Source organism: Notolabrus celidotus, chromosome 17 (genome assembly GCF_009762535.1).
Source record: "Notolabrus celidotus isolate fNotCel1 chromosome 17, fNotCel1.pri, whole genome shotgun sequence".
NCBI classification, from domain to species: domain Eukaryota; kingdom Metazoa; phylum Chordata; class Actinopteri; order Labriformes; family Labridae; genus Notolabrus; species Notolabrus celidotus.
This window is the reverse complement of record NC_048288.1, coordinates 25,101,766-25,162,713: the sequence shown is the minus strand read 5'-3', so window position 1 is coordinate 25,162,713 and position 60,948 is coordinate 25,101,766. Positions and strand designations below refer to the sequence as shown.

General features: G+C 40.4%; 1 protein-coding gene across 1 annotated transcript; it reads right to left on the bottom strand.

Moving 5' to 3' along the window:
* Positions 1 to 18,311: 18,311 nt before the first annotated feature.
* Positions 18,312 to 26,454, bottom strand: LOC117829343 (RNA-binding Raly-like protein). Its single transcript, XM_034706973.1, has 4 exons — positions 26,443 to 26,454; positions 21,543 to 21,815; positions 19,417 to 19,483; positions 18,312 to 18,321 (listed from the first exon to the last, which is right to left on the bottom strand). The coding sequence occupies exons 2-4, from the start codon at positions 21,796 to 21,798 to the stop codon at positions 18,312 to 18,314; spliced, it is 333 nt and encodes a 110-aa protein (XP_034562864.1). The 5' UTR covers positions 21,799 to 21,815; positions 26,443 to 26,454.
* Positions 26,455 to 60,948: the final 34,494 nt, after the last annotated feature.

The following is a 60,948-nucleotide window of genomic DNA, read 5'->3' as shown; positions in this document are numbered from 1 at the left end:
GTGTGTGTGAATGGTTGTCTGTCTCTCTGTGTTAGCCCTGTGATAGGTTGGCGACCTGTCCAGGGTGTACCCTGCCTTCTGCCCGAAGCCAGCTGGGATAGGCTCCAGCCCCCCGTGACCCCTAACGGGATAAGCGGTCAAGATAATGGATGGATGGATTTTCCACATTGTAGATTAATACTGAAGACATCAAAACTATGAAATAATCTGGTTTTGCCATAATCTGGATTACAACAGTAGTCAAATAGAGCTATCCATTGTGTACTAACCCTACCTCTGAACAACACAACTGATGGTCTCAAACACATTAAGAAGGCAAGTCATTCTACAAATGAACTCTTGACAAGGCTCATGTTAATTAGAAACCATTCCAGGAGACCACTTCATGAAGCAGACAGAGAATACCAAGAGTGTGCAAAGCTGTCATGAAGGAAAAAGGGGGCTACTTTACAGAATCTAAAATATAAAACATATTCTGGTTTGTTTAACACTTTTTGTTAATTAAATAATTCCGTAAATGTTCTTTCGTAGTTTTGATGCCTTCAGTATTAATCTACAGTTTTTAAAATAATTCAAATGAATTAAAAACGTTGAATGAGAAGGTGTTTTCAAACTTTTGACTGGTAGTGTATATTTAATGGCTACAGAGAGAGAGATGGTGAATGATTAAATGAGAGAGGAAGTTAAGAGAGCATGAGGGTAAATACAGAAGGAAAACTGAGAAAGAAGACACATTTTCCATTTGCGTCACAGTGGTTAGACTCTATTGAACTAATGAAGAAATCAGCAACTCTGTGCAATTCTGCAAAGGTACCGTATTTGTTTGTGTTATTCTACGCATTGTATGTATGCCTGCTGTACTCATCTGTCCATCACACTTAAGCTTTCTCAAAGCTCATACACACTGCAACGTGCGCTAGTTCACAGGTTGGCAATTACCCTTGGTGTCTTCAAACCATTCCAGGAGACCACTTCATGAAGCAGACTGAGAGAATACCAAGAGTGTGCAAAGCTGTCATGAAGGAAAAAGGGGGCTACTTTACAGAATGTAAAATATAAAACAGATTCTGGTTTGTTTAACACTTTTTTGTTAATTAAATAATTCCATATATGTTCTTTCATAGTTTTGATGCCTTTGGTATTAATCTACAGTGTTTCAAATAATTAAAATAAATACAAACCCTTGAATGTGAAGGCGTTTCCAAACTCTTGACTAGTAGTGTATGTTGAATCTGACCAGGATTTATAAATGACAGAGTAGACACGGGAGAGTGAATTAAACTACTGATATGTTTTAAATTATAATACAATGATCGTTCTTTATCATGAATAATCTGCAGTATAATGTTTGTTTTTACTCATTTTGGCAGGTGTGTGCCTCAGCATTAAGGGTATTGTGGGACTAATCCATCTGATGCCAAAACACAGACTCCTACACTGCTTTTAAATACACCCATCATTTACTCTAATCAGTTCGCAAAAAGGCAGTTTTTAAAACTGAAACAGTTTAAAGATAAATTAATTAACTTAAAAACTTTTACTTTAATATGGCATGGCGGACACTTGATGCAGACTGTGTAAGTGATTGCAGTCAGAAGTGGTAATAGCTTCTGCGTACCACAGTGTGGTGCTCAGTGACCACAGAGTGAGCAGTGCCCTTTAACACACACTCTCAAACACACACTCCTCACTGACTCCATGCTCCTCACTGACTCCATGTATGAGGAGAAGAGATTGACTCTGTCTTGACCCGTCATTTCAAACCAAATTAACACTTGATGAATTTCCCCTTTTGTTATAACAAGCGCTCGTCTTGGCCGCGGCTCAAATCTTGTCTGACAGCGCAGCTCCCACAACTCAAAGTAATGACGGCAGCCTATCTTCCCCTGTTAGATGAGCTGCATAAATACAGACACAGCTCATTAATAATTCTGTCACACAGGTAGGCTACGGAGAAAACGGGGACACACTTTACAGCTCCAGCGCTCCAAAGTCCCAGAACTCATCGGCTGCACAGGCCCCGATAGGCATGTTTGCAAACTATGTGCTTAAAAAACTCAGAGCTTAAGACCTTGGTGTGAACGCAAGTGCACAGGAATCCTGCTTTGACTCATCTTTTGCAATCTTTTGTAACAAAAACTCTTTTGTGTCTACCAGTGTATGTCCCTCAATTATATAATCATCACTTCTGCGACTTGTTTACCACTTCTCGTTCCTCTACCAAGGCTACAGGTTAATGAAGAAGTGCGAACAAGCCACAAGGAGTTGTCAAGGTCAGGAATGCACTTCAAACCAGCTGCTATCTGCTTAAGACAGCCCCTCCTTGTGTGCATAGAGCTTCTGCTTGTCAATTTTTCCTCCGAGACATCGAGCAGACAGCTGTGTGTTGCACTTCCTGTCTCTCAACAGCTGCAACAGACGTTTGGTCATCCTTTCAGCTGAGTGCAGTTTGCACCTTTTCTCACTCACTGTATAAGGTTTCAACAATCCAACTCTTATGCAAAGTGAGAGTCAGACTCACCAGGTGCTTTAATGAAATCCTCTCTTAATATGCAAAATATTCAGGACACTTTTTATAATGAGGTCAGCTGAGGTAGAAGTCATTATCCTGCACTGATTTCCTCTAATTAAATCTATAGCAGCCACAAAGGAGGAGGTGCAGATAAAGGAGGTGAAGCTGAGTTTGAGGAGAGAGTTTTTAAGCTTTCAGATAAGTCAGATTGTGCAGAACAGACTGCAGAAGTATCAGGACTACCGTATGCACCAGATGTTTGGTTTTTAATCACTGCATCTCCAATTAAACACATGTCTGCATGTGGATCTTTCGTCAGGAAGAAATCTGTGCCCTCTCAGCAGCAGAATAATCCCTCTAACTGCCCCCTCATGCCCAAAAATAGCACACAGGCTTAAGGTCTAAGAAGGCCAAGTGGCCACTTTTGTCATGCACCAGTGCTCTAAACTGTGCTCCGAGTACCTTCCGATGGTTACGGCCCGGCTGTAAACTGTGTCTGGATGGTGTCAGAGAGGTTACTTGTAGCTGCGGCTAATGCAAAGTGTTGACTGCAATAAACTTGAGGTAGTTAACCGGGGCCGTCACGTGAGGTGCGACCTTTACCGCGTGGAGGAGCCCAAGGCTGGGTCCTGTCCTCCAGCTGTGAGTCAGTATTCCACGCTAACAACTGGAATGCCATGAATCACGGACCCCTCTGCTCCGCGGCGTAATTGGCAGGGAAGGCCTTGTGAGTAAGACAACGGAGGAACGAGGAAGGATGGGGGGCAAACTAGCGTGAGAGAGGCGGGGGAGACGGAGGGAGAATAAAAGCAGAGTCAAATGAGGGAATGTGAGATATAAACACATGAGAGAGCAAGAGAGCGCTCAGGGCGAGGTTATGGGCTGTTTTTAATGTTATTTTGTTTATACTGTCCATCTTCATTCGTGGGGGAATAACTCCCAAGTGAGTCTGTCACTGTGATTCTTAATTCGCACGCTAAGCAGAGGGAGTCAGAGGGGTCGCACTGCAGAGCCCGGCAAGCTTTGGCCCACAAAAAAAAAACCCTTCCGGGGGTCAAAGTAATTATCACAGCATGTGTAATCGCCAGTCACAAACCATTACACACAACCTTTCATTGTCTGGATTGTCTCTTGTCTGCCGGCCTGCAGTGCATATTGATGATTACGGCGCAAATTAAGAGACAGGCGTGATCGCCCGGATCAATTATTATGGAGTGTTAAAGGGCAGATTTTCCATTCCGGGGGTCTGTGTCAACCCCGTCACACAGGTCTGTCTGTTTAGCTGATGCTCTGTGTAAAGGTCGCTCTGCAGTGGTCTCTGTTACAGAGAAACTGCACACCTGGCAATAACACACGGTTTCCTCGTTGAAGTATTATCTCGCAGCATGCACAAGTGGAGCATCTGTACGAACACTAATCCTGCACAAAAGGCTCGTTACTCTTGATGCACGTTGCTGCGACTCTCACAGATAAAGTCAGAGTGAAGCCTCTTTAGTTAATGTGCTTATTCAAAATATGTTAATCAGAACAGGAAGCGAGTGGATATGAAGGGTTCTGTTTTTTGCATTAAAAGAAAGTCTCAAATTTCCACCAATGATTTGTTAATTCAAACTCATCCTGTGTGCATCAGCATGCACTAAACGTGAACCTCTCCATGGTAAACAGCCATCTCTGATTATGCATAGGGAACAATTATCCGGCTCCGTTCTTCTTCACTGGGCCAAAGCCTCTCCCCCCTCGCTCTCCGTGTCTCTCTATCTCTTATGTAGATGGATGTAATATTAATGAACACATCTTAGCCAGGATGCTTGTTAGGCTTCAAGCTAATCCTGTTAGTTTGAAGCCTCACTCACTGTCCCTGCTGCTCGGCTCAGACCGGCCTCTCCATCAGTCTATTTACTAACTGCTGTGAAAAGGAGAAGGGACGGAAAGCTTCAGGGATCCTCGGTCAGCTAAAGGGGAGAAATGTAGCCACAGACTCAGAGGATGCTGCTTGGTCAGATGGAAGATATGAAGACAGGGATGAAGATGGATGTGTCTCCTGCTTACTGACGCGTGGCAGCTTCAGTGTTGTAATTCAGATCCTGTCATGACCGAGGGTTACCTCTGAAGAATTTATCGCTTTACTACCTTAAAAACTAATTAGCTGTAATGCAGTGTTTCTAAGTTATTAATATGTTTACTCTTTGGCTTTGTTTATTAGCTCTGCTTTCTAACAGAACTAAAGGTTTATGCGTAAATATGAACTAATTACAGTATTTCATTGATTTTATCAAGAGCCCTATATATCAAATAATTTAAGTGAGTATTAAAGGGCTGTGCATTAATTAATATGTTTTGCCAGAAAGTAATTCAAACACACAAACAATCTTTAGTTTATCACCCTATAGTGTTAAGTAGAAGTACAACTCCTAAAAACTAAATCGCAACACTTTCTGCAAACATTCAATTTATAAGACACACTTTTGACACCTTTTAATTCAGTGGGTAGTGAAGTATTGATTTGTTTTATTTTATTTAAAAGGTGGCGCTGTACTAGCTAGCTAAAGTTTTGATCGAGAACAGATGCCATTCTGACTGCCAGTACACCTGCCACCATCACTCACAGCATGAGACCTGAAATTCGCCCCAATTCAATGTGTATTACAAATACACCTCCTGTTTTGAGATAACAAATTGACAAAAAGTTCCCTGAGTGTCCACTTGAGGCTGGCTCCAGAAGCACCGAAAACCACATACACACCCATTCATAAAAAGCTTATCTTTACAGCAAAAAATAAACAACCTGGTGCAAATTCCTGTTTTCTCCACAGACTGTATAAATAGTGGACGTAGTATCCGTTACGTCACCCATCTGTTCCTTAGCACTGTTTTGAGGCCAATCATTGGCGGGAGACATATTGATAATGCTGAACTCAACCAAACTTAGTGTGAGGTAAAGAGGCGGGCTTTGAGCCTCCTAGCCAACAGCTATGTGTTCCCGCCTGTGAGTCAAGTCAGTCGTGTCCTTAAGTGGGCAAAATTCGTAATCTTAATATCTTCTGAACCGCGTTAGAAAAAAATTCTCCCCCTGTACAGTGTGTGCCAAATAGAGAAATGATCTACGTAGAGCCAAGCTGTTTTTTGGAACCAGCCTGTAAACATGTTTATTAATGCATCAAAGATTGTCTTTTTTTTTAATTGGAGTGTATTGGGTTTCAGGTGTTTCTGCAGCCAGCCTCAAGTGGATGCTCGATGAACTGCAGTTTACAACACTTCCGCATGGGCTTCATATTTCGAGACCGGAGGTTGCTGCTTGCAGTCTACCTCATTTTCTCTTCTTTGCCTCATGCTAGGTCGACTAAAGTTAGGTTCAGTCAGCATTTCCAATATGACAACTGCCAACGATAGGCTTCAAAACTCTGCTTCATGAACAAATGGGTGATGTCATGGAGTCTACAACCATATATGGACATTAAAAGATACAGGTTTCTTTTATGTTTTGTTAAGATCAATCACTGACATGATATGAAAAAGTTATATTCAACCATGTTTTAAAGCCACCACTGTCAGACTGTTAATTTCTATCTTAGAGTCCTGAAACCAACATACAGACCATGACGACACAGTAGGCGACATATGACTCCTACACAATTAGCTCACAATTTTGGGGCCAATGTTGCCTATGTTTAGTATTGACATCGAACATTTCAACTTAATATTTGGTTATAAAATATGAAAAGGGCATGTTATTACCTCTTAAGATAAATATTCCATCATAAATCAAGAAGCATGTGTATGAACAATTCACAAAAAAGTCAGTCATGATATGTTAGCTGTATAAAGCAATGTCTTGTGTTCTTATAGAGGTACTGAAAAGACCCAGTGGTTCCATATGGACCTCTAAAATAACATAAAGATATGTTTGTTTTACCCTTTTTACAAGAGGCTCAATGAAGCTGGCTTTTAATCGTGTTTACTTCTAATAAGGTGACAGAGTGTGGTGGATATACTTGTATTAGAATGAAGTGTGCTTTGATATGAAGCGCCTTTCATCTGAGAGAGATTACGAAGATATTTTATTTTATCACTGCTAGCTTAATTTAAATATTTCGAACAGACGCACTGTGGAAAAACTTCAAAAGCAACTCTGTTTAAATCAAGACTGTTTACTGTGCTATAATAACAATAATCCATTTTAAAGAACTCTCTCTTCAAAGCCTGTTCAGCTGGTAAAGACCACTCATAAAAAACGTATCAAAATGAAAACCTGTTCCTTTTAAAGCCGGGGTCTTTTGTGCTTGATCACTCTGGAAACAGAAGTCTGATTCCTGCTGTGTTGTATCACACATGTCACCTAATCCTGTATTCAGTATGTAGCGTTAGCCTTCACATGAAGAATATAGGAAGAGGGGATGTTTAAATCTGGTGTTTTTATTATGACTGAATATCCAGAGTGATATCAGATGGCTGTGGAGGGGATCATGTGTTTTCCCATACTAGGCTTTGTGCGTGCTGAAGAGCAGGTTTCTTGTTTTGCTTGAGGGCACCTAACACATTGAACACATGGGTTTTTAGCTCCATATTACAACCCGCTAGACCACCAGTCCACTATCCTGCTGCACAGAAGAGATTTTTTTATTTTAGGAACTGAAATTTCTGGGAGGTTGCTCTATGGCAGAGGTGAGGGTGAGTGCAATTTTATCAAAATTAATGATATCGCTCCAATTAGTCATCATCCAGGTGATTAAATAAAATCTCTTACTGTACAATCAGAACTGTGGTCACAATGAACACACGCACGCATGCACGCACGCACACACACGCACACACAAAAACAAAAACAAGCCTGTTTTCTGAATTTTAGACACGAGCATATGCCGCCCGCCCACACACTCGCACACAACTTCCACACACATGCAAACACACACAGAGCTTTCTGGAGCCCACTGAGCCCTGCGCTCTGACTCTGATTCACAGCTCAGTGTTTCTCTGTCTCCTGAACCCAGGTTTCTAATCAGAGAATTAGCTGCAGTTCCTCCTGCCAAAATCCACACAGTAATCCATCTCACTTTGTCCACACTGTGGCTCATGCCCCTCTAAAGCATTTGTCAGAATGCATGAAAGAGAGAGAGAGAGCGAGAGAGAAAGAAAGAAAGAAAGAGAGGGAGAAAGAGATCCTGGCAGCCGGGGAAATGTGCTTTCCTGGTTTCCTGGGTGGCTTTATTAAAGCCTATTAAGTGCACAATGAGAATCTTTAAATTTCTTCAGCATTGTTCCCACAAAAGAAACAACGGTCTTATATTCTGAATACATTACAGCTCGTTGAAATCCTCGGCTTCTTGGCTATACTGTTGATGTTATTGTATTCCTGCGAGCCTGCATGCGCACTGCTCCGTACCTGCTGTTATGGATGTTTTTTGTCCAATGCTGGGTCAGGCCAACTGTGCATTCAACGTCCAGCTCGGTCTCTCTGAGTGTGATTAATGAGGGAGTAGACGGACAACCAGGGTGCATTCTAATCACCCACAAGGACAAGAAGAGATATGGAGAGGGAGGAAGAGAGGAATATGAGAACAAAGACGGACAGAGAGAGAACGAGATCATGTGTGGAAGTGTTGTCACTCTGGTTCAAATCCTTTTTTCCCCCGAATGGAGGACAAACCCAGATTCTCTTTTGACATCTGCAAGCATGCATTGACCCAAACATACAAGTGCACACACACACAAACGCTCTGAATGCTCTCACAGCCTCACACAGGCAGCAAACACGAGGACATGAAAGACACAGAGGAGGCCTTATGGGGGTTAGCTTTGGCACGGCTCAGTCCAGTGGATCACAAAGAATTGGCCCTTCTAGTTGCATACTGCAATACCCACAAGGCCTCTCTTCCCCTCGCTCATGACTCTTCATGCCTCTGAACCTGGCTCTCAAAATAAAGTTACTGAGCTGTGCAGTTATTGTAGACATAGTTGGAATTATCTATGCAAATTTCAAAGTGAAAGCGAGCCTGTGAATACTAATGGGGAGTGATAGAGAGAATTACAGCAGCCAGGTGGAGAAGATGCAGGAGGATTGGTTTGGCTCAACATTAAAGAAAAAAATCCCCCTTGGGTATTCACTTATAATGTTAAGCCTGTGATATTCAGAGAATTGGAGGACTTTGGAGTATTTTGTTGGGAAGTGTTTCAATTTATTTTACTGCCTCATCTTTTCCTGAGAGTAAGATATTTCCTTTCTTATTTTAGAAGGCTTTGGAATCTTACAACATAACGGTGAGTCAAGTGAGACTTGTGATCAACACTTCATTTTGACTCAAAGCTATAGTTTTGGAATTTGGATGAATTACTTTTTCACAGAGAAAAGGAAAACAACATGCCAATCTTTGTGCTTAGAGGCTAAGCTAAACGGGAGAGGCTGCAGCTTTAACAGACTGATATGCAAATGGTGCCATTATTCTTGAGTTAGTTTGGCAGGATAGTCTTCAGTTTGACTATGTTACATTTAATTTGCTATTCCCTCCTATTACCTTTTGGTCTTTATGCTAAGCTAGGCTAACCAATTCCTGGCTGCAGCTCAAACAGACTTGCAATGATATAACTTAGGCAGGCGAAATCAACCAATCAATCTTTATTTGTAAAGCCAAATCACGACAAACGTTATCTTAAGAAGCTTTTACAAACATAGAAGGTCTAGACTATATGTTAAAGTATTAACAGAGACCCAACACCAAGACAGGATAAGACTCAGTCATACCCCACCTTAATCCACCATGAACATTGCACCTTGCAGTATTTAGCTAGTTACAGCAGCGAGGACAAACTTCCATTTTTTTTAATGTTATGTTTTTGGGCATTTTCACCTTTAAAGGACAGGACAGCTGAAAAGAGACAGGAAACATGGGGAGCAGAGCTTAAGGCTGATTTATACTTCTGCGTAGAATCGATGGCGTAGCTTACACTGGGGGTCTGCGTAGCTCCAGTACTTACGCAGAGGTCTACACACGTAGCTGGCGTGCAACTCCTCAAATGTAACTAGGCGTAGAATCGATGCAGACTGCAAGCCCTGTGATTGGTCCGCTCGGCGGCTTTGTGTTTCCCGCATTTACAGCACTTCCTGGATCCCGAACATCGGCCATGTATTTCATCTCCAACTCTCCATTCTTCCCTGTAATCATGTCAGTATGATAAACAGCAACATGTATCAGCTGTAGATTAACATAACACGCTCTGAATCTCTGTGGAAAAGTAAACCGAGATCGTAGCGGGCCCGGAAGCAGGCGGCCGGCTATCGGAGAGACCACACTGCCCTCAAGAATATTGGCTGAGAATTGTTGCATGACACGGACACATCAACGCACAAGTATGTGGTGCTCATGTCCGCGTCAGCCCCTGCTGTGTAGGGGCGACGGAGAAGTATAAATCAACCTTTAGACTGCTAGGCCAAAGGTGTCCCGAAAAACGTCCTTTTAACAGGCAGAAACCTCGAGCAGAATCAGACTCATGTTAGACAGCCATCTGCCTTGACCGAGTTGGGATAGAAGAAGATGAGAGAGAGAGAGAGAGAGAGAGAGAGAGAGAGAGAGAGAGAGAGAGAGAGAGAGAGAGAGAGAGAGAGAGAGAGAGAGAGAGAGAGAGAGAGAGAGAGAGAGAGAGAGAGAGAGAGAGAGAGAGAGAGAGAGAGAGAGAGAGAGAGAGAGAGAGAGAGAGAGAGAGAGAGAGAGAGAGAGAGAGAGAGAGAGAGAGAGAGAGAGAGAGAGAGAGAGAGAGAGAGAGAGAGAGATGAGAGAGAGAGAGAGAGAGAGAGAGAGAGAGAGAGAGAGAGAGAGAGAGAGAGAGAGAGAGAGAGAGAGAGAGAATAGTGCTGGCGTCAAGCTATTGCCGCTGGAGTCCAACACGTCCAAAAGAATGAAAGTGTCAATTTATTTTGATTTTGTTACCCTTTGACAGAGTATTTTCTCCATTTCCAAACTTTATGCTTAGCTAAGCCTATCAGTTTCTGTCTTTTTCTCTAAACAGTCTGATCTGACCGCTTTGTCTTTCCATTAATCTATTTACTTATCTTTGACAAGACAATGAAAGAGTCTGTCTGTGTTTATGTACCTTAACAAGCTCTCTGAACGTTTCACTTGACGTTAGCGGGATGTAATGGAGTTAGACTCTTTATTTTACCTCTAGGATGGTAATGCTTCAATGCAAAAAAAAAGGAACCATTAAGATAGTATTATGTAGTTAGCATCAGACAGAAACTCAGGGCAGTAATTTACAAAGCAAGTTTGGGGTCCAAAGATCTTACCCTTGCTTGGTGCTGTGTTGTGTAATAGTTCTGATAGTAGTCAGATGGCTTGGTTTAAATTGATGATTCAATGTAATTGGGTGTTATTGTAGTGCAAACTATTAATGTATACTTGCATATGAAAACAATTATGTTGTCCAGTGATGGCACACAACCATTCCCTGGGAAAACATAGCTCTAAACCAAAAGCAGTAGGAGTGGCTACACCATAACCTACAACCATAATTTAGGATTGATGACAACTTTACAATGGAAAGCTCTTAATCTTACACTATAATAAGCTTCAGCAAGAAGGAAAAACCGGGCGTCAAATATTCCCAAAAGATACTGCACCAACTGCTTTTGGCAAGCCATCAATAAAAATCTGCAAATACAACATATGCCCCCAGAAGGTGTGCTTTTACCCTGCCAAGATTTTCAAGAACACAACCACTGTGGCGAGCAGCTCCCCCCTGCACGCTCTCTCTCTGCCTGTCCCTGCTCAGTCTGCTGCTTCCTCCCACTATAGTTCCCTCTCTGCATCCTGTGCTCTTTGCTATGCATCATGTTGGCCCAAAATGACGATTGATTGCAGTGCCACTGCCTTTGTAATCCGCTTAGGACGGATTTTGCATCTAAATCACTTTATTATTTATGTGCCCAACTCTTGCCAATGCCATTTGGAGGCAGTATGATTGGTGATCCATCACACATTATCCTTCAGTGTGGTCGTTAATATTGTAATGGGACGGACCTTCACCGTGAAGCTTCCAGGTGGAAAGGAATGCAGATGTCTTTTGGGAAGGGTCCTGAAAAGCAGGATTCAGTAGAAGGGGTGATTTTCAGGTGTGCTCGATACTACATGGACCCTCCAGAGATGTTGTTAGTCTGCCCTCTCTCTGCCATTAACCTCTCCGTCTCTAACTCTGCTCCCAGGTCGCACAGCAGCTTGTGTCTTCATACATGGCTTCTCGGAAAAATATCGAATGCTATTCTTTCGTTGTCCTGCTCCATCAGGACTTCAATCACCACCTGCCAATCACACATATGCTGCCTTCAGGCGCACATATAAGCACACTATGCCACAATGGAGCGAACTCTGGGAGAAAAACAAGGACAGATAGATGCTCAGCTAGCCAGGTGAAGAGGAGGTGTTGATGCTTTGGTACTTTTTTGATTCTACGCAATTAAAACAAAAGAAAAGTTAGTTTTCCTTTTCGTGATTACCAAAATAACTGAACACTGATTTAGTTTTTTCTCCCAATGCCAATTCTGCGACCTCGACTTGAGTATCAGCCAAAATAAGCATCCCTCCGAAACCAGCAGGACTAAAACAACACATTTTGGATGGAAAACACTGATTTCTCCAATTTTGCTACTCCTGGAAAAACTCCAAAATTTAGATTTACAATCAGAAGTTTGGAGTTTTGAAGTTTTTATTATTATTGGGTCATGCATACAATCATATGCCCAGCCTGCATGGGCTGACAAGACACCATACATTGGTGCAGTACAGGGTCAGAGTGCACACCACGATCACACGGGACTTCCACCAGATCCGTGTCCAGTCCTTTTCTGATCCGCTGCGGTCCGGCTCCATGTGCTCTCGCCCGTCAACACCCACTGCGTTTTCGGAACGCAGCATGGAGCAGGACCGCTGGACAGCTAGAGTCAGGTGACCGAGGTTTTCCTGCGACAATCACTGAATCAAGGTTTCTCCTCCTCCACTCCTCATCCATGTTGTCTTTATGGTCCTCTGAAAACCTGACTTGTTGACTCCAGGCCTGGCTCCGCTCAAAATGACATTTTTTTCGTCATAGTGAAGTTAAAAACGGTCTAACGATAACACAGAGAAATTTATTCTGAAAATTAATCAGGTTTTTATTTTGTTTTGGTGCCTGACTTCCTGTCCCGCTCATCTGCTCTGTACTAAATTGATGCATCGTGCTCCAGTATCCGGTACTAATAGAAATCTTGCGTATCTGATCCACTGCGTTCCGAACAGAGCAGATCCAGTGGGGGTTAACAGATTGACTAGAATAGAAACCTATCAGATCCGATGCCATGACGGATCGGAGACAGACCGGACACGGATCTGGTGGAATTTGGCCTTCAGTCATTGTAAGGAAACTGAGGGAGAAAATTACAACAGAAAAAATAAAATGATACAAATAAAAAAGCAAACTACTTAAAAAGACTATCTTGTCTTCTTCTCCACCCTTTTGATACAAAATTAGGTAGTTTGAACACGTCAAAATTAAACAACCAATTTAGTTTTTGTACATCAGTCCACCACAATATTTCAGGCTTTTTGCAGGCAATTTCTTGAAACAATCTTTCTCTGAGATCATCATAATTTGTACAGTACAAAAGGAAAATGGGACTCCGTTTCCACTTCATTGAAATCACACATCTCACAGAAATGACCGACTGACTGAGAGGGAGTGAGGAATCTGAGCTGCATCATTAAGAACAAATCCCTGAATGAGAGAGATAAAGTCAATTTGTTGTTTTTCCTTGTTTAGTTGTGCTCTTAAGAAAGAATCAAGATGCCCACAACTCCACACGCAGCCCTGCAGGAAGGTATACGATCATTAAATACTAGCTCTGAAGTAATAACTCTGTGGTGTCTCATACAGATGCACCGTGGACCCTTTAGCATCTCCTGCAGACAGACTAAACGCAGAAGACTATGGCTAACTGCAGAATACAGAATATTCCTTTAGCATCTGTTAGTGTCAGTGTGTTGAACACGTGTAGATCTAGACACTCAGCGGTAACATGAGCAGGTTTAGTACACGCTGGGACAGCTGTGGGCAAAAAATCTGTCACTCTTTGTGTGGATGGCAGCCCGCCGAGTCCTCTGAGGAGCAAGGCCATAGAGATTCAGCAGACAGATCTCAGTGGGCGAGGACGGAAACTGCTCGGATGCATTTGAGGTTCATGGATGCCAGCAATCATCATGTCACCTTGTCACGAGGAAATTCCCCAGTCAGCTTTTAGCCAGAGGGAAGGAGGCACACACCAACAAGAGGGAGTCGTTCCTTATACCGCAACAGAGCAGCGACCTCGGGTGGGTGTGTTGGATTGCGAGTAATTTTACTGATTGTGGTTGAGATTGAAGAGAGTCTGGTGCAATGGCATGATTAGAGTACACACAACACACTCCATTTCAGCTGTAATTAACATTAAGTTCATTCAGGTAAGAGAATATGAGAGTATTAGGTGTATGTTATGATACTTTTATGGCTTGTAATGGCTGTATGTAGAGTGAAAAGGTATTGTTGTGTTTCTGATAGCACTTACTGTAAAAGCATTTAGAAGAAGAAATGAGAGCTGCTTTTTAAATGTGCAGAGGAGAATCTATCTATCTTGCTCATTCATAGTCTGAAGTCCAATTTTTTTGTTGTATATTTATGCAACCATACAACGAGACACAATCAGGCTTAACACAATCATGGTTTAACCAATTCCAGCATTTACATTTCTTTGAATCTGAGGTCTGTTAAGAATAAGCTATTTTCATTGTTATAAAAAAAACGCTCACACCGCCCCTTTTCCAACAAACAAAGGCCCTTTAAAATAGCATACATGTAGAATGCATGGATGTATCAGATTAGCATTGTTATTTGCAATGTTAGCACTACTGATGAATGATGTGTATCAGTTGTGCCGCCTCAATTTAAAGCTGGCAAGCAAGTACATCTAACTGCTGATTCAGAGAAGACGTTTTTCTATTGGGCAGAAGAAGTCATCATTCAAGCGTCCCCCCCCAAAGTAAGTCAGCGTTATGGAAGCATTACACCGTCTCTGAGAAAGATCAGCGACATGCAGTTTGTAAGACCGGTGACATTCAAGAGAGAGACTAAGACGATGGACTAGATTTCTCCTGGCTCATTTGAAAAACAGACACGAAGAATAAGAGATAATCAAAGACACTGGTACCACAATTGGCTAATGGCTTAATTGTTGTTTCCCCCAGTTTCTCTGCCCCAGTTTCTTCCCGTGAAGCTAATTTCGAAAAGTAGTGAGACCTTTCCAGGAACATCGCAAATCAAAGCAAAGATGAAGTAGGTAAAACTATTTTGCTGACAACATTTGAAGGAGCTTGTCTTGCATAAATTCTAGGACATTGTATATATTTCCTGAATGCTGATTACTAAAACAGCAAACTATGCATATTTTTGTTTTTTATAGCAGTGACTGGAATATAGTCATTCTCTGAATGTTTCAGCACCATGGACAGAGTCTGGATAGGATCAAATATTTAATGTCCATGTTTTTTATTGGTTGTATGTGTTGGTTGACACTGTTTTACCAAAATTCAACACATAGTGAAGGTAATAGCAAAAAAACCCAAAACATATCCACTAGAGAGTGCAATGTTATTTTTACACGATTGATGGCAACTAAAGGATGGGATTGGTTGCAAATTTCAGGACTGTTCCCAAAAACAACCTGCTGATAAAATAATAAATTGCATGTTTTTTTTAAAGGTTGTAGAACTGACATGTTTTCAGCACATATTAGGATGACATAACAGCCTAAAATCCTTAACAGAAAACAACTGCTGACGGATGTGTTATGACTTATTCTGACAGGATCTACTCACACCTGTAATAGTTATGATTCATCTCAGGGACACACTATTAAATATTCTACTCTCTCTCTTTTTGGTTTGAAATATTACAAATGGAGCTGTGGCACACAATCATTTGATGAATGTTAACATGTTAAAATTAACCGTCCAAACAACATGTCTTGCAGATTTGGAAACTTTATAATTGGACACTGTCTTGGCTTTAATATTTCAGCACAAAGGGAAGATCAAAATAGCAGGGGCTTGATTGGCCACCCCAAAATCCTGAACTGTGAGTGGCTGTTTGCCTTGCCAGAGGTGGGACTTGTGTTTAATTCAACTATTGGGGCTGTGACAAATTAGTAGTACATTTGAATGTAGCATATCTTCTTTTGTTGGCACTTTAAATTGAAAGAGAGTGGCAATTTCTTTGGAACCAAAATGTTGCCAATAAATGTATTTTTTACAGTTCGACTGTAGAGGAGTTTGCTTGCAATTTAAAGTACTTTAAATTAAAACATTGGACAAACAGAGATTATTGGAGTGGATCAGTGGTGGTAGGTAATGTGTTTCAGTTATCAGAGCAGGAATGTGTCTTTGGTGTCTTTATTTAGGTATGCTTTATAAAAAAAATACTGTGCACTTTAATTGCATTAGGAATTTTATGGTTTCTGAGCATTGACCCAGGCAACAGGTTCATTTGGTGTATGTTGAAACACGATTAGAGGCTATTAAGAGCCTGTTTACAATCATCTCATTGAACCAGCTGTGCTTAACACTGTATGCCTCTGCCACTGTCAGATTGTCACCATTATAAAGAGCTGTAAAGATTATGGGCTATAAACTAAGTTATACAATGGCTGTAGAGTTGATAGTCTCTTAACTCTTAGAAGGGAGTCGTACAGTAGGCTACACACTGTCTGAGCCGGTGGAAAAATGGGTTCTAATATTTGGAAGAGCACTCTAGGAAGTTATATTTTTGGACATTTTTCGCCTTTAATGCACAGAACAGCTGAAAAGATACAGGGAGTAGAGAGTGGGGGAGGACATGCAGTAATTGTCAAGACTGGAATCGAACCTGCGATGAGGGCGAGGGCCTCTGTATATGGGGCACGCTAAGACAACTAGGCCAATTTACTTTTCTTTGTAAGTAACTTGTAACACAACTACCGTGGCAGTAATCTTGTTTTATTTAAGATTATTAATGTTAGCAAACACTGGTGTAGACAGAAAGTGTCAATAAATACAATTCTTATGAGTCTGTACACACAAATACTGCATGCCAACCCCAACTGGGGCACTGACCCCTCAAAAACGTCTGGAGGCACCCCTGCAACAGAGGATAGATCATGTCTGCTCTTCAAGACCCAAATCCAACATGCGTGTTCATGTGGGCCGCTTTAGAGAAATAAGTGTAGAGACACTGCTCTGCACTTACAGTCTGCCCGAATAGCATTCCACCCGCTGCCATTAAGTAATGATTGGTGTTCTTCCAATCCTGGATGTGATCTCATAAAGTCCTTTTCATATCTGATGGGGTAATGAAGCATCTACTTTTTCAATCAGCAGCAGGGGGAGGAAGGTGCTGCCAGCTGTGTTATTATGTCATTTTTGCATTCTTTCATTAGCTGTTTTTCATCCATATCCCCCCCCCACACACACACACACACACACAGAGTGACAGTCCAATCTTCCGTGGTGGCGGCAGGCTATGAACTTTGACACTGGAGTATCACTGAGTGCACAGATTACTCATCACCAGTGCATCTGAGCTGCTAGATCTGGATCTGTGTAGCTGCAGCTATGATGTGATTATTCCACTGACCTCTTTTTTTTTTTTTTGCAGTGACAACTGCCAGCTAAAAAAAACAAAAAAAAAAACCTGCTCAATGTTCCTCTGCCTCCACAACAACATGTTCGGCTTCTTTTTCTGTGGGCTATGCTTGATCTTGGTAATACATGTAACACCAACGTATCTGAATGCAATTCCTCCACAACAACCAACAGATGTCATCTCTGAAGGTTAGGTGGAATCAACTCACAGTAAAAAAAATATATATTTAACATTTCTGAAAACAAGATCCTCTGTGGGTGTCTCTGAACTCTAAATCATTATGCAGCACATTCATTCTTCCCCCATGCTAATAGAAAAAGCATCAGCTTCGGAGGATGGAACTTAGGGTGTCCCTAATCGTCAATTAAGGATGTATCTTGCAGTCATACTCCCGCACTACAACATGATGGAGCGATATCAGTGACGCTAGGATTGCATTGCTGAAGGGTTGCTTAAATTGAGCTCTGGATGAATGAAAATATGCAGTAATCATTCTTTTTACAACCTAAAACAGGTATCCGTTATGAAGGGTTGAACCATTTGTAGAGAAAGAACACATTAAAGACAATTACTGCTGATACGGTAGAGTGCTCAGTGAAGGTTTTGGCTCTGATATGTGACCAGGTTATTAATAACTGATGTGTTTTTCTGCCTATCCTCTGACTGCTACATCCATAATGCCAAATATCAAAGTAATGAAAGGCTTAATGAGCAAAAACACATTAGCCAACATTAATCAGGAGAGGAGAACTCATCATTCGTAAATGTCTGTACCACCGTGGGACAACAGAAAGAGATTAACAGATTGCCTGATTCAGTGTCACATTCCCAATATTTTATCAGGAGATCTGTATCTCTGCACGTCGAAGGTAACTTTAAACACCTTCCAGAACAGGCAGACAGTAGGAGAGCAGAAGAAGGAAAGCATTTAGGCCTCTCAGCAGCTAGATAGGTTTTCAAACAGGCTGGGACAGTTGAGACAACCTATTGGTTTGATGTTTAGGTTGATTAATCCACACTTGGAAGAAGAGCCCTGTGATAACCTGTCCTGCTGATGCAGAGGGAAGATGTGCCTTTTAAAAGAGGTCTGTATTTTTCACTCATTTTTTTTAACCCTCTGCACATAAATCTTTTAGTTACACCTAATGTTCATCAACACAAGAGCTACCAGTCTAGGGAATGTTATTTTCACTGGGAAATGCCCTTGAACTGGGTTTGTTTACTCCAGTTGTGTTCATTATCTTGTATAAAACTTTCCTTCTTTCCCGGCCAAAGCTAACCGCCCTGAGGATACTGAATAATGGAGTGGCAGAGTGTATGAGCAGTTAGAAAGATCATCTTCAAGCCAAAGGACACGCAATGCAGAATGGTGTCTCATGGAAATGTACACGAGGAAGAGATATTCACACCAAAGCAAAGGCCAAACCAACCCTCTAGCTCCTCAAAGATTACTTCAGCTTGAATTAGCGTTAAATGGCATCAAATCAGAGACATGTGACATGAAGCGAGTCTGGTCAGTCTAGATCTGTCAACAAAAGCCAACTGAGCCACCCAGCTTACCTGTAGGTTGTGAGTGTTTGATCTCTTGACTGTGGGGTTGCAATCAGCAGTCCTTGATGTTTCGAGACTGGAGATTCCTTGTGGCAGACACAAAGCTAATAATACCTCTCTGTCAAGGCCGTCGATGGTCTTGTATAAGACACACGTGGCTTCTGATACAGTAGGTTCCTTAATGATCTGAGTCTTTAGCAACTCCACTTTCAATGCCTTTCAAATATTTTGTTGGAAGATGACAGGAAGATACATTTTTAACAGAACTAAAATTATTTAACTCCAATAGTCATTATACTGACCTGGGCCCACATGCACGTCCATCCATTACACAAACAGGACCATTAGTCTTAACTTATTGTTTTGAAACAGCCCATTTGGCTGTAGAGTTAGCCGCATGCACAATGCAAATAATTGGCCAAATAACTAATTGCACCATGAAAGCGAGGCTGGTGCAAAATGTCCAGGGAACCTCCTGAAAACCCTATCCAACTAATTCAAATTGTTCATGCCTACTATGCATAAACAACAATAAACATGGCGAGCGGTACCGGTGTGACTGAGAGAAGATCAAGAAAAAACTAATTGTCAGCAGAAGAAATGGACATTTTATTACAAGAATACAGAACGAACAAACAGCTATTATCAGCAAGTCAAGCATCAAATTTAACAATCAAGGAGAAAGGGAAAGTTTGGCTGAAGATCTTGAACCGGGTAAATGCTTGTTGTGATTCTGAGTGCACAGTAGAAGATCTACAAAATAAAAATAAGAAACATGAAAGCGGCATATTTCGTCTTGAACGGTAACGCATAAGCATGATGTCCCCAATCCTTTAAACAGCCTAACAGGTGTGGTAATCCTGCCGTTAGCACCTGTAATGGTGGGGTCTACCTCCATTAAATGTAATGCTTTGTTGGGGCGTTGACCTGGCTGGATGTGCATACGGACCCTGACCTTGAACACATCTAACCTAATGTTACCTTGTTTAGTTAGCTAACTAGCTTCAACCCTGCCAATTTTGACATTGGAGTGCTGTTAGTTAAACTAACAGGACTTGGTACAAGGTTGGTGCAATTGCCACAGCTCCTTTGAGTGGAGGACGATGACTGTCCTACAGCAGCAGCTGGAGTTGCCAGTTATTTTTAACCCAAAGTGAGTGAAAGATACAGCATTTTGGTTTAATTTGATACACAGTGCTGATGTGCTTCTTACCATGGTCATGTTACTCCCTTGCATGAAACTATTCTGCAACATTTATTACATTTCAACCCTTTCCAGTCTTTTGTTTGGTGGCCAAAATTCACAATTCTTTGCATGTTCAGAAAATGGACCTTAAAATTCTTCAATTATTTGACTGAAGTATGGCTGTGATGGGAGTTTACACTTGTATAGAGGTATAGTTTATGATAATCAGCAATACATCTTGCGATCTCTTGCACTGTTATGGGGAAGCAAGGTTGTAAACACTTCCTGAAAAGATGTTGGGCTTGGCTGGATTTTTTTATTTGCGTCGCCTGGAGTCTTTTCGGGATGACTGGCTTTGAGGACTTGGGAACTTGCTTGACTGGACTTTGCCAAAGCCTAGAACCCAAATTTAAGTAGATGTTTGTACTCATTTCCCATTTATAAAATATTCCATTCACGTCCAAACTAAACTTCTATCACACCTGCTATCTGTGAACAGATCATTCCAACAGATTCTGCTTTATACAGACACACAGTGATATTTTCATTCTTCACTCCTCTGGTGTTTCACCTTATGAACACTGGTACAAACATGTTGCATTTCTCTGCACCTCCACCCTGTAGTCCCTTTGTATGTTCTGAGTCTACATTTCCACAGGCGGGATTATCTCTGAGCTCGATGTATGACTGTGGGGAGTGACACACCAGAGCCTTAATTCCAAATCTACTCCACACATACGCTACATTCAAATAGTGATATATTCCTGCTCTGCACCTTATTTCCACCATGCTGCGCTCCTTTTGATCATCTCATAGTGATATATGTAGCCATGTAACATACCAGTACCCAGTTATATTTGCACTCTTTCAACTCCAGACCCCAGGTTCTCTTGTGGAAACGCATTAAAAGGCTTTAATCAAAAGGTCTCTTTTCTGTTTGCAGTGTCATCCAGTAATGATCATTTTAAAGCAGCAGGGCGCTTGACTGTGCAGCGCTCTATCTTTGCAATTCAACCCGAGACTCACAAAAATGTTAAACTAGATAAAGCTCAAGATAGTGCTCTCCACGGACATACGTTTTCTGACTTTGCAAAACAAATATACATAAAGACATTGCACATTCAACATTCAGGAAACAACACATTGCAAAGTGCATACACAGCAAAAAAGCAGTGCTTGCACAGCATAAAATAACTGCATCCCATGCCGCTTAACATATTCTACTTTACTCAAGTAGTGGTCCAAAGAACATTGACATACTTTTCTAAGTTTCTTCCTGGTAAATGTTGAAATCAAACTCTACACCAGTGTATGGGATTCTGTGGGGATTTTTTCCATAACAGCGTGACAACAATCACTGACACTTCAGCATTTAGGAGCCAAGGGAAGTTCTAAACCGAAAGTCTGAGATAGGCCCGGGGCGTATTGTGTTCCCAAGAGAGACAATCCATTCTGCAAGCACAGAACCGGCTTTAACAAAACATTCAGGATTTCAAAGGAAAGTTTCCAGTGCCATATAGTCTATATGTAACTGGCCCCTCGTGTGTTTCAAATGTTTCTGCAACCCAAGCAATGCTTACAGTCCTCACTAAGGATAGAAAAAAAGAAGAAGTAAAGTAGACTCACCAAGAGGCTGTCCAGCAATTATACGGGCGTTTTCCCCCGACACAGCTGCTCGGGCGTTCCTCTCGTTCAAATACTGTACGAAGGCGTATCCCTTGTGCACAGAGCAACCCACTATTTTGCCGTACTTGGCGAAGATGACCTCTATGTCGGTTTTCTTGACGATGGCTGTGTTGAGGTTGCCGATAAAGACTCTTGAGTTGAGGGAGCGAGGATCATTCTTGTTGGTCACGTTGCTGGTCTGGATTTTACCAGTCATCTCCTCCAGTTGCCCTCCTGGGACACAGACAGAGGGGGAGAGGAGGACATGCCTTTAAAAGGTTTGGACAGGCCAAGGCCAGGTGGGTCTGCCAAAAAACTCTGTCGTCTATAAGTCTATGATAGAAAAAATGATAATGATAATGATAATGGATGATGTCAAAATAAAATGTTAATTTTGAGTGTGTAGACAACAGTGGAGGAGTACTTTGAGTGCCATAAAAGCCAATAAGTATTATTGTCACTAATTGCAATGACAGATTACACGGACTGCTAATTACTGTACAGAATTATTGAAAAGCATTTTATTAATCTTTCATTTAATTATCATATTGTCATATTTCTTATCTGTGGCTCTTTGCCTCATCTTGCTGTCCTGTCATGGATTTATAATTGGCTTCGTAAGCCAATAGGTCATACACTGGACTTGCACCCAGGATACCACTATCCAAAAAGACAACATTGGCTTCATTTCTGAACCCCAACCATGAACTTTCCTCAAAGTCTGACCAAGTATTTTTGGCACCTAAACCTATCAGTCATTTTGGTACCTTACAGATACATTGTGTAGAAATGGGCATATTTAGCGGACAGATTCTAGACTGTCACGCTCCCTTGCTCACTCCTTCCATCGCTGAAGAGATGGTGGCCTTCAAGGACAAAAATCCCCTGTGATGCATGATTAGTATGATCCTCCATTTGTCAAGTTTTTACCATCAAAAATGTCCATCAATATAATTAACTGCGTTGATATTATTTTCTTCTTTGTCTTCAAACCTGTGCATTTGGCTCGGCCACTCACTAAATATAAAAACATGTTTGTTACGAGTTCAAGATGAGTTCCATGGAAGGGGATCTGCTCCTATGTAGATACAGATCATTTAAAGTTATTTTTATTTAAACATACTTATTGATATTATATTCAATTTCTTCCAAGTATGTTCTGTTAAATGCTTCTACATGCTACACACTGTACCTTTAATCTAACTAGGTCATTTTTTTGTGAATCTGCCACATTTTGCATAAAGCTACATTCGGCTCAGTTTGGGACCAACACTACCTGGTTAGGGTAGTCGAAAAAAATCTGCTACAACTAGTACGAGCCAATCACCGCAAAAGGAGCAGGATTTCGTGATAAGAGGGCCTTCCAGGATGCCACAAAACGGTCAGCTAGCTTTGTAGCTATCTTTTGTTGTACACAGAGAGACAATTTATTGCTCTTCAAAGTGCTGAGTTTGACAAGCACTTGTAAATTTGCATTAATTAAATGACATTGAATATAACAGTGAATGACTCTCATTTATACTACACTATTGACTTGTAGCTGACTTGAAGGCAGCAGCTCTGCAGCAGGAAAACAAGATGCGTCCAGAAACCATTGACTTCCATTTTTACCAAGTTTACCATGTTAGCGCCTGTTAGCTAGAGCAACAGACACACCAATGTTATTTTAATCAACCTGAACAGCTGTTGCTGAAAAGGAAGAAGTACATGTGTTTGTGGTTTTATTTGATTTACAGGGAACTCCCAAGTGGTTCTGGGTCAGCCAGTTTGAGTTAATTTACAAAAAAAGATAACTCACTTTTATTTATTTTTTTAGATGTTTCAAACAACATATTTTTTCTATTACTAGCTTTAGGTATTATCAATCAATTGAAGTCGGGTGGCTTTGACTAAGTCAAAATGACATCGCTAACCAGAGGTATCTTAAAAATGTAACTTTATTAGAAATCTATACTAAAAAGATTTTCTTTTTAAATGTATAAAAACGGAGATATCCGTTTTTGCAAATGAACTCTTCAGTTGTACTTTACCCGTTTCTTGGCATTGCTGTGAAACCAAACGTGTTTTCTATTGAAATCACAGCACTCTGAAGAGCAAAGGCAGTCCCTGTTATCTGTGGGCTCTAGCTGGAAAGCTAGCTGACAGTTCAGAGGCCTGCTTAGAGGTCAGTGGTCATTGATTGGTTAAAAAAAGAGATGATGAAAATCCCACTGTTATGAGAAGTGACAGAATTAAATGAATTTTGATGGTTTTTTTTAATAAAATTACACCGGAAAAACAGAACAATTTGAAACATTAAACAGACTTTAAAGGGCATTTTGACATGAAATGTTAAAAAACAAGTAAATTAGAAATGATAAAATAACATTACAAAACAATGAGTAATGTTTTTCTGACATTCAGTATTTTACCTCTTTATATTTGATTACACAATCACATTATCACTCATAAAAGCACATAGTTCACTTAAATGAATGAATTTAAATGAACACCGTTTTGTTGATGAAGGCTTTTCTTAATGAAGGTTTACCTTATCACCTACAAGGTCACCGGCCACTCAACTGCTTGCCTAAGCTACATTTCTGCACGGTTGAAATGCTACCAACGGGTGGCTGAGAGAGAGAGAGAATTAGAGGGAGCAACAATATGTGAATGTTGCAGCAGCTCCCTTTGCTTTGTGAGAAAGCAAATACAGTGGCTGTCAGTGGGGAGGCTTTGCTATCTCAATATGCATATTGTTGCATCCCTAATGCTTTGTGTGCTGTTTCACTGATCACAGAATGCGGAGGCTGTAATTCATGTTACAGTTACATTCAGACTTTTTTGGGGGCTGTCAAGTTATCGGCGTACATTAGCCTCAGTTTTTGTTGGCCTCCCCTGCAATTACATGCCGGTGACCTTTTCATAACCCGATGTAAGGTTTTATGAAAGACGACTTGCTGCATGATCACGCAAATTACATCTCCCAAGGAAAGGATGCACTGTTGAACAATTGAAGTTATGTATTTCATTACAGCTGTCCGAATGCACATGGATTATGCTTTAATAGATATTTTCAGAGATCCCACATTGTCCTTATGCTTTCCACATTGATTTTTTTATGCATACACATCATTTAATTTATAATACTTAAACGCTTTCGACACAGTTTTTTTCCAGTTTATTTCTGAACTCCACGTTAGTGTATTTAATACTGTAACAAACCCAAGTTTGAGTGTCTGTCCTGTCAGTGTCTGTCCCTGACACATACAACCATTCAGCTCAGAGAAGAAGAGCCTGAACAATGGATCCAATCCTCTGTAAATAGGATTAGTAACCAAGGTAACACTGTTGTTGTTGGAATATGGCGTAGATCCACGCATGAATAGATGTTTTGTCCCTGACGGTACCTTTTAAACAACTTTATTATTCCACTGCAAGAGGCTGCAGCTCGGCCTCCTCGGTGTGACTGTTTTAGTCCTTCAGAATCTTCTCCCATCAAACTGTAGTTCACACAGCGATAACGTCAATCATAGCTGCAACCAGCAAATACTGTTTACGATCGGCACAGAGGAAATGTTGAATTATCATGTGACAATGACAAGCAACAATAGTGCGGTGCTAGCAGAGAGGGTAACCGTAATGAATGCTAATTTATGTGTGAGAAATAAGTGTTTTATCAGTAATATCATACAAAAACTTTGCATTGACGGTAATCAGTATAGGTATCAAAATGAGGATGGTATCTGAACACCCCTGCTATTAAATGATGTACCATACAATCCAGAATATTGGTTGAACAAGGATGTAAGACAGTCTTGTTCAGTTGAGTCTCCCAGGGGGTTAAAAGGTTTTCCAAAGCTCTTTATTCATACAAACTTTAGTTATCTCAACACTATTTCAATTTATGTTCATTTCAAACTCATTCAAAACACACAGGCGGTACTGACTTGGTTTTCTGACTTGGTCGGGTGCAGCAACAAACCACTTCCTCTTTGACATTAAGCTGATGTCCTGTGTGATTAGGGATGTTCTGAAGCAACTAATTCCTCATGGAAATTTAGATACTGACTAACCGACGAGTCTAAAGGTTAGAAAACATTCAATAAAACTGTCAAAACTGGGCGCAGTGTACATATTTAACAGGTCTTAAATGATCATAGAATCCGCAGATACTAGTATTATACATGAGTAACCTTCAAAACAGATGGATTGGCCAGATTCCATGTCTGTCATTGGGCAGAACCATCTTGCAAAGCTTCAAGCTTATACGCTTGTTATTCCCAGGGAATAACCGGACCACTTTACGAGAAAGAGGCGGTAGCTACAGCCGCAAGTTAGTCGTGGCGTGAGCAAGAAGCAACTGCTAACCTCTGAACATTGGCGGCTTGTGAAGAGATTAGCGTGGATGCAGCTGTAGCAGCAGTTTTACCAGAATTTAACATTTCCTTCTTAAAAGAAGAGCGAAGGCCTTTGATGCACACATTTTCTTTACAAATGACTATTACATTACATTATGTCATTGTAGCAGCAGCCATTAATTGGAGCTAGTGCCAGGTGGCTGTGGTACAGCTTAGACAAAACATATGACCGTCATTTTGGGCCTACAATATTACAAATATCAAAAGCTAATTTAACAGACTAAAAAGTCTGACAAGTACGGGAGACAACTTTGGATGCTTCAGTGGATTGAATACGCATAGCTCTAGTGATGATGACAATTTAATTCAGCCAATTTCAAGGCGAGTCTGCAGTCCTGCTAGATACCAGTCCAGCGGTTGAGGTTAGCTAACATTAATGTAATGTTGACTTGAGCTCCATTATAGCACCATCTCCTGGTAAAATACAGCCACACAATTAAAATACCTCTCTGTGTTTTTACCTGGTATATTGAGGAGGCTGCCCACTTTGAAAAAGTGCATCTTTAAAGTGCCTCATATTACTGGTTTGTCCAGATGAAGATGAAGTAGCATAAGATTTTGACAAAATACCACAAGGGAGTTCATAATTCACAAACTGAGATGTGGTTTAACTCCGTCACCAGGTTGCTCGCTCTGCACCCACAGTAGATAAAACAGGAAACTCTCCAGTCATCCAGGAAATACGGGAGCAGCCATGTGATTTACAGTGCTGAAAATCTTTGTCAGGCATCTATTACACCTGAGACTGAGATCATGCTAGACATCCAGAAGCTCATTCATGGATGAACACATATTATTTCACTTGGCAGCACATGTTTTTAGCATTACATCACCTCCACTATAAAGCTATCTGCTTCCCTATGACTCTTCAGCACCCAGCACGGCTGCCTGTCGATTCACGACTCCTTTGGGCTCTCTGTTTACAGTGCTGCAATGCTGTGTTGTTTCTGCTGTGTGGGTGTGTGTGGGAATCAAATGCAGCTCGCCAATCTCTCAAGTGGCCTTGGCATTTATCAGCACCAGACAGTGCAAATTAATGTGGCACACGCACACGCTAACGCTAAATGAACTTCATGAGGATCCACCTAACGGTAGTTTAAACCCACAGTCTGACACCCCTCCTGTATTGATGTCTGTGGACAGGTCACGGGGAACGTGACAAATCAGTGGAGAAGCGTTAGATTGCCTCTCTAGTCAGATAAATCAGGAGCGGGTAATGGTCACGGATCCCTTTTACCGCTCCTTACTTGTTATATTTCATGTTGTCTTCGCTGTTGTTTTCTTTAAAGCCGAACACTAATTTATTCCATCAGTGGTTTCGCTGCTGACCTTGCTGTTTAGTTTATTTACAGCCTCCATTAAGCGTCTCATCCTATGGGGTGATAGCGTCATGAGGAGAAACATGGGAAAACAACACAGGAAGTGATAGGCACCGAGAGTGTAATTGGCAGAATAATTGTTCCGAGGACTTGACATTTGTTATCAAAAAAAAAAAAAGCACAAAGATGTGCTTCATCCCAGAAATGCAATCCGCAAACTGCTTTTAGAATGAAAAATTATGACCTGGTGTTCAACGCCCGCTCTTTAAAAATGATTACAGCTTCTACACAGCTGCCTTTTTGTCGGTAAAGAGCAGAAGACAGATAAGTCTTCATTTTCGCTTTCATGCCGGGGTGGTTGTGTCAGAAGAGGTGTCATATTTTTCAAAAGGTGGATGTCTCCTTTGGAATGAAACACCGCTCTTCTGGCATCTCTAAAGAAATCCTGGCATGCTTTTGCCTTTTCATATAGAAAGAAAAAGCACCCAAATCTCATGCCACTAATAAAGAAATCAGGCTAAGGTCAGCGGTAAAAAGCACCAAGGTTGCACGGTTGACGGGCCTGCTGTTTTGGGAGAGTGCCTGAGCAAAAGGAAAAGGAGTAGCCGTATTACCGAGCTGTGCCTCGCTCTGAGATTCATTGTGCCTCAGCAGACAGGCTTAAAAGGTTGTTGTTTGGGTCCGGCCACCTGCCTGATTTATAGACATTTTTTCATGCAGGGAGGGAACTCATTGAATTGATTCCTTTTGTAATTTCCTACCACTCCAGCACTGTACATTTCTCTTCACCACGCCTCAGCCACTCTGCTCTGATTGTTGCCAAGGCAGCTTGACGGGCTGGAGAAGCTGCTCACTGAAACAGAACAGAGAAAGGTAGCCAGATACACCTTTTCCAATGCTGTTGCTGCCATGTACTGCAGAGGTAGAGTAATTGCTTCATGGATCCCCTCCATTTATATCTTGTCTCAAAATGTGTCTCTCTGCCTGGGAAGCAATGGCAACAACCAGAAAATAAATTCCCTCAATTTGTAAATCAATGCTGCTATTTGTATTGTAGGCTGCTGTGCATTTGCAGGGGTGCAGCCGACCATACATTTGTGCACTTTCTTAAAGCATGGTCAGAGGGTGAAACCTTTTCACCCCACAGAAACAAATGCACTCACTCATTTTTGTCTGGTTTTTTTCAGCCAAAGAAGAGCTGTGTGGTTTTAATTTGGTATGAAATCTACCTTTTAAGCATTTAAATGCTGGGATATGTTTTGCAGTGAAAATGTTTAATCTTTAAGACAGAGATAAAATATTAACTTCATTTGTCAAACTTTTTGACCGGTTTCTTCCCCCGTGGCTCTGTGAGTCAAAGCAGACTGTGTTGGACCGGATTTCAACTCATTAAGTAGACAGCTTGAGCAAAGTGGGTCTATAAAAGTAAGAGGAACAACTTTAATTTAGCCTGCTGAGTCTCTGTGAAGCACTACAGTGAATCAAAGTGAATAGGAAATAAAAAAGAAACATTATTGAGTATCACAAGTCATTTAGATAGATTATTTTTATAGTACTGTACATTAACAGAAAAAATAATTTAATGTACTGATCATTTAAAAGCTGAGGAGGCATTTTGCTGTGCAACTGGATCAAAACTAAGTTTCCATTTCAGCTTATTCAGCACAGAAGGTTGTGTCAGCATCTTACCATTCAACTGGAGTAATGCGTAACCAACACGGGCATGTAAACGTTTACCTGTCATCAATTTGTTTGTTTTCTGAGTTTTTTCCAAGCTGCAACCTTTGGCCGCGAGAATTGAAGTCAATGCTGAAGTGTTAAAAACTTCCGTTTTTTCGAATGTCCACTTGAGGTTGGCTCCGGAAGTACCGGAAACCACATACACACCCATTCAAAAAAGCCGATTACAGCAGAAATAAACGTGTTTACAGCCTGGTTCAAAAAATGAGTTTAATCTGAATAGCTAATTTCTCTTTCGGCACACACTGTACCGGGGGTGAATTTATTCATATTGCAGCAATTTCAAAGATAATAACATTATGAGAGGCACAGCTGACTTGATGACAGGCAGGAACACTGTAGCTGTAGGCTAGGAGGCTCAAAGCCCGCCTCTTTACCTCACACTAGCTCAACAGCAGTTTGATTGACTTCAGCATTTCCAATATGGCACCCGCCGATGATTGGTTTCAAAACAGCGCTTCAGAAACAGATGGGTGAAGTCACGGATACTACGTCCATTATTTATAGTCTAGGGTTTTTTCTTACACTTCAGCTCGTCGGTTAGTCAGAATTCCAATTTTTGTTTATATTACCAGGAAATTAGTCATTTTTGAGCTTCCCTAATTCTAGTAATAATCAAACAGCATTGATGCCTATTTGGATAAAAAAGCAACAAAATACAAGTCATAGCGACCCAAAATTGGGAGCTTTCTTGATTTTGATTAGCCACCCTTACGCAGTAATGGTACAGAAAAAGTCTCTGAACACATGCACAATCCTCCACCTCCAGCAGGTACGGAAGCATTTCCTTGATTTATTTTAAAGTAAGTCTGTTCAGTTATTGGCTCTTACTCCTTTGTTTTATTGGATTATATTCCAAAAGATGAGAATAGGCAGACGCAGGCATTCTAATGCCAGGCATGCTGGATGCATTATTATGAGCAGATACTGTAATATGAAAGGGATTATCCCTTTTTTGATTCGACTGTCATTGTCTGCTTAATGTGCTCTGGGCGTAATGCCACCATTTACACTTTGGCACACTGGTAATTACAATCAGACAGTAAATAAGGTAAAAATTGCTCACAGATTCTAAACTATAAGGGCACGTTTAAACTCTGTTATCACTGGTGTAATGGTTTTTGTGAATTAGACATTATGACTGGGTATATAGTGGTTCCTCTGTGTTTATTACACATCTTAGGATATATTTTTACCTGAATGGTTGGCTGTGTAGTTATGCTCTTGGAAAAATGACTCTCCCCCAGCATATACGTTCTCTCTAGCTTTGAAACCGCAGCCTTTCTCAGCAGGGCATTCTCCTCTTACCTTGCAGCAAACCTCATTTCATTACAAATAGCGGCTGTATGCTTTGGAGCCCTCCACCTTTTTTCCCCCATCCTCTGAACTCGGTTCTCAGAAAATTCATTAACTATTAGAAAGCCCAGAGCGGTGATACAATTAGCTTGGATGCAAATGGAGCCAATTTCTCAGTTGGCCCTCATTCACCTGCAGAGGGAAATGGGTAAAATAAGGAGGAAGAAACTCCTGTGTGCAGGGGCATGGCAGGCAGAGTGTGATATACGAGTGGATTTTGTTATTGTCCATGGGGAGTCTGTTGTTTGTGACGGACAGGGGAACACTTCAACTGCATATAGACATGATTTCATTTCTTTCCAAGGTGGCATACAGCTGCACAGAGTTGAAACTAATCTGGTCAAACACAGTGAGCTGTCGGGCGCAGAATAGATCAATCTCTGTCTGCTCTTAATCCAATTTGATTGGTAAGGATAGCACCAGGGTGTTTTATGACATAAAACCCACTCTGCATGATTGTTTTGAAAGCTTCCCCTCCACTATAGAACATAGCTCCAGAGGAAATTTAAGCTTTCTCTCCACAGCGCAGTGAGATATCCCCTCTTCTTAGAGGCAGACAAATAGCAGCTGTTTCTGAGTTACCGAGCACAATTAGGGTGTTTACGAGCACATCAGGCATATGTCTTTTGAAGATGGAATCAGCACTTAGGCAGTGGTAGAAAAATGTTGTTATCCTTCATTTTAGCACAAGTAACAAAATAATAAATGAATCGTACTCAAGGTCAGGTGGCACTGAATCCCACTGCCTCATAAACTGTTGGTTTCTATAGCAATGCATCATGTTTTATGCACTCATCAGATATTTTGAATGCAGATGATTTTCCATGAGAGTGTAAATGAAGCATGGCGAAAAGGAAATGCAGAAGCACCACCAGGGCAGAGTGTACTTAAGTGAGCTCTCCCAGGGATAAACTGTAAGTAAAATTTTCACCTCTGCATGAACACTTTCCAATAATAACTGCAAAAGGCTTGAATTTGAGAGTAAATGCATTCACTTTGACTCTTTAATTCTAAACAGAAACATATAGTTATTTCTGTCCTTATTGTCTGCAGCTCTAAATAACTTTGAATGGATCCTTGTATGATATTTGTTTCAAACCGGATGTTGTAGAGCAGCTGATATAGGTATCAGGGCCTGTGTCTATTAACACTCTTCATTTATTTTACACTGGTAGCACCATAGACTGTATGAAATATGGACGTAGGATCTGTGACATCACCCATCTGTTTCTGAAGCGCTGTTCTGAGGCCAATTGTCGGTGGGAGCCATATTGCTGCTGTTGAGCGATTGTGACGTAAAGAGGCGGGCTTTGAGCCTCCTGGCCAACAGCTACAGTGCTCCCACCTGTCAATCAAGTCATCTGTGCCTCTCATTGGAAGACTCGTAATCTAATTATCTTGGAAATTGCTGCGTTAGAAAAAAATCACCCCCCCTACAGTATTAGCCGATCGAGAAATGAGATATCCAGACTACATTCATCTTTTGTACCAGGCTGTAAACATGTTGATTTCTGCTGTAAAGATAGTCTTTTTTGAAATGGTGTTTATGTGGTTTCTGGTACTTCCGGAGCCAGCCTCAAGCGGATCCTTGATGAACTGCAGTTTTTAGCACTTCCGCATTGGACTCATATTTCTAGACCGGAGGTTGCCGCTTGGCTAGCATCTATTTTCTATCCAAAACCACTTCAATGCTCAGTGTCTTGAACGAAAAGATTCCCTTGGTGTCAGCTTTTTTTTCTCGCCACACTTTCAGTTGACAATAGTTACACCTGTGTGCCATCAGGCTCGTCAAGGTCACTCCCCCATCAAACAATCAAAATCAAGAAGGTATGGGACTTCTGATTTCAACTTTGTCAATAATACTTTTGGAGGTGATACGGAACAAAAATTAACCAGAATTGTTTTTTTTTAGGTAGAGTAGAGCTGCTGCTAATGCTACAACACGATTCCTTTTTAAATGCTTTTGCATATGAAACATAAAGAATATTTAAAAAAAGATTTAATGATCACTACTAAGAGAAGCAGAAGAGCCATGGGACAATCTCCATAACCTCCCAACATCGGTGAGAAGAGCTCTGAAATTGAGGTCACAGGCACTGCTGGTGCAAAAGCAGCTGTAGTGGAAACAGGCCCTTACTTGCAACTTATAGCTAATACTAAAAGTGCAAAGCTGAAACCTCCATACGACTAACCTTTACTCTTAATCAGAGCATATTGAGCTCCCTGTATTACAGCTGTTTACTCAGTCAAATGCCCTGTGATCGTCCTGCAAAAAACAATTTTTGGCAACAACAGTAATGTATTGTTATCTTTAACTGCACTGACTCGAACTTTCTCTCTCTGCTGTTCGGTGCCAGGCAGGTCGTGTACAGTGAGTTTTAAGAGCTTTATCACTACAAACAGATGCCTGCTGCCAAACACAAAGCAGTAAAGTTGCAGCACCGAAAGCCAAGACAACGTACAGGAACATGCTGTAAAGAAGAGCTGAGGGGAGCTGCAGAGGACGGTGATCATCCTCTGAGGGTTCATTACTTCGTAAAGGAACGCCTCTTTCATTAAAAACAGGCGCCTGAAACATAAATAGTGCTTTTTGTGTGGCAGAATATTGCAAACACAACAGATCATAGAAGCTTTCAGTGGGTAGAACTTGACTTTGAATTTAGATTTGTCACTGTCTTTGGGCAGACTGTAGAAACAATGAAAGTATTCAGTCAAAAGTGACCATGTCATTTTTAATGAGACCCTTCTGTAATGATTGGTATTAACTTGGCCTATATAGACTAATATAAACTAATGCAAATGACAAAAGTCAAACCAAAGTGTCAGAAGATGCTGAGTTATTGCAGAGGTATGCCTTGACTTGTTGGGTCTAATGTGTTTGGCTGCTGACCGTTCTGCTCTCCTAATTAAATCAGGATGTGTCATCATTAGCGCTCCAAGTTCTGTAACAGCTGGGACAAATTTTTAATGGGGGCAAATTAGCATTTGTTAACATCTTCTCTGCAGGAGAGGTTAAAACAAAGACCCAACTCTGCATTAGACGCATTAATCTACACTTGAAAAAAGCGTACTGAAACATAAACTGCAGCCTGGGCTCATGCAGCTAAACAGCAGTGTGTTTCTGCAGAGAAGGGGAATGTTTCATTTAATCTTGTTTCTCAGCACCCCACAATTAACAGTTTGCAAAAGGATATTCCTTATTTATGGGCGCCCCTGTGAGCCGCGCTCTGCTCAATAGGCTGTATTGTAAAAGGATGACAAGCAATTTTTTGGCTTCAAAGGCTTGGCAACAACTCAGTGGAATTTAAATGACCTTAAAAAATCACCAGCTTTCATTTATGGAATTACTCTGCAGAAAAAGCAGGATTATTATCTGTACAGTGTCATCAAAATAAGCTAATTTTTCCAAATTATATGCACTTCGCTTGTACTGTGGGCCATGCATATTAATGCTCTGTTTTTCAGTTAAACTCCAAGAGCTAAAAACCCTCTTGGAAGATATATTTGGCAATGCCTGTGCTCTGGTGGTGTTGCACAGAGGGGCTGGTCCACCATCTGTAGCCTTGCCATGACCTCAGTATCAGTGGAGTCAAAGTCCAGCAGTAGCTCACATTGCCTGTAGCACACAAGTAGCAACCTTGAAAATCATGGAGATTAGAAATTAAGTTGGGGTAGAGGGGCAAAAAAAAAAATTGCAGTTCCTTGTTTGGCCACTTGAGGCCTGCTCCAAAGGTGAGTCAACCCCTATTAGTCCCCATATTAAAACACCAAACCTCTCAGCACAATTTGACATACTCACATCCTGGTACAAGAACATTTTTTTTATCTTTATCGCTTGTTTCTGGATAACGACAACTGTTATAATATAAATGACTCCTCATACTTATATGAAGTCATAAAGTTGTATATAATTTGAGTGTGGCTGTCATGAGTGACACGGAGGTGTTCTCAACTGTCTGCTAGGTGTGACCACAGCTATATCAGTCTATTCCTCTTGGCCATGATTCTGTTTAGGCTGTTGGGAGAATTTCGTGCACGAAAATCTGACAAATAAAATGGATTGTTGTGTAGCTGATGGTACAAAATACTTGCCGTTTTCGAAACCGCCTACTATACTACTTGTATGTACTGATTTGGCCAAAATTCAGTATGTAGTATGCAGTATGGGAACAACAGCAAAACTGCAGTATGCCAAAACTACCCGGATATCGTGCTGATTCGGGAACCTTTCTCAGTGTGCATCGGACCAGTCTCCCTTGCGTCCTGTTTCCCACAATGCACTGCGCGAATGTTCCGCTTTGTCTTTTTTTTTGACTCAGTTTTTAGGTGCTGTGAAAATTATTACACTCCATATAAACCACTTCTTAACTTTTTAAATTATAAGTGATGCTAAAGAAGCAGTTTTGCGATCAGCTTGGCCATTATTTACTTCCACTTTCCGAAACCGGAAATCCAGTAACGCCTGACCCAGCATACTGCAGAACAGATTGAACACAACAGTCATACTACATACTACGTTTAAGCCCAGTATGTAGCATGCCGTACCTACTGCATACTACCTTGTGGTTAGTAAGTAGCAGGCGGTTTCGAAAACAGCCTTAGTCTGTGACTTTGAGAATATAAATACCGACTGTGAAGCCATGATACTTGGAGCTCCCCCTGCTGACTGGTCGCAGTATAGGTCATAAACCCTGGCTCCTTTCTTTTTAAAAAGTTATTTTTGGGGGCATTTTTGTCTTTAATGACAGGACAGCTGAAGAGAGACAGGAAATGTGGGGAGTAGAGAGTGGGGGAGGACATGCAGCAAATGGTCAACCGACCGGGAGTGGAACCGGCGACCTCTACGACGAGGACTGTAGTCTCTATACGTGGGGCGCGTAGACTGCTCGGCCACCAGTGCCCCAAACCCTGCCTCCTTGATTGTCACAGATGGAACATGTATAAAACTCTAAAATTAGAATACACATCAATCAATTTGTTTTCAAACATGGTTTCTGTCATTATTCTTAGTTCTTATCGTGCTGATTGATTTCCAATTGTTCATTTTTCTGGGAAGTATAGTTTTGAGTAGTGACTTGATTTTTAAAAAGATTGATTGACAGCTCTTTTGACAATTGAAGCCTCCTGCAGTGTTCTGTACCGGATTAGGAGAGAAGAGGAAGAGTGAGATAAAACATAACAAACACTGACACAACAGTTACTAAACTTTCCATAAACATGAGTGTCTGCTTCAAACCAATCCAAGAATCTGTTCAACTGTGGATTGTGACCACCTGAGGGATCTTTGATATTTTACTGGCAATAATTTTGCATGTTTTGGTTAGCAGAAGGGGTGTGCCAACACCTTAGAGCCTTTGCTCTACCAATGCAATATGTCAGCACATTTCGAGACGGGCGGAACATGGAGACGCATTGTCCATGTCAATATACAGTCAATATTTGCGATAGTTTGCAGGTACCTGACTTGACATATTGACGTATTTGAATGTCATCAGTACAAGACTCAGTGTTGGATGTAACAAACCACTGGATGATGTCACACTGCCTGTTATTGATAGTCTATAGTAGCACCCAGCCTGCCATGTGAACTGTTTCATGCTTTCCCATGCTTGCCCATCACCCTCCTTGGGTTTGTATTTCTGCCTGAATGGCTGCTATGGATGCACATAGAGGCATTTTCTGCCCTGGATCAGCTGTGAAGTGCAGCTGGCTCGACTTCACGTTCACACTGCGAGCAACACAATCAATCAAGTCACAGGAAATCCATTAATTTCATATAGAGGCGAGCAGCCAGGGAAACTCAGCCTACACATGCAGACTTGGCCAAGAAAATTTGGCCATGTCACTCCTTTGTGTGGCCATCGGGGCTTCAATGAGCAGGTTTTTCTGCTTTGCTGTTTCCAATGTCACTTTCATTTTTATTCATAATCCTTTAGCCTGCCAAGTGGAAGATGGATGAGAAGTTTATTCTAGTTATTCATCGCCCCCACAAGACAGGAATAAACATTGCAGAACTATTGTTATTCGGGCAAAGGGCAAGTCATTTATACAACGGGAGTTTGTCAGACCAAATATTAAAAAATGAAACAAGGAGAAGTATTGATGCTATTATCTTTCCTTTGGACTTTGAAAAAAAAAAAAGATGCATTGACAGTTCTCAGCAAAGGCACCTGTACGATATGAATAGTGAAGACATCGGTTTGAAACACCCCTCAAATGGACTTTGATGATACAAATCTCCATCGTGTTATGTTTATGCTCCTGACTGCACCCCCCCCCCCCCCTCCTCTTATTGCCAGGCTAAATGTTCAAAGGAAGCAGAAACTTTTGTAACGCATTGACAAGGAGGAAAAAAAACCCACTCTCAGTGCAAACTTCAAAGAATCCCAAACACTTCAAAAGCTTCTTCATGGTTGGGTGACTAATCTTCAAAGTCATGCCAAGGATTGGACTGATAGTGCCGCTGTGTATAGCAGGTACAAACATCCTTGTCAGTGCCACTGAGCTGTGAGGTGCAGAGAAAGGGAGAGGAGATAAAACGGAAAGCTAATTGAGACAAAGTCTGTCTCTCGCCTGTGTGAAATACAAAGCCCCTGGCTCAAGACATTCGGTAATTACAACTGCCAGCAGTCAAATGAACACGTCATTAGAGGTTGAGACCAGACATTAAGGTAAACTCGAGAGTTATTGGTGATCCTGGAGGGTTAACTCAAGTCATTACATTAGATCTATCCTTGCTGTCTTTTGTATCACACTAATCTCAATGAATTATCTGGAGAAAAATGGCCTTGATGCTACACCCTGAGAGAAATGCTTCTTATAGACATGAATGCTTTCTACAGTTTCTCTATCTGCACCTGTTCAGTCAATATCAACCTGTTAATTCGCATTGAACGGACTCTTCGACCAAAAGGGATGAAATAACTCACCACCAAATTACTTTGTGTTATAAGGACTCTTAATGACTTTGTGCTATATCCCTATAGATATTAGTGCAGCCAATAAGATCTTCTCTGTTAATGGTGAATGGTAATGCGCGGATATACTGCAAAAATGCACTCTTTACATTCCACTAACCACATTTTGCAACCAGAAAAATCGCAATAAAATCACATTTTATTACAGCTTAGTATCACTTGTTTTATCTTTAGTTAGTAGCCAGGCATTGAGTGGAATAATGTAAAATTATTGGGGTTGGGAAATGCTTTTCCAATATTTGTTCACTTCGCAAAAATCGAAGAGTTACAAAGTTTAAAAGCACAATTTTTCATCATGCTTACTGGTGCCTGGTTGTAATACGGTATTCCCGCCAGATGGTGGCTATAGAGCGTCTTAAAGTTGTATGCGAAGCACATTAGCTAACAGAAGAAGAACAATGCTAACTGCATTAGATAGCAAAAGAAGAAGAAAACATTAGCGACAGTCACGGCTATTGTCTCTGTTTCTGAATCTCACACTACTACAAACATTTCCAGAGACTGAGCATGTCTGTAACATATAAACATAGACGCCACGCTGCGTCAAAAAAATGCAGATTAATCGAATAATTGTTCACTTTGTAAAAATTGAAGACTTACTTTGAATATTTTCTCATTTTAAAAGTATAATTTTTCATCGTTTTCACCAGTGCCTGGTTGTAATGCAGTATTCCCACCAGACGGTGGCTATTGAGCGTCTTAAAGCTGTTTGCTAACCACGTTAAGTAACAGAAGAAGAATGCTAACTGCATAAATAGCAAAAGAAGAAGAAAACATTAGCGACAGTCACAGCGATTGTCTCCGTTTCTGAATCTCACACTACTACACACATATTTCCAGAGACTGAGTATGCCTGTAAAATGTAAACATACACGCCACACTGCGCCACAGAAATGCAGATTATTAAAAAAATTGTCGAATAGATGCCAATGATTATCGATTAGTATTTTGGCTTGGACTGCCCATCCTTAAAATTTAGTGGGTGGTTAGTACCCCTCACTTTACATCAAATCTTGTCATACCGTGATGGCATTCTATTTCTCATAACCACCCGCTCACTATACATTGGCCCTTACTTAATGGCTCAGTGTCATTTGCTTTTGCCATTACCAGTACGGCAAACACAGCAAATATGTCAAAATTATCATTTTTATTATATCATCAAGACCTCTGCAGCAAGACGAGTGATGTCACAGGTTATTTATGGTCATGCTAACGACATTAAAATGGTAATGAAATGAACTGTTCTCACTTTTGTTGAATGGACATAGCTAGGTGGAGGAAAAAAAGGTTGTCCTTAAGGTTGAAGTCCTCTACTTCAGTGACGCTACAGAAGCAGGTAAGGTTGACAAAATTTTAAATATTTTCAATGCCAGAAGCTTTAAAATGGTCTGGTGCTTTTCGATTCTATCAAATGTAAAAAACAACAAAGTCTATGCAGCAACAAAAAAACAGAGCCACTCTCGTATTTTCAACCAGCAGCTGCACAAGTGAATGAAGGAAAGAGAGAGAGAGAGCAGCAGTGATGTTGGATTGACATAGAGACAAGGTTAGGAGATAGAGTGCTTGTAAAGTAAACAAAGCAGAGACACTGAAGAATGTGAAGTTAAAAACTGAATGTATTCACAGCAGTAATGTTCTTAACAACTTTCAACAAAAGCCACAGAAGTAGCTGCAACAGCCTGAAACATCAGATATTTCTCCTGAGATCATCATCCATTGATTGCTGACTTTTACCAGAGACACCAATTAAACATTTTCCATTATACTTAAAGCTCCTGTGAGCAGATTTTAGATGGTTTTGAACTAGAGAACCAATAACTCAAATCAGCATTGATGCCTAATAATAACCTAAAAGAGCAAACAAGACTATCAACAAGAAGAGAAAAAGAAATATATGTATATGTCAGTGCACGCTGCTGACATAAGTCTTGTAGTACTTTTCCACAGTTCGTAGTCTTGATTAGTGATACACTTGACATATTTGTCAAGCAACACTAATCACACATGGTACAGGACAAGATCGGCAAAGGGAGGGCCATAATTTACACAGAGTTCCTCACAGGAGCTTTAAATCTCCTGTATGGAGTTTCTGACTGGTTATGAAACAGACTGAAATTAACAATGATGCATCTGTTTGAACTACAAAACCAAACAAGACAATAAATGACAAGATTGCCAACCCCTACTTTGTCCAGATGAGGCACCATATAGACACAAGCAGAAAGTTCCTCACAGGAGCTTTAAGATCATTTTGTAATTAAAAGAAAATACTCCAACACAATAAGTTTATACCCCTGGTTCTCTCATGAGGCATTCACTCATTATGCTTCTTTGGTACATCCAGTACCTGCATGCATACAGTTTCCTCTAAGTCACCGGTTCCCAAAGTGGGGGTCGGGACCCCTTGGGGGGTCGCCAGGTACTGATGGGGGGAGTCGCGGGATCTCAACCAAAAAAGTGGTTATTTCAAACGCTTTTTTTAAATTCTGAATATCTAAAATTATATATTTTATCCATTATTATAAAAATATAAATAAATATATTGGTTAAAATGGATGCAAATCAGAATCTGTATATCCTATCGCTGCTTCAGACTAAACATAATGATTACTCGCATTCTTTTTTCAACTTTTTTTAAATAACTATGATGGTATTTTGGCTTCCAGTTTCTAATGTCTGTTTTTGAATTGGCCTATTAGTGCTTGCCCATGGCTGTAGGCAATGTTTAACCAACCTAAGCAACATCGCGGGTCCCGAGTCTCTGGCACCATTGTTTTGGGGGTCCTGGGCTGAAAAGTTTGGGAACCGCTGCTCTAAGTCCTTTGTTATAGGGGTTGAATTTAAGTTTGCTAAGGAAATGGATGCCGCTGTGAGTCGTGAAATCTACTGTATAGTAGTGATTACTGAGTGAAGGTCCTTTTGAAAGGCTTCGGCTGAAGTATACAGGTGATGACTAGTATCAGGAAGGTGCATTATACATTTATATAGAAAATCTATATAATGGGTTCTATATACATTGAATTCCATGGCTCAATAGCAGAGCACCATGCACTCAGACAGTGAGCCATTTGTTGTCTTCCTCGGACCTTTCATTGCTGTTATCCTTTTTTTCTATTCATCAGTCACAAACAGACATAAATAATGTGACACAGTTTCCAGAAAATATACAGACTACATGATTATAAGAGCAGAAGGTCAAACACAGTAGCACTCTTATAGGCTTCCACTAACCATGAATAATCAATGCACTCCCTTGACCCTCTCTTTACTGGGATCGATCCGAGAAGTATACGAGTATGTGTTGAATCAAATATTTCCTCCAAAGGAGGAGTAAAGTCGAGACAAAAGGAGATCTCGCTAGGTGACGGATTCAATTGATTTCTCTCAATTTAAAATGTACATATCAAAGTGAGCTCTTGTAGTGAAGGGCCTCTTGTGTTGAAGGGCACAGTTCCCAAAAATCAAAGGAGACTTAGCAGACCCTGGCATTTAAGGGGATGAATCTCAATAACCCACGAGTCCCAGAGGAGCTGCTACTGAGAATATGACACAGCTCGTCTTCTCAACAAAGTGTGATACAATTTTAAATCTAAGGCAAGAATTCAGAGTGTCACACAGATGAAAGTGGAGAAAGAAACATAAATAAGATCTGAGAGGTAAATTGAATGTACGACAGCATGGGTGCATGCAGTGACTTCATTACAAATGGCTCCCACTCTCTGTGTGTAACATTTCATCACGCCCACTCATTTAATTTGCCTTTAATTGCACAGCGTGGTAATATACCGGTAAAGTACGATTAAAACCATCTCAATATTTGCACACGGCTTTAATGTAATCTAGAATAAAGAACTGCAGAGATAACAAGATAAGCTGGATGAAAGGGCTGATACCTCACTTACTCCTTTTTACCTCCCTTTTAAAACGTGAATCACAAATACAATTGCAGATAGTAATTGCCACTAATTCCACCTATTCTCAGATAGACAAAAGAATCACAGCTCACTTAACACAGCCGGTAATTGCAGGGCACAGTTTGCAGGTTTTTAAAGCATTAGCTAGTTGGAGCCCAAGGGAACCCTAAAGGGCCTCCCTGGGCAATGAAGCCGTCACACTGCTTCATGAAGTGTAGCAAATTTTTTTCTGCTTCTTCTTCTTCTTCCTGCCCGAGCATATTTCCATTTATCAGGTCTACTGACGCGCAGTTTAAGAGCTGCAGACTTCAGTTAAATGGATCAGAGTTTGAGGTTTGCCAGAAAAAAAGCAGACCCTCTGAATTTATGCACACTCATGTACACAGATGGAATACACAAAGTATGCTTACACAGGTGTCAAAACACACACTGAAGCGCTCATGCAAAACACACACCCTTGTATACAAATACGGCAGACATTAAAGCGATGGAGAACCTCAGACGGCGGACTGTTGCAATCTTTGAAGTGTGAGTTTTGACAGTTTGACAGCACATGCTGTCTTTTGCACGGCGCAGGAGGCTTATGGAGTCTGTCTGCTGCCCTCGACTCTTCCTCTTCCTCTTAGAGTAATAAAAACACACGCCATATGGCTTTATGCATAACACCTTACAGGCTTGAGAGACTTCAAGTTGCATGAGACTAAACAAACAATATATAAAAATAGACATTAGAAAAATATGAGCTCAGCTGGAGGTGAGTTCAGAAAGCTGCATTATGAATATAAAATTGAGGGGTGTCTTTTCAAAATAAGGCATCAATCATGATGGGGGAAAAAATGACACCTCCTCTCTGAGAATGATTGCTGTCAGAAAAGGCTCAGAAGTTTCTGTAAAGCTGGAAGCACCATATCAGAAAATTGATTTATGTCTGCACAAATAATAAGAATAAAGAACAATAGTATGTGAAAATTCAAAACACCTTAAATCCTTTGTGCCCTTTTGGCTCCACAGTGGACAACATAAAGAGCAGTGCAAAGACAGAATGACATTATACAAGAGTTTGATCCAATCTAGATATCTGATTGGCCGAATTGCATCCCTTGAGTGCTGATATTGAGTATAACAACACTGGTGTTCTGAGTACTTCAAGTTAATTTGACATAATAGATAAACAGTTGGACATACTCCTCTATATTCTGTATTCCATATAAAAACTGAGTTGTAGCATGACTACATACACACAGAGTAGTAATAGTAATTGTTTATCGTACATTATACCATTTTTTTTTTTTTACTTTGTACCAAAGCGGCAACCTCCGGCCATGAGAAAGTGTTAAAGACTGCAGTTCCTCGAGTGTCCACTTGAGGCTGATTCAGGAAGTACTGGAAACCACATACACACCCATTCAAAAAAGACGATCTTTACAGCAGAAATAAACATGTTTACATCCTGGTACAAAAAACAAGTGTAGTTTGGATAGCTCATTTTTTGATGGGCACACACTGTACGGGGAGTGGATTTTTTCATAACACCGCAGTTACTAAGATATTAAGATTACGAGTTTTGCATAATGAGAGGCAGCTGACTTGATTGACTGGCGGGAACACTGTAGCCATTGGCTAGGAGGCTCAAAGCCCGCCTCTTTACCTCACACTAGCTCAACAGAAGTTAGGTTGAGTTCAACATTTCTAATATGGCTCCCGCCAACGATTGGCTTCAAAACAGCGCTTCAGAAACAGATGGGTGACGTTATGGATACTCCATCCATTTATTATACACTCTATGGTTATACCACATTGGATGAACCAGGTAGCTAAGTAGCTAGAAAAGTTTAGCTCATATTTTTTTATTCTAAAGTCCTGTTTGACTGCAAGAGATATTCCAGATTTGAGTGTTGGGTTGTTGGTGGAAGGAATTTGTTTTTGTCTCTCCGCTCTCTATAAGAACAAACTGTTAAATCTCTCATTATTTACCGTCACTAGTGGAGTCTCTCACATCGTCAACATCTTTCAACATTTTAAAAGTCTTTTAGAGTGGGCCAGGATGAACTGTGGATGAATGCTCCTCTTAAGAGCAAGCTACTCAAAATCTCGAATGGTATACATCCCTAAGTGGGGTTTCTTTAAAGGTACAGTGTCTTTAGATTTGGAAAATACCATCTGGTGTGTTTATCAGCTATACACTAAACCATCTGTTGTTCTGAAAACTATTTCTCATTCTGACAGTGAAATTCATCTTCTTGCCCTCCATTCTGAATAAAGATTGCTTAAAATGACTCTTCTTATAACATACATTTAAAAAAAAAAAAAATTTCTTCTGTGCTGTGGTGAAAAAATTGTGACACATGACATCTTATCTGCAAAGATTAGGAGCTTTATATCTGCCAAATACTAAAATAACTTGAGGTGAAGTGAACTGCTAAACCTCTGATCCTTTCTCCATCTCAAGCCTTATCACATCATCCATTTCCTCACTTGTTTGTTGCTTTGAGTGACACCTCATACTCTGCCTTATACAATATCTGTCAGATTGCATTATTAATGCTGATAGGGTGCCGGATGCGTCGTCATGTGCATAAAGCGGCGCCGCGGAGGAGGGGTGCACAGAGGTCACGATATGATCAAAGAATGGTGAGGAAGTAGATGACAGAGGGGGCGTTCGTGCCTCGCCACGCCGACCCTGGGGAGTTCGAAATACACAAATAAACAGCTTCTTCATGGCACAGAGAATCCTGTTAATTTCTCATTGCTGGTGGAGTAATAACAAGTGTTAAACTTTAATAAGCTGCCTTTGTAGATTCTTCTTTTTACCACTTGATGCAGCATTTTACGATCCATAAATAACCACAAAATGAATCACCTAGAATTTCAATTCTTGCTTATCATGTGCCGTTTGTCTGCATGCACAGTTATGATAATAAAACTATAAACATTCATGTGATAATCACTGCGCAATGATTCCCTGCTTTGCCTTGCAGAGTTGAAGAGGATTAAGTCTGGGTTCCCTTCACAGCTAACCCAATAATATGTATGACAGAGCTGCAGGCGGCTTAGTGTTTACTGCCTCACATCTCTCCGAGGAGCTCGGACGCACTGCACAGACAGGCCTGATGTGTTTTCTCTCCATCACCTCTGCTCCCTCTCACTCTAAATCACTACTGATACCTATACTGCACTGCACTGAACCCCCCCTTCTCCAGACTCTACATTATAGCTCTACCATCAGCTCCACCTGACTGCAGAGATTTTGGTTTGTCTCATAAAGTGAGTCAATGTGCAGTGCAGTGCCTCGGCTAACGCACACAATGTGGTCTCTGGTGGAAGGAGCAGCCAGGAGGATGCTTTAAAAGCCTATTGTCGCCGTCCTTAAAAAACACTACGTCAATAATTTATAAGCTCGGAGATGTTTTTCTGCTTTGTGATAATGCATTGTTCAAATAATGCCCCTGGTTTTCAAATGGTTTATTTAGCTTAATTTGTGGCTGTGTTTTCCCAGCCCAGACTAGACCACGCAATCCCTGAGTTTAAAAATAGCAAAACCATAAAACCAGTCACTTTGACCTTATAAACTTCACTCTGCAGATCTTGAAAAACCCTGGCCCTCTTTAAAAAATGGAATACTGAATAAAAGAAGGGGGTGATTAAAAATGACCTCTTTTTGATCTTGATATGAGACCCTGACTTTTATTTTAGTCTGCAACCGTCATCATGGCAGATTTGGGCATATCACCAATATATTATTATAGCATGACAATATAGTACAGAAAGCAAAGATCAGGCTAGTTTAGAAATGTTGTCATAAAGCTGACTCCATTGTTTGCAACGCTCCCAACAATGACAGCAGCATATTAAAGCTCCTGTGCGATTCTAGCTTGACTTAAAACAGGCCAAAATTAATATTGATGCCTATTCATGAACTACAGAAGCATAAAGACTATCAGTGAGACGGTTCGTCATTCCTGTATAGTTATTTCTAATGCTCAGGTGTCATGAAAATCTATCACCAGAAAACTACCACTTTTACATTTTCCATGGTTAAAGATTCTTGATAAGTGATAGATTTGACTGGGAAAAGAAAGCAGGAGGATTTTTTTTGTTAAAAAAGAATCCCATCTTTAACATTTCTTTGACAAAGGTCCCAGCTGAGTAGACCGTGATCTCTAGAGTTGGTTGACAATAGTATTTGAAATTTTAAATATAGTTTTCCAGTCCAGAAATAAGCATCCTGAGTAGCTTAATATGTGGACAACCACAGAGAAAATGTCTATCTGATGACATCTAATGAATTCCTCAAATTGACCCCCATATTAAATTGAATGTACATTAAAACAGAGGCGACAGGTGTAAAGCCAAAACATTTAGAGCCCCCCCTGCTGGCTGGTTGCAGTATAAGTCATAAACCCCGCCCCCTTCATGTTAAGGATGGAACAAGGGTCAAACTATAAAATTAAAATACACATCATATACATTTTTTCAAACATGGTCTCTAGGTAGTTTTTACCATGCTTATTTATGTCAGTGTTAATTTATTTAAAATAATTTAATTGTTTGATTTTGAAAAGATGAGTGATTGACAGCTCTGTTGACGAATTAGACTCCTGCAGTGTTCTTTTTCGGATTAGCAGAGTAGAAGAGGAATGGTTTGAGAAATCATAACAAACACTAACACAGGAGTCATTTTCTAAACAAACAATTACCATTATCATCTGCCTCAACCCACACAAGAATCTGTTCTGCTGTGGATTGTAACCTGATGCTTTATCATTTAGTTAAAGTATGTTTTGGTTCGCTGCGAGGGTGTGACGCCAGTCCCACGACTCCGCCAGCCAGATCACACCAGCACAATATTTCGGCACCCATCAAGGCGGTATTATGGCTTCACATACTCGGTCAAGGCAGACGTCTGTCTAACATGAGTCTGGTTCTGCTTGGGGTTTCTGCCTGTCAAATGAAGTTTGTCCTTGCCACTGTAACTTGCTAAATTCTGCAAAGTGCTCTACTCATGGTGGATTAAGATGAGATCAGACTGATATCTTATCCTGTCTTGATGTTGGGTCTTTATTAATAATGTAAAACATAGTACAGTCTAGACCTGCTCTGTTTTTAAAAGCCTCTTGAGGTAACGTTAGTTATGTTTTGGCTCTATATAAATAAAGATTGATTGAGTGTCTTGATACTTCTATTTTCTAGATTGTATGAGAATGTTTATTAGCATCACTTTTGCCTTATGTGATATGAAAGTAACACTTCTCAGATGTGCCAGACAGAGAGATAAACATGGTATGAGTAAAGTGTAGTTTCATATGTTGTGCAGTAATTGGTGTTGAATGTGGTTTCTAGGCAGCTCTTCTTTAGCAACCTTTGTTTATGTGTGAATCATGTGAGGATGATTAAGAAAGAAAGGTCAGATCCAGTGCTATTCTAAGTCAATAAATGACATTTCTCAGATTATGAAAACCTGACCTAATGTTGTTCCTTCCACAGCCTCAAGTGTTATACATTATATCTACCAGTTTTATACCAGATGTCAATATCTTCCACATCAAACCCACCTCCCAAGCCAGGCAGAGAAAAAGTGTACCGGCATCAAATCTTCCATGTCTGGCTCGCTCTGGGAGTGTTTCCCTTGTTTGTCTTCCAAGTTAGTCATCACAAGTCTTTGGCTACATGACATACATTTTCAAGTCTATCACTCATGACAGCAGCAACCGTGGTTATTTCAAAAGACAGTGACAGCCCTCGCAGACTGAAGCTGGAACATTTCTCCTCTCCATGTGACAAAAATATGATGCTTTCTAATGAATGCTGAGGACAGAAAAAAAGAAGTGTGGAGTGCACTTTGTTGAAATCTGATGTTTGCCACAAGCACACAAACAGTACAACAAATCTGACTTTGTCAACAGGGATTAGAAGGAAGTTCCATTCCTGCATACCTGAGATGGTGGAACTAGAACAGAGATGCAGTCTGTAACTTTGGGGAGAGGATTTCAGGAGAAGTTCAGGGACAAACTTAGACTGTGCCAAACAAGTGAGAGACAACAGGATGTGCTGTTGTTAATATACATCTGTGTCTTAATGTCAACACTGTCACTTTAAATATTCACTGCAACCAAGGCAAAATGAAACATCCCAAAATAATTTGAATATGAGCATCAATTTGTAATTTTGGCATCAATTCTGCAAACCTCACCGCGAACACCATCACTCTCATCAATTTCAATGTCTCTGCTTTTGTTTTGAAACAACCGAATCTGAAAAACACGTTGATGAGTGATGAGATTTCTTGAGTGTCCTGCTGAATCCTAACAGTAATGCCGCATCTTTGTTATGAACAGTCTAATAACAAAGGCGACTGGCACCCGCTTCATTATTCAGTATGCAGAAGACATGTAATGACTTTCTCCTTCGACTAATGACTCACCCGGGAGCTTATTGATGAAAGTGTATTTGGCTGTAATAGACGGGAGATGAAAGAGAATTTGATGAGAAATGCTTTGACTGAAATTGAATGTCACTTTGAGAACAACATGAATAACATAACAGAAAATGTTTCTCTTTCTCATAAATACTTTAGTTGGCTTTCTTTGGTTTTGACAGTAAAAAAGGTGCATCTTTGTGTAACTTCTCCCACACCCACCAAAACCTGATTTATTTCTTAATGGAAATGTACAAAGTGTTTTTTTTTTTTCATAGTGTTTCATCCAGATTTTCATTTTGGGGAAATGTTTGGAATCTTTGGAAACCTTGTTTTGAATAGTTCTCAAATACAAATTGGTTGTTTTGAATGCTGGACCAAAGGGCTGATAACAGGCTTGTCTCCAGAAAAAAAATCACATTTCAACGCATAGACTATTGCAAATTCTAGAGCTGATGAAACTGTACATGAGCTCAATGGAAAGATGCATTTAGATGGGACTTTGCCCTGCACAATGTGAGCAAATAAGGCATCAGTAAGGTATCAAATAGAGGTTGTACTCCTATGTATAGGTCAGTTGGTAGAGCAGGCGCCCCCAGGGCCCTTATAGTGGGGGGGAAAAGTGGGACCGACTACCTAGGGCCCAAGTGGGGAGGGGGGCCTTAATGGGACTGAAATAAAATGTGTTTTCTACTACACTTTTCTTTTTTGTTTTGTTTTGTTTTGTATAAGATAACTGAAATTGTCTGAATTAATAAAACTGAATTGTCATATTTTCACAGCATCAAGTGTAGCTGAATCTAATTGAAAGTAAACTGTAGGTTTTTAGAGTTTTATTTGACTTCATGAGGTTGGATTATACCAAATAATGCCCCCTTTTTGTTATTCAACAATTCACTTGGCTTCAAATAAAAAAATGTTTACAGAGATGGACAGTCTGAAGGTAAACATTGTGCAGTTACATTGGAGAAATTGTAAATTAAATAATATTGATATGTAGCTGAGATTTGAGTCAGTTAACCAGGATAGTTTTAAGCATATATTTCTGTTTAATGCAAATAAACCAGTGTTGCAGCAATGTAGCAGCAATGTTATATTTTGTGGGGTTGGCTGTGGTGATGGGGCCCACTGAGATATCTTTTCAGGGGGCCCACAATTCTTGGCGACGCCCCTGGGTGCCCCATGTACAGAGGCTACACTCATCGCACTGGTCATAGGATTGAGTCCCAGTCCTGGCATTCGTTCGTGCATGTCATTCCCTCCTCTCTCTCTCTCTTTCTCACTACATTCCCTGTCTCTTTTAATCTGTCCAATCAAAATAAAGGCAAAAAGCCCCCAAAATGTATAATAAGATAAAAAAGTAACCCTGTAGAATGGTGCCATTTTTTCCTCGAAGCTTAAATCTCACCTCAAAAATGCCTGATGTATATCAGAAGTGACAGGTAATTAAAAAAAATGCATTGAAACATTGCCAAAAAAATGAAATTCTGACAGTTAGACACTCTGCAGGGGTTAGCTTATAATGAAAATAACATAACATGATGTCATATTATATAATAGGGAAGTAATAGGGAGTGGGTTGGCCTGGCGGTTTCAAGCGCACCCCCCATGTACAGAGGCTATAGTCCTTGACGCAGCAGTCACTGGTTCCACTCCCAGCCATTTCCTGTCTGTCTGATCAGCTGTCTCATCTAATTAAGGCAAAATGCCCCAAAATGTTTTTTATTATTTCTGATGGACTGTTTCCTCTCATATGCACCAGTTTTATGAAACTTGATGATTTGTTAGAAGAAATTGTGCTACATTTACTTGAAAAGATAACTACAATCAGCCTATTGCAACACAGTCCAAACAGCTGGTTTAGATATTAAGTCTTGCCTCCAACAAGTCAACCATAGTTTGTGATTCTGAGTTGACATCTGCATCGGCCAACAAGATGTCAAGGAGGGCTTGGCCTACCCTCTGGCTGCACCTGTGTTGGGCACAAAAGTGCTTTGAGCTACACGCGAACACAAGCACCAAAAATTCTAACACTTGGATTTTCGCACACATTGTTTACTGCATACAGAATTTGTGTTTATCTTGCTAGCATTTTCTAATTACAACTTAGTCCAGCTGCCCTTATGAGGGGCTAGTTTCACAAGTTTTGGTCATTAAATAGGTCAAATGAAAATTTGAGCAGCAGTTGGAGCAAGAGAACAGATACAAATACAGGCTGAGTGACCACCAGCTAGCTGTAGAGACAGGGAGACACAGGCAGACATGGCTTCCCAGAGAGGAGCGTCTATGTGCTCACTGCTCTACAGGGGACATACAGACAGAGATGCACTTCCTCCTCCACTGCAGTAAGTTCTCTTTACTATGAGATTCCCACTACAGGGAGATTAATAAAATAGTAACAAACTTCCCAACATTAACCCCAGAAGAGAAACTGTCAGTTCTCCTGGGGGAAGGGTCAGCAGCTCCTCTGGCTTCTAAATATGTGTCTGCCTGTCACAGCCTGAGGGACGCACCATCCCATAATATTTGATTTTAGGTGAAGGTTTTATGAGCATTCCGCATCAAGTGAGGACATTGAGATATGCTGTATTGGTGACACCATTGTTTTAATGCGTATATAATATGTAATGAATATATATGTGATGTATGTGTATAGGTCTTATGTGCTTTGGCAACAACATGTCTTTGTTCATGCCAATAAAGCAAATTGAATTGAATTGAATTGAACAAATTATGGGATTACAAAAATGGTTTGCAATTCAAACTGATCTGTTCACATTACAATCTGTTGGCTGCTGATGTTCCTAAAATTACAATCTTTTTCAGGTCTGTCCAGTGTCCCTCCATCATCTTCTTCTTATTAAAGTGTTTCAGTTTTATACAGACGGATGACCTAGAACATTTACTATGTGCACACCAATGGGGTCTCAGATCTGCTGTTGAATGACATTTAATGTGTCACATCAAATCAAATGCATCCACACAAACATAGGCTCACTGATTACTGGGTTTAAAATGACTATACATGGAGTCAGTCGTATTGCTTTTCCTGAGAGTTTCATACAGATATACTTCATGGGAAAGGCTTTTAAAATTGGAAACCAGTCAGTCAAACAGCATGTTGGTTTATCGTCCAATGAGTTTGTGTAGAGTCACCTGAGTCATGCAGTTAGGATGACATCGCAGAAGACATATAGTAGAGGAACAACAGACTGCCTTTGTGAAGAGGATAACTCTCTCCTATTTTTCTCCTTCTTTTCTTCAGTCAGCTGGATAACCTTTCCACATTCCTGTCCTGTGACTCCGGCTAAATGAGGACATCGTGAACAACACCCGCTCAATTTTGTCACCTTCAGCATGTGTGATGTCACATCTACAGGTATTATCCTTGCTTCCTCTGACTGGGCCAGTGGATGAGCTGGAAAAATGCCAGTGTATTGATTTTATGGCAGTTGTTAGAGTTGTAACAGAGTTGTGAGCAGTAGACTATTGTTGTAGCAGGCATTCAGTCTCCTGCCTGACACACTGTACTGTACAATGTGTGGCCTCTTTAGCACTCTGTCTTCCCTTTTTCTAGCATGTTTTCTTCTGCAACCATTGAAAGTGTGTTTCCTCTTACTTGTATGGGCCCACTGAGTCTGGATCTTATGGATTTTTATTCCCCTCTGCAGTAGAAAGGATGCAGAAATGTTAGCAGTGAAGGAAACGTTTTTTACTGGTGTTGAGTTTTGCGGTTGTTTATGTCTGTTTTTGTTGCAAGCTTTGAAAAACCAGCTCAATCCCCGTACTTACCTTAAACTCTCAGCTCTTGCCAATTAGTGATAGTAATAAAAGGAATATGATATCTCTTTGGTGCGATTGTCAGGTGCATTTTGGGTGTTTTCTCTGTCTGTCGACCCTGTATGCTTTTAGCCCCATTCTGGGTTCTAGCTTTTGTGTTTGCCGCTAATGGTGTCTCATAATGGAAGGGTTGGATTACACCCAGTTTGTGCTCAGGGAAGATGGCAAGAGTCCCTGAGGTGCTGGTCTGTGCGTGTGTGCATGTGTGGGATTTCTAAACACCTCAGTGTCAAGGTTTCTCTCTTCACTCAAGCATATCCAATGTGAAACCAGGTCATCTTTGAATGTTGCAAAAAACAAATTTAGTGTCAAAATGACAGTCATGCCTGAACATGTAACAAAACCAAATACAGGAAGATGAGGAACATGCTTTGTTCTCCAGTGTACTGTGGGTTTTTAAAGAAACACAATGCCCCATGTAATCCACAGCAAATTCAGCCTTAAAACCTGGAATACACCGCTTTGATATGCTAAAATTAACAACGTATAAGTATGCAGCTCATGCGTTTTAGTACATCTGAAAGGTAAGTGACATTATGTTTAAAAGGTGTTGTGAGTAATCTCTGACCACACACAATATTGCTTGTAGCAGCAGTTCTGAGACTGTCCAGTATCTGGACTGGTACGAAGCAGATTCTTTTGGAGTCAGTAACAAGGATGGGTATTGTAATGATTTTATATTTAATCAACCCTCTAACTGATATTGTTACTCCATTATTGGTGCAGAAAAACAAAGACATGATATGAACAGATGTTCAAGGATTCAACATTTTCTTTAACTGCAGCTTCTCTGGCCTCAAAATTCATCTGTGGTTTAGTGTCTCTCCTGAAGGCAGGAAAATCTTTTGCATTAAATGACAATACTACTGCTACACAAATGAACTACAGTTAACTATAATACACTTTTGTGCATTTTTTTCTAATGTCATTAAGCGATGGAGGATTGGTTTATGTGGTTGTCTGACTTTTTATGTTGCCCACTGCAAGAAGCTGACTGCTGCTTGACTGTCTCTGCCAAATTGTAGCATAAATAAGAAATGCGAACAGCTTAAGCTAGCTTACAACAGTGACTGGATAACTACAGGTTTATTTATAAGAACCATGGCGTTTTGCTTGCATTTTTTAGTCTGGCTAGTCCCATTGGTGTCTTTGCTATTGGAGCCACCAAGACTCTGAAGCTGTAATGAGGACATACCAACAGTAACGCCAGTAACAGAAGAGCAGTAAGACAGTCAAACATGCTGCACTGCTTCATATTTGTAGAATATGAAGCTTAACGTGTTTAGGTTGCTTGTTTCCCATTTTTTCCCACTTTCTACTTAAATTGCAGATAAAGATGCACCAAAGGCTACCGTTTGTCCATCGTATAAACCATGCAAGTTGAATTTACTGTACCTATATAGTGCTCTTTCAGTCTTGGCATAGGCTGCTTTGCTAAGTGTCCATCAGTATCAGTACACTAGCTTCACCACTGGGATCAATTTGGGGTTCAGTGTCTTGCCCAAGGACATATGGACTATTGGAGCTGGGATCCAACCATCTGACTGAGAGATGACAGCTCTATCACTGAGCCACAGCTGTCCCATATAGACCCACTAGACTTGTTCCAGCATGATACCAACCCTAAGTCTAACTCTAACCCTAACAATGCCAAGATGCTGCATGGACTCAAACAGCTTTGTCATCACTAGGGGAGGGATGCAAGCCATTGAAGAATGGAAATGGGAAATAAAGGAGAAGAAATGTTAATGCCAAATACCAATAAGAGCCACGTCTGTCCATGAGCTCATTGGTACTTTCCAAAAGATATTGGTTCTTGATACCCATCCCAAATCGTGGAACATACTTTCATCAAAACACTGCAGACGTTTGGGTTCTAAATTTGGGAGTTGTCGTTTTTTACTCCAAAAAGGGGAAACATTATAAAATGAACTGTATTTCTGTTAGTTATCTCTCATTTTGGTGCAAATAAACTGTTTTCTTACCCTTCAAACACATACTATGATTAGAAAACAAATGTCTGGTCCATTGCTAACATTTAAGCTAATACATGTGATGATTCATCAAGCATAAGCCAGGCCATTAAAGCTACTTTCTTAGTATTATTAATGGTCTTAATTCAAAATAGAGGACAATAAAATAAATTATTCCCATGGACGCTCTTAGGATGTTACTGTACAGTGCATCAAGAAAGTAGAGAGTTTAATTTGCAGCTAAATTCAGCTGCAAGTGTCCAAAGGGGGTACGCTCATCAAAACCCAGCTGTGTCTCCAGATGCCACAATCTCTATCCCTCAGTCAGTAATCAATATGAGTGCTGAAATATGCTGAAATGTGCCGCTGGGTGATGTTTACTGTGCAGTGTATATAGTATACTCAAATCTCTACAGTAGTTGTTGGAGTGAAAAATTCTCTTTGATGAAGAGAGAGCAGAAAGGAACGAATGCTGCGGAAAATCATTATGCAGTTCAGAGTTTTGGTGAGAGCTGAATCTGTCCTGTGTTTATTATGCCATGTAGTGATGTTAAAGCAGTGTAGGACATGTTGTGGGGACACATGATAGCACTGTGAAAGTGGATTACAAGCACTGTTTACACTGAGAGGAGTCTGATTTTAGAGTTTTAGTGATTGCTGATGTGGTATCTAACATCTTGATTACAGGGCCTCTACTTGCTCCATCATATGAACCACTGAGGGCCACACTGGTCTTTGAAAGTCACCTTTTCTATGCAATTGATTCTTGATAAACATAGCATAATCTTACATAGCTCTAACTGCCTATAGCATCAGCTGTTTCCATCAATTAGAAGCCATTTCTGATGTTAAATGTTTTACATAAACAACGTTTTGTTGCAGCACCTTATGCCTCATTAAACCACCATTTTTCAGTATTCCTCTCATTTTTTTACATTGTTATTCACAGTCAATGCAGAGGGTTCCAACTGAGCCGTGAGTTTCTCCTTAAAGGGATTTGTATCAAAAGGCTGACTGAGATATTAACTTGCGAGAGAACGCCCTTGGACATCTGAGTTTTCTTTGTTGTGTCACTAATACAAGTTGAAAGAGTCAAGTCAAGTGAAAAGTTTAAGAAGTGTTCCCTTTCTCCCTTTTGTGAAGAGTGTGATGATAGCATCAACATTAATGTCATTTCTGTAAAAAAAACTTTGGAGCTGGAGCATGGTGTTAATTAGCACAGGCTGGCTAAACTTCGCACAAAGAGTGGAGGCAGGAGGAAAGAGCTGATCTGTTCATAGATTAAAACCATGCCTACAATCACCACAAAAGCCTGTTTTTTAAACTATATTGTTGAAACGAAATTTAAAGCTCCTGTGAGTAACTTTCGGTTTGCATTGATTTTGGCAACCCTTGTGGACAAAGAGGTTACTCAAACTCCTTGGCTTATTTGTTCATGTGTGAGTAGTGCTTTTTAACGAAAAAATCTCATTCTGCTTGCAGATGTTTCACTCCTGAGAATATTTGCTGTTGAAAATGCATCCAAATTTCTTTTTTAAAAACATGCAGTAAGCACTTCTTCTCAAACCTGTACCCCCGGCTACAGTTTGAGGAATCAATAATCACTTTGAAGAAATAATCAGCCTTGTCGGCGATGGTTTTGTTTACTTTTGTAGGTCGTCAATATTATTTTCAGTCTGTTTCATATGCAGCTAAAAAGTCCTCACATGAGTTTAAAGAACCCAAGCTGCAATTTAAAGTGGTGGTATTGTGTATTTTTAAAAACAAAAAGGACTTGAACTCGAGACTCGAGTCACAATTTTGATGACTTTGGACTCGACTTGACAATATCATCAAAGACTTGCAACTCGACTTTGACTTTGGCATCAATGACTTGGGACTTGACTCGGACTTTAGTCTGATGAATTGTACATATTTGAGATTTTGAGCATTAGATGAGTTAACATGACTGTACAACGTCTTCAGAAGCTCATTTGTTGTTGCACCGCTTAGCACTGATTATATCCCGAATGCTTTGTCAGCACTCTTTTTCTGTGAGATTAGATTCTGTAGATCGTACAGGTCTTATTTGAGTTTTCTACCTCTTTCAGCAAAATGTCAATAAGAGTCAATGTAAACACCTAATCAAGACCATTTTCTCTTTTTCTGTGACTAAGTCTTGTCACACAGGTTTTATTTTATTTAAAAAATAAAACAATGCAAAATGCATTCATTGTATTTGTCAAAGTTAATAATTTGTTCAATGTTAAAATGGCATTTAATTTAGTAAACAGTGCTTATGACTTGTAAGGACTCAAACATTTCAAGCCTATGACTTAGGACTTGACTCGACTTGTCTTTACTTGAGACTTGACTTGGACTTGGGATTAGAGACTTACTTGAGACTTGCAAAACAATGACTTCCTCCCACCTCTGATCAATGCTTAACGTGAATTTAATTGATCAACATGAGATTTGCTCAAATCATGACATCACCACCTGGCAGATCTCTGGAAAAGGGCACATTTGTCATTTTCAAAATAGAAACCAATTTTCTTTGCATGGCAACAGTGAAGAAGGCTTCCAGAATGCCAGAGGGAGGGGCTTAAAGAGACAGAGGCTGAAATGAGGGTTTTCACATGTCTGCAGTCTTTAGCTTTGTAGATGTCTCTTTCACAGCCTCCAGTTTCTCTTAAACTTCTCCTGCTTTTTCTCCTGTTTTCTTCACTTTTCTTGTTTTTTTCAAGGTAAACAAATCAATATCAAATTAAACAGGCTTCCCCTAGAGCATTGATATGATTACATTTACTCTATCAGAGCCTGGAATTAAAGCAGCATCTCTAGAAACAGTATTTTCTTCATAACAGCAGTCTGCTTTTGAGAAATAACAGTCCATGGCTATGACCTGAAGCTTTGCAATGTCACAATCAAAATCAAATACTTAGCCAGCTGTATAACACGCTAGGTTAACCACCTCCCACCTCTAGCTCCAAAGCTAACTCAAAGACGTGAGAGTGGCCGTGATCTTCTCATCAAACTCTTGAGAAAAAAGCAGATCATTTCCCAAAATGTTAAACTATCCCTTCATTAACAGTCCCCTATGATCTGGAGGTGCTCGGACTGAAACACCCCCATCAACACAAACTTGAAAAAGCAGTGTCTCACATTCTGCTCTATGCGTTGTGTGTAATGAATCGTTTGTTTCTCTGTGGCAATAATTTGGTGAAGTTCTTGTGAAGGGTGCTTGAGGAAAAATACTTTTTAAGAGGCTTTGTGTGAAAAAGGAAATATTTCAACAGCAGCCACAGAGGTTTCCAAAACAGGAGAGAGCGAGAGCAGAAAGCCACAAATGTCGACTCCAGAAGAAGTCATTAGAATTTTATAACGATTATAGCAACACTCATTTTCTGCTATGAGACAACAAAAATCTTTCTCAAATCCAAGATGGGGGCTCATGAAATATTTATGGAGCTAGGCAAACAACAGGATGTGTAATTATCATCAGACACAAGAGTACACAATGGCTGCAATCAAGCCACTTCTGTCTCTCTGTCAGTCAACCCTAGGAAAGGTTAAGTTCCCCCTCCTACTCCATTAATTCTAGCTGACCTTTCCCAGGATGATGTCTCAAAAGCTGCAAAGTTTCTCCAAATTTCTCAACACTTATTAAATCACTCAAAATACAATCAGTGCTGGGCTGTCTAAAAATAAATGTTCTCCTGATGTTGTGTGTGCAGCGCTCCGCACAGTCGTACACAAACCGGGAGCCCTCTGCAAAGTGTTGCCTGGATGAGACGATGAAACAACCTGACACGTTACTATGACACTGGCAGAGATCCAAAGCAGGGGAAGAGACTTGAAAGCACAACAAGGACATGGGAAACTATCTTGAGAGTTTACATGGAGTATTTCTGTTCCTTTAAATGTGTTTATTTCCCATATGAGACGGCGTGATTCAGCACGGCTTGAAAGTGTTTTGCATTTTTCAGCTCGCTGCTGAGAAAGTTTGTTGGGGAAATGAGGTACAGCTTGAGATACAAATTTGGACTGCAGAAATGCCATCTCTGATCAGAACTGTAAAATATGCATCACTGCATATGCAATGAATGCCGGAGCTGTCTGTTTGTGACACTGTGTACCAGTCTACAGTAGAGGGGGGTCAAAATTTGAAAGTTATATAAGAGTAAAGTTTTAGGTGTAGAGCACAAATATGGTTTGCAGGCTTGGGTATGGATTGAACAATGGATGCACTCACAGATGAGCTGAAAACTTTTTGTATTTGCATATTCCACCATGGGCCAGTGTATAAAATGGAAGATATGGAAAATATGGAAGATATAACAACTATTACTTCACTTGGGGTTTTAAAAAAATCAATACTTCTTTCTAAATATATAAAATGAGACCTCATGTCAATTCACTCCAACGCTGTACATCTGATTTAGGGAAAGAGACAAAGACTCAATCCTCTCATCCTCTCATAATAAGACATTTTTTTATTAGATATGAATCTTGATATACTGTATCTAGTTGTGTGGCGTGTAACACTCAGCTGGTTTGCACCCACAGAATCTAAATCAGTATGTGGACTAGATGCGTGTTGAAGCAGAATTGGTGCTCAGCAAGAAATAATACTCTTACACAATGTCTGCCATGTCCAAAATGTCTCTGTTGCAGTAGGTAGGGTAGGTAGTGTGAACCACTATCATGCAAATCCTTTGATTAACCGGAGCAGAGCTGGACTGAGGTCGTTAATGTTATGTCATCAGTGGTAGCTTTTTTGGGGACCTATTAAGAGTTTTCGGTCGAGCTGCACAAAGTTTACCTTCTGTAATTAAACATTATCCCTATTTCAAAGTTGATTCCAGCTCTGCTTCTACTTTTAGGTTAAAAAATAGGTTAAAATTATGTATTCATAGTAGCATGGGAAAGCCAACAGCATGCCTTTCACGTTGAAGGATGAATTGACATAGAGATTAAGTGAGAGCCATGCCAAGAAAATAAAAACCTTAGCTTTTAAAGAAAAACTGGGACTTTATGTTTGGGTTTCTGGACATAATTTGATGAAGATGATGGTGGCATTGGTTCTGTCAGTGATCCCAACAGTTTTAATCCTGCTTGTGACACATAGTTGTAAAGAGAAGCATGGTGAATATATTATTTCACAGGAGATACAGTATGACTTAGTATGGAAAGATTTTATTCTTATCAGATTTCAATAATTAGCCAGGACACCAGCTTCAGTAGAATAACTATTTCACAATCACAATCTTATGAGTATCATGGTGGCTGTGTTTCTGTCAGTGACCCTAACTTGTGCACTATGAGTAGGAAAAGTTTAGAAAGATTTGAATCTAATTAGTTTCCTTAAACTCCTTTCAATAATTGGCCAAGACTCAAGCTTCAGTGGAGAACCCCATTTGTCTACAGAACATAAAAACCCATCCCTAAAATGTCAATCAATACTCAGAATACTAATATTTAGATATGATTCCACGCGATCTTTGTTTTTCAAGTTATGTTTTTGGCCATCTTCGCCTTTATTACACAGGAAAGCTGCAGAGAGGCAGGACATGTGGGGAGTCGAGAGTGGGAGAAGACGTGCAGCAAATGTTAGAGGCCGAGAGTCCAGCCTGCTACCACTGTGACGAAGACTGTAGCCTCTGTATATGGCCTTTGCACTTAGACCGATAGGCCAACGGCGCCCCATGTACACTGAGTTGGACTTAACTTAACCTTTAAATTAAACCTTCATATGTTCGAAATAGGGCCAATCTAAGAAACCCTGCTAACACATGTTGGATCTATAGTCATGTATAGATAGCCGGTGGTTATGCAATATAGAATCCCAACAGGGTGAGGCAAGATCGCTTTGCATCTTGTCCACCCTGAAGTGACAACAAAACAAATGGCTAGCTAGACATTATCCCACTCATTACCCAGCTACCAACTAAATATATAAACAAGTTGACCCTAAGTTTTGATCTTAGATGTTTTTATTTAAAAATGTTAATTTATTTATTCATAAAGCTAAAATAAATAGTCCCTCAGTGTCAATGTATTGTATCGCTTCTATGGCATTGGCTAAGTCTTAACATTGGTATTTTTCAATTGACATTTTGAACAGCTACAGAAAACAATAGCTGCATGTATAAGGTCACCTTTCACTTTACTTTTCTGTTGGCATTTCCGTCTCACTCAACCAGTCCTGTAACTCTGCCAAAGCTCACACTGGTTGTGGTTTTTTGGTAGCTCTGTGTCTGTTTCCTTCAATTTGGTCGACGTCACTTTGACTCAGCACCTTGTATGTTGAGACTTCCCCTCGCTATTTCTGCACAATGTTCCCTCTTCTTTTCTCTGCCGGAGACTAGTCAGCCATGAACCACCAATCTAAAGTTTTGTGCTCTCCAAACACCATGAGACAAGTATGCAAACTATCCTCTGTGTTATACCGATGATTTCTGAAAGTAATGTTTTTGCCACACTGTCAGTTGGGAGAAGTGAAGTCATTAACAGTACACTAGATGTGTCCTGACTCCTTCTGCAGATTGATTTGATATGTGATGTGTGTGACTCAGATCGCCTTTGCAAGTCAGAATTAAAAAAACACCGTCAAAGGGTTTTGAAAAATCAGAATTGAGTATTTAACACAGCAGTGTGATTAATAATAAAGCTGGGTAATAATGGTTATAACTCTGCTTTTGGTAAAACCACCATCCCTTTGTAACAACACACCACTCAGAAAACATAGACTCCTTTCTTTCTGGTATATTCCTTTATAGTGCTCACAAGCCTTAGAGCCCTCGTGTTAAAGGGCTTTTCAGCTAATTTTTGTGACATTGTAATAATGACATTTGTCACAAAAGAAAACTATAAAAGCATCCCACTTTTGAGCCTTTCCCCCCTGCTGGCTCATTTGCATCACTATTATTTCAGTTCACTGCTTTCTGTCACATTTACATGAAATCCTTTTTTTCTCATTCTGAGTACTGTATAGAAAAATGTGTTTCAAGAATTCTCCATCATTCTCTCCAGAGTTCAAGGTATGGTTTTCTTTGGGTGACACACTTATTCAGTTATAACCAAACACCTTAAGCTTAGCTTAGTACAAAAAGGAAATGGGCGAGATACAGCTGGTCAGGCTCTGACCCATTATAACACATTATATCTTATCCAAAGCAGCATGTTGTGGTTATGAAAGATGTGCTGATAGATTGTGTTGTCCTTGTGCAAACCTTAGGCTAGCTGTTTAAGCTAGCAGTTCTAAGCAGTAGCTTCAAATGTAGTGGACATAAGCTATCCCTCAGCAAGAAGGCTAATCGCACTGTTCTCTGAACCGCACTGTTCTTCATACTGTGTATGTTTTTTTAAATAACCTGGTGCAATTTTATCCGTGCAATAACTTACATTATCTATGTATCAGATAGAAGTGTACATAGTGTGTTTACATC

Bases quoted from the DNA above. Each gene is read 5' to 3' on its own strand.
- LOC117829343 (XM_034706973.1), bottom strand. From the start codon at position 21,798: ATGACTGGTAAAATCCAGACCAGCAACGTGACCAACAAGAATGATCCT. The intron at 19,484-21,542 runs GTGAGTCTACTT...TTTATTTTGTAG, and splicing joins AATTGCTGGACAGCCTCTTG to ATCTTCTACTGTGCACTCAG.